The 72,089-nt window shown below is 46.5% G+C and overlaps 2 protein-coding genes across 2 annotated transcripts; both read left to right on the top strand.

Annotated features, from left to right (window-relative positions):
• The first annotated feature begins 12,357 nt into the window (after positions 1 to 12,357).
• LOC141084999 (uncharacterized) lies at positions 12,358 to 16,159 on the top strand. The gene is made up of 4 exons (XM_073569925.1): positions 12,358 to 12,426; positions 14,474 to 14,615; positions 14,694 to 14,838; positions 15,352 to 16,159. The coding sequence occupies exons 1-4, from the start codon at positions 12,358 to 12,360 to the stop codon at positions 16,157 to 16,159; spliced, it is 1,164 nt and encodes a 387-aa protein (XP_073426026.1).
• Positions 16,160 to 41,952: 25,793 nt separating this feature from the next.
• Positions 41,953 to 50,715, top strand: LOC141085338 (chemerin-like receptor 1). The gene is made up of 2 exons (XM_073570626.1): positions 41,953 to 42,056; positions 48,707 to 50,715. The coding sequence occupies exon 2, from the start codon at positions 48,735 to 48,737 to the stop codon at positions 49,797 to 49,799; it is 1,065 nt and encodes a 354-aa protein (XP_073426727.1). The 5' UTR covers positions 41,953 to 42,056; positions 48,707 to 48,734; the 3' UTR covers positions 49,800 to 50,715.
• Positions 50,716 to 72,089: the final 21,374 nt, after the last annotated feature.

The following is a 72,089-nucleotide window of genomic DNA, read 5'->3' as shown; positions in this document are numbered from 1 at the left end:
ATGATGTCACAATGGTTGCCATGGCGACACTGATGTCATCATAGGTTGCAAGCCCTGCCGCCGCTCATTATGATGTCATAATGGTTGACTATGGGATGGAGGATGTGTGATGGGTATATAGGCACTGGACTATAGGATGGAGGATATGTATGACGGGTATATGGGCACGGGACTATGGGATGGCGGATATGTATATGGGCACAAGACTATGGGATGGAGGATGTGTGATGGGTATATGGGCACTTGACTATGGGATGGAAGATATGTTTGACGGGTATATGGGCACGGAATTATGGGATGGCGGATATGTATATGGGCATGGGACTATGGGACGGAGGATGTGTGATGGATATATGGGCACTCAACTATGGGATGGAGGATGTGTGATGGGTATATGGGCACTGGACTATGGGATGGAGGATGTGTGATGGGTATATGGGCACTGGACTATGGGATGGAGGATATGTATGACGGGTATATGGGCACAGGACTATGAGATGGCGGATATGTATGATGGGTATATGGGCATGGAACTATGAGATGAAGGATGTGTGATGGGTATATGGGCACTTGATTATGGGAAGGCGAATATGTATGATGGGTATATGGGCATGGGACTATGGGATGGAGAATATGTATGATGGGTATATGGGCATGGAACTATGGGATGGAGAATATGTATGATGGGTATATGGGCATGGGACTATGGGATGGAGGATATGTATGATGGGTATATGGGCACGAGACTATGGGATGGAGGATGTGTGATGGGTATATGGGCACTCGACTATGGTATGGAGGATATGTATGATGGGTATATGGGCACGGGCCTATGGGATGGCGAATATGTATGATGGGTATATGGACATGGGACTATGGGATGGAGAATATGTATGATGGGTATATGGGCATGGGACTATGGGATGGAGGATATGTATGATGGGTATATGGGCACGAGACTATGGGATGGAGGATGTGTGATGGGTATATGGGCACTCGACTATGGTATGGAGGATATGTATGATGGGTATATGGGCACGGGCCTATGGGATGGCGAATATGTATGATGGGTATAGGACTATGGGATGGAGGATGTGTGATGGGTATATGGGCACTCGACTATGGGATGGAGGATATGTATGATGGGTATATGGGCACGGGCCTATGCGATTGTGGATATGTATGATGTGTATATGGGCACGGGACTATGGGATGGAGGATAATTATAATTTGTTATAACTAACCACAGTTAGTTACTATGCCCGGGCAGCGCCGGGCTCTTCAGCTAGTATAATATATACTGTAGGTATATATTGTCTATATGTATTCACTAACAATATGCTCATTTCTTCCACTCTCCTTCAAAGCAACTTTGTGATCAAGACCCTGGATTGGGTCAAAACGTTATGCCACATCTATAATTTGCACTTTACTCTGAGCTTATGTCTACCTGCATTTGAATTTTGAAATAAAGAGAAACTGCATTCATCACAAAAGTGTGCAGTGAATTTACCTTACTAGATGTCCCAGGTGCTCATAACCTCCCTCCACCTGCACCTTGCTTCCAGTAATGTGTGCACACCAATTTTCTTCCACTATGTCTCCTTCATATGCATTTAAATGATGACCTCTTCCTGATACATCCACATAAGAGACCACAGTGACAAAACATAAGAAGCAGTAAGCATAATAAGACTGTATAAAACAAACCACATCCCCTCAGATGCTTGTATCTGAGGCATGTTTCGCCATAGCTTCATCAAGAGGCATCTACCTATCTGTACTCTGATGAAGCTATGGAGAAACATGCATCATTTATTTATTGATGTTTGCAAAACTGTCTCCATGTACGTATTTTAAATGCTTTTATATGTTAATAAAATTATGTCTTTGAGTTATTTATGGTATGTGTGTTAAAGAAGTGGTTAATTTCTGTTCTCTAAAATTGAATAAAATACAAGAAAATAGTATGATGCGTTAATAGCCTATGATCCAGTTATCATCTGTCTACGTGGTAACATTTTTATAGCTTATGGCTAGTGGTTAGTGTTGAGCATTCCGATACTGCAAATATCGGGTATAGGCCGATATTCGCTGTATCGGAATTCCGATACCGAGTACCGACATTTTTTCAATATCGGATATCGGAAACGGAAGTTCCCATAATGCAAAGAGCCACTGCTGTGGCTCTGATTGGCTGCCGAAATGACATCATGATGCGCAGTCTGTGCGCATCATGATGCGCCGTCAGTTCGGGCCTTCCGGGGGGGGGGTCTATGCCGACTGCCCGGGGTTCTGTACCGGCCTGCCGGGGGTCTGTGCGGACTGCCGGGGTCCGTACCGGCCTCCCGTTGGTCCGTGCCGGCCTCCCGGTGGTCTGTGCCGACTGCCCGGGGGTCTTTACTGGCCTGCTGGTGGGCTGTGCCGGCCTCCCGGTGGTCTGTGCGGACTGCCCAGGAGTCTGTGCGGACTGCCGTGGATCTGTACCGGCCTGCCGGCGGGCTGTGCCGGCCTGCCGGCGGTCTGTACCGGCCTGTCGGTGGTCTGTACCGGCCTGCCGGGGGGCTGTGCCAACTACCCGGGGGTCTGTGCGGACTGCCGTGTGTCTTTACCGGCCTGCCGGCGGGCTGTGCCGACCTGCCGGTGGTCTGAACCGACTGCCGGTGGTCTGTACCGGCCTGCCGGTGGTCTGTACCGGCCTGCCGGGGGGCTGTGCCGACTGTCCGGGGGTCTGTGCAGGCTGCGGAGGTCTGTGCAGGATCGTCCGATGGGACTACAAGTCCCATCGGGCGATGCCTGCTACCATGACGGTGATTGACACATTAGCCAATGATGGGACAGTAGTAGTCCCATCATCCGGCTAATGTGTTGAATGTAAAAAAAAAAATACATACTACATGCTACATACATACTACATACATACTACATGCTACATACATACTACATACATGCAACATACATATATACCACATATATACTACATGCATGCAACATGAATACTACATACAGTCATATGTTAAAGTTTGGGCACCCCTATTAATGTTAACCTTTTTTCTTTATAACAATTTTGGTTTTTGCAACAGCTATTTCAGTTTCATATATCTAATAACTGATGGACTCAGTTATATTTCTGGATTCAAATGAGGTTTATTGTACTAACAGAAAATGTGCAATCTGCATTTAAACATAATTTGACCGGTGCAAAAGTATGGACACCCTCTTTATCATTTTCTTGATTTGAACACTCCTAACTACTTTTTACTGACTTCCTGAAACACTAAATTGGTTTTGTAACCTCATTGAGCTTTGAACTTCATAGCCAGGTGAACCACATCATGAGAAAAGGTATTTAAGGTGGCCACTGGCAAGTAGTTCTCCTATTTGATTCTCCTATGAAGAGTGGCATCATGGCCTCCTCAAAACAACTCTCAAATGATCTGAAAACAAAGATTATTCAACGTAGCTTTTCAGGGGAAGGATACAAAAAGTTGTCTCAGAGATTTAACCTGTCAGTTTCCACTGTGAGGAACATAGTAAGGAAATGGAAGAACACAGGTACAGTTCTTGTTAAGCCCAGAAGTGGCAGGCCAAGAAAAATATCAGAAAGGCAGAGAAGAAGAATGGTGAGAACAGTCAAGGACAATCCACAGACCACCTCCAAAGACCTGCATCATCATCTTGCTGCAGATGGTGTCACTGTGCATCGGTCAACAATACAGCGCACTTTGCACAAGGAGAAGCTGTATGGGAGAGTGATGCGAAAGAAGCCGTTTCTGCAAGCACGCCACAAACAGAGTCGCCTCAGGTATGCAAAAGCACATTTGGACAAGCCAGTTACATTTTGGAAGAAGGTCCTGTGGACTGATGAAACAAAGATTGAGTTGTTTGGTCATACAAAAAGGCGTTATGCATAGAGGCTAAAAAACACAGCATTCCAAGAAAAACACTTGCTACCCACAGTAAAATTTGTTGGAGGTTCCATCATGCTTTGGGGCTGTGTGGCCAATGCTGGCACCAGGAATCTTGTTAAAGTTGAGGGTCGCATGGATTCAACTCAGTATCAGCAGATTCTTGACAATAATGTGCAAGAATCAGTGACAAAGTTGAAGTTACTCAGGGGATGGATATTTCAGCAAGACAATGATCCAAAACACCGCTACAAATCTACCCAGGCATTCATTCAGAGGAACAATTACAATGTTCTGGAATGGCCATCCCAGTCCCCAGACCTGAATATCATTGAACATCTGTTGGATGATTTGAAGCGGGCTGTCCATGCTCGGCGACCATCAAACTTAACGGAACTGGAATTGCTTTGTAAACAGGAATGGTCACAAATACCTTCATCAAGGATCCAGGAACTCATTAATAGCTACAGGAAGCGACTAGAAGCTGTTATTTTTGCAAAAGGAAGATCTACGAAATATTAGTCACTCTTATGTTGGAGTGCCCATACTTTTGCACCGGTCAAATTTTGTTAAAATGCAGATTGCACATTTTCTGTTAGTACAATAAACCTCATTTGAATCCAGAAATATAACTGAGTCCATCAGTTATTAGATATATGAAACTGAAATAGCTGTTGCAAAAACCAAAATTGTTATAAAGAAAAAAGGTTAACATTAATAGGGGTGCCCAAACTTTAACATATGACTGTATATACCACATATACCGGGGGGGCTGTGCCGACTGCCTGGGGGTCTGTACCGGCCTGCTGGGGGGCTGTGCCGGCCTGCCAGTGGTCTGTACCGACTGTCCGGGGGTCTGTGCAATCAGCGGGGGTCTGTACAGGCCTGAAGGGGGGCTGTGCCGGCCTGCCGGTGGTCTGTACCGACTGTCCGGGGGTCTGAGCGGACTGCCGGGGGACTGTACCGGCCTGCCGGGGGGCTGTGCCGGCCTGCCGGTGGTCTGTACCGACTGTCCGGGGGTCTGAGCGGACTGCCGGGGGTCTGTACCGGCCTGCCGGGGGCTGTGCCGGCCTGCCGGTGGTCTGTACCGACTGTCCGGGGTCTGAGCGGCCTGCCGGGGGTCTGTACCGACTGTCCGGGGGTCTGAGCGGACTGCCGGGGGACTGTACCGGCCTGCCGGGGGGCTGTGCCGGCCTGCCGGTGGTCTGTACCGACTGTCCGGGGGTCTGAGCGGACTGCCGGGGGTCTGTACCGGCCTGCCGGGGGCTGTGCCGGCCTGCCGGTGGTCTGTACCGACTGTCCGGGGTCTGAGCGGCCTGCCGGGGGTCTGTACCGGCATGCCGGGGGTCTGTACTGGCCTGCCGGGGGGCTGTGCCGACTGCCCGGGGGTCTGTACCGGCCTTCAGGGGGGGCTGTGCCGGCCTGCCGGTGGTCTGTGCCAACTGCCCGGGGGTTTGTGCCGACTGCCCGGGGGTCTGTGCGGACTGCCGTGGGTCTGTACCGGCCTGCCGGGGGGCTGTGCCGGCCTGCCGGTGGTCTGTACCGACTGTCCAGGGGTCTGAGCAGCCTGCCGGGGGTCTGTACCGGCCTGCCGGTGGTCTGTACCGGCCTGCCGGGGGGCTGTGCCGACTGTCCGGGGGGCTGTGCAGGCATCATCCGAGTCCCATCGGGCGTTGCCTGCTACCATGACGGTGATTGACACATTAGCCAATGATGGGACAGTAGTAGTCCCATCATCCGGCCTATGTGTTGCATGTAAACAAAAAAAAAAAATACATACTACATACATACTACATGCTACATACATACTACATACATGCAACATACATACATACTGCATATATGCCACATGCATGCAACATGCATACTACATATATACCACATATATACTACATGCATGCAACATGCATACTACATATATACAACATATACCGGGGGTCTGTGCCGACAGTCCGGGGGTCTGTGCCGACAGCCCAGGGGTCTGTACCGGCCTGCCGGTGGTCTGTACCGACTGTCCGGGGGTCTGTGCAGGCTGTGGGTGTCTGTACCGGCCTGCCGGGGGGCTGTGCCGGCCTGCCGGTGGTCTGTACCAACTGTCCGGGGGTCTGAGCGGCCTGCCGGGGGTCTGTACCGGCCTGCCGGTGGTCTGTACCGGCCTGCCGGGGGGCTGTGCCGACTGTCCGGGGGTCTATGCAGGCTGCGGGGGTCTGTACCGGCCTGCCGGGGGGGCTGTGCCGGCCTGCCGGTGGTCTGTACCGACTGTCCGGGGGTCTGAGCGGACTGCCGGGGGTCTGTACCGGCCTGCCAGGGGGCTGTGCTGGCCTGCCGGGGGCTGTGCCGACTGCCCGAGAGTCTGTACCGGCCTTCCGGGGGGCTGTGTCGGCCTGCCGGTGGTCTGTACCGACTGTCTGGGGGTCTGTGCAGGCTTCGGGGGTCTGTACCGGCCTGCCAGTGGTCTGTACCGACTGCCCGGGGGTCTGTGCGGACTCCTGGGGGGCTGTGCCGGACGGCCGGTGGTCTGTACCGACTGTCCGGGGGTCTGAGCGGACTGCCGGGGGTCTGTACCGACTGCCCGGGGGTCTGTGCGGACTGCCGGTGGTCTGTACGGACTGCCCGGGGGTCTGTGCGGACTGCAAGGGGTCTGTACCGGCCTACCGGGGGGCTGCACCGGCCTGCCGGTGGTCTGTACCGACTGTCCGGGGGTCTGAGCGGACTGCCAGGGGTCTGTACCGGCCTGCCGGGGGGCTGTGTTGGCCTGCCGGTGGTCTGTACCGACTGTCCGGGGGGCTCTGCCGACTGCCCGGGGGGCTGTACCGGCCTTCCGGGGGGCTATGCTGGCCTGCCGGTGATTTGTGCCGACTGCCCGGTGGTCTGTGCCGACTGCCCCGGGGTCTGTGCGGACTGCCGTGGGTCTGTACCAGCCTGCTGGGGGGCTGTGCTTGCCTGCCGGGTGTCTGTGCGGACTGCCGTGGGTCTGTACCGGCCTGCCGGGGGGCTGTGACGGCCTGCTGGTGGTCTGTACCGACTGTCCGGGGGTCTGAGCAGCCTGTCGGGGGTCTGTACCGGCCTGCCGGTGGTCTGTACCGGCCTGCCGGGGGGCTGTGCCGACTGTCCGGGGGTCTGTGCAGGCATCATCCGATGGGACTACAAGTCCCATCGGGCGTTGCCTGCTACCATGACGGTGATTGACACATTAGCCAATGATGGGACAGTAGTAGTCCCATCATCCGGCCTATGTGTTGCATGTAAACAAAAAAAAAAAAAAACATACATACTACATGCTACATACATGCAACATACATACATACTGCATATATGCAACATGCATGCAACATGCATACTACATATATACCACATCTATACTACATGCATGCAACATGCATACTACATATATACAACATATACCGGGGGTCTGTGCCGACTGTCCGGGGGTCTGTGCCGACAGCCCGGGGGTCTGTACCGGCCTGCCGGTGGTCTGTACCGACTGTCCGGGGGTCTGTGCAGGCTGTGGGTGTCTGTACTGGCCTGCCGGGGGGCTGTGCCGGCCTGCCGGTGGTCTGTACCGACTGTCCGGGGGTCTGAGCGGCCTGCCAGGGGTCTGTACCGGCCTGCCGGGGGGTCTGTACCGGCCTGCCAGGGGGCTGTGCCGACTGTCTGGGGGTCTATGCAGGCTGCGGGGGTCTGTACCCGCCTGCCGGGGGGGCTGTGCCGGCCGGCCGTTTGTACCGACTGTCCGGGGGTCTGAGCGGACTGCCGGGGGTCTGTACCAGCCTGCCAGGGGGCTGTGCTGGCCTGCCGGGGGCTGTGCCGACTGCCCGGGGCTGTGCCGACTGCCCGGGGGTCTGTACCGGCCTTCCGGAGGGCTGTGCCGGCCTGCCGGTGGTCTGTGCCGACTGCCCGGGGGTCTGTGCGGACTGCCGTGGGTCTGTACCAGCCTGCCGAGGGGCTGTGCCGGCCTGCCGGTGGTCTGTACTGACTGTCCGGGGGTCTGAGCGGCCTGCCGGGGGTCTGAGCGGCCTGCCGGGGGTCTGTACCGGCCTGCCGGGGGGCTATGCTGACTGTCCGGGGGTCTGTGCAGGTTGCAGGGGTCTGTGCAGGCATCGTCCGATGGGACTACAAGTCCCATCGGGCGATGCCTGCTACCATGACGGTGATTGACACATTAGCCAATGATGGGACAGTAGTAGTCCCATCATCCGGCTTATGTGTTGAATGTAAAAAAAAAAAAAAAAATACATACTACATACATACTACATGCTACATACATGCAACATACATACATACTGCATATATGCCACATGCATGCAACATGCATACTACATATATACCACATATATACTACATGCATGCAACATGCATACTACATATATACAACATATACCGGGGGTCTGTGCCGACTGTCCGGGGGTCTGTGCCGACAGCCCGGGGGTCTGTACCGGCCTGCCGGGGGGCTGTACCGGCCTGCCGGTGGTCTGTACCGACTGTCCGGGGGTCTGAGCGGACTGCCGGGGGTCTGTACCGGCCTGCCGGGGGGCTGTGCCGGCCTGCCGGGGGGGGCTGCGCTGGCCTGTCGGGGGGCTGTGCCGACTTCCAGGGGTCTGTACCGGCCTTCCGGGGGGCTGTGCCGGCCTGCCGGTGGTATGTGCCGACTGCCTGGGGGTTTGTGCCGACTGCCCGGGGATCTGTGCGGACTGCCGTGGGTCTGTACCGGCCAGCCCGGGGGCTGTGCCGGCCTGCCGGTGGTCTGTACCGACTGTCCGGGGGTCTGAGCAGCCTGCCGGGGGTCTCTTTCGACCTGCCGGTGGTCTGTACCGGCCTGCCGGGGGGCTGTGCCGACTGTCCGGGGGACTATGCAGGTTGCGGGGGTCTATGCAGGCATCGTCCGATGGGACTACAAGTCCCATCGGGCGATGCCTGCTACCATGACGGTGATTGACACATTAGCCAATGATGGGACAGTAGTAGTCCCATCATCCGGCCTATGTGTTGAATGTAAAAAAAAAATAAAAAATACATACTACATACATACTACATGCTACATACATACTACATACATACTACATGCTACATGCATACTACATTCATACTACATACTACATACATGCAACATATATACTACATGCATGCTACATACATACATACTGCATATATACCACATGCATGCAACATGCATACTACATATATACCACATATATACTACATGCATGCATACTACATATATACCACATATACCGGGGGGCTGTGCAGACTGTCCGGGGGTCTGTGCCGACTGCCCGGGGGTCTGTACCGGCCTGCCGGGGGGCTGTGCGGGCCTGCCGGTGGTCTGTACCGACTGTCCGGGGGTCTGTGCAGGCTGCGGGGGTCTGTACCGGCCTGCCGGGGGGCTGTGCCGGCCTGCCGGTGGTCTGTGCCGACTGCCAGGGGGGTTTGTGCCGACTGCCCGGGGGTCTGTGCGGACTGCCGTGGGTCTGTGCCGGCCTGCTGGGGGGCTGTGCTGGCCGGCTCTGCCGACTGCCCGGGGGTCTGTACCGGCCTTCTGGGGGGCTGTGCCGGCCTGCCGGTGGTCTGTGCCGACTGCCCGGTGGTCTGTGCCGACTGCCCGGGGGTCTGTGCCGACTGCCGTGGGTCTGTAACGGCCTGCTGGGGGTCTGTACCGGCCTTCTGGGGGGCTGTGCCGGCCTGCCGGTGGTCTGTGCCGACTGCCCGGGGGTCTGTGCCGACTGCCCGGGGGTCTGTGCCGACTGCCGTGGGTCTGTACCGGCCTGCCGGGGGGCTGTGCTGGCCTGCCGGTGGTCTGTACCGACTCTCCGGGGGTCTGAGTGGCCTGCCGGGGGGTCTGTACCAGCCTGCCGGGGGGCTGTGCTGGCCTGCCGGTGGTCTATACCGACTGTCCGGGGGTCTGAGCAGGCTGCGGGGGTCTGTGCAGGATCGTCCGATGGGACTACAAGTCCCATCGGGCGATGCCTGCTACCATGACGGTGATTGACACATTAGCCAATGATGGGACAGTAGTAGTCCCATCATCCGGCCTATGTGTTGAATGTAAAAAAAAAAAATACATACTACATACATACTACATACATGCTACATGCATACAACATACATACCACATGCATGCAACATGCATACTACATATATACCACATGCATGCAACATGTATACTACATATATACCACATGCATGCAACATGCATACTACATATATACCACATGCATGCAACATGCATACTACATATATACCACATATATACTACATGCATGCAACATACATATATACTACATGCATGCAACATGTATACTACATATATACCACATATATACTACATTCATGCAACATACATATATACTACATGCATGCAACATGCATACTACATACATACTACATATATACCACATGCATGCAACATGCATACTATATATACCACATATATACTACATGCATGCAACATACATATATACTACATATATACCACATATATACTACATGCAACATACATACTACATACATACTACATATATACCACATGCATACTACATATATACTACATGTATGCAACATATATAATGCATATATACTACATGCAACATACATACTGCATACATACTACATATATACCACATGCATGCAACATGCATACTACATATATACTACATGCATGCAACATACATACATACAGATTCAAAAGATTCAAAGAAGCTTTATTGGCAGGACTAAATACACATTAGTTTTGCCAAAGCAGGTGTACAGAAGGGAATTGACATAGGGACTGTAGGGATGTTGGGAAGGGGCTGTAGGAAAGGTGGATGGGGCAGATCCAGGATGGGGCTATAAAAGTCCATGGCATAGGGAAGGTGGATGGGGGCATGGGGGCAGATCCAGGATGAGGCTATAGAAGTCCATGGCATAGGGAAGGTGGATGGGGGCATGGGGGCAGATCCAGGATGAGGCTATAGAAGTCCATGTCATAGGGAAGGTGGATGGGGGATTGGGGCATATCCAGGGTGGGTGCCATAGAAGTCCATGGCATATCATAGTTCTCTTTCTCGCAGTCTATGGCATTCGCTCACATATTGCACTGCTATCTCCACTGCTCTCTCTTCTTCCCCCAGCAGGATATATGTTTTCTCTTCCTCCTTCATGGTGGTGAAATCCGGGAAGAGATGTGAGAGTCTCCTGAAGTGAGTGTCCCTCACTGCTGAGTACTTGGAGCAGTGTAGCAGGAAGTGGGTCTCATCCTCCAGGGCCTCCTGGTCACAGTGTTGGCACAGTCTTTCCTCCCTGGGCTTGTAGCTCTGCCTGTGTCGGCCGGATTCGATGGCCAGACTGTGGGCACTGAGTCTATACCGGCTCAGGATCTTGCGGTCTTTGGGGTCCGGGAGTTTCTCCAGGTATGGGGCCAGTCTGTAGTCTCTCTGTAGACTCCGGTACATGGTCAGTTTCTGTGAGCTGATGATGTCGTTCTTCCAGTCACTTACGTACCTCTCCTGGCCTTCGTCTACCATCTTCCTGATTCCGGCTTTTGTCAGGTTGTTGTGATTGGTTTTCTGGTCAGGTTGGGTTTGGGTGAGCTGTTCCGAGGGTCCTGGTTTTTCTGTTTCCCCTACATGTGTCAGGGCTTTATGGTGATGGGAGCTTGGATTGCTCCTACGTAGGTGAGCCCGGAATGACAGTGCACTCTTTAGAACCGTTAGGTGTAGAGGGAATCTGCCCAGCTCGGCCCGGCAAGCACTGTTGGAGGTGCTCCGATGGACTTGGAGAAGGTGCTTGCAGAATTCCAGGTGGAATATTTCTGTTGGGCTTGAATCCCACCTTGACCAGTCTGGGTAGGTGTGAGGACCCCAGACTTCGCTGCCATACAGGAGGATTGGGGCGATGATAGAATCGAAGATTTTTAACCAGACCCTCACTGGTGGCTTTAGATGGTAGAGTTTCCTTCGGATGGCATAGAAGGTTTTGCATGCCTTGTCTTTCAGGGTCTCTATGGCTTGTTTGAAGCTCCCTGAACGGTGAATCTCTAGGCCCAGATAGGTATATTTGTCCGTTCCTGTAAGGCTGCGTTCACACGATCAGTTATTTTCGCGTTTCCGCGGCGGTATTTACCGCACGTTTCTGCCGCGAAATCGCAAAAAATAAGCATGCCATGCAATCCTATGGGATTCCGCTCTGTTGTGCTAATGCTGCGTTTTTTCCCGTGGCGGAATCGCATCGCGGAAAAAAACGCAGCATGCTCATTAATTTTGCGGATCCGCGGCGATCCCGGCCCCATAGGGTTGTATGGGATCGCATATAAACCGCATTTTTAAATAAAAATAGCATCTTTTTCGCGGTAAATACCGCATGCGGCCAGGAAATGACATCTAGCCCATCCCATCATGCCCCATCATGCCATGCAAGGACCATCCAATACAGGAAGAAGGAAATCCCATAATCCTTTCCTTCTTCCTGCATCATGGCTGGCGCTGCAGGCATGGAGTGGTACGACCGGATGGAGCTGAATGTCCCCTTCATGATTAGCGTGGTGAGTGTGTGTGCGTGGTGTCTGTGTATGTGTCAGTGTGTGGTGTATATGGCGTGGATGTAGTGTATGGGGCGTCTGTGACCGCTGCTGGGCCTGCTATCTGCCATAGGCCGATAGGACTACTAGTCCCATCGGCCTATGTGTGTTCCCATACAGTAGTGCCAGCAGGCTCAGCGCAATGGGAGCAGTATTTCCCATTGCGCCGTTCCTGCTGTGAATATTTTTTTTATTTTCCCTGTCCCCCGCCAATATTTAATTTTAGGGCCTCCATTAATGCGCCTTTTTAATTCCTGCCTCCCCCCCATATATATATTTATTTATCATTTTTTCCCCATCATCCTTTATTTTTTCTTTTAAAGTGTCAAATAATTTTTTTTCATTGGTGGCCAGTGGTTACCTGTGGAAAAAAATTATAATTACCTGTCCCCGACGTCGCCACCTAAAAAAAAAATAAAAATAAAAAACCCCTACTCACCTATTCTGCTAATTCCCCGAAGACCATACTCAACCTAAATAAAAATGTAAAAAAACAAACCACAAAAATACCTACCCTCCGCACCATCCCATAAAAACGAGTGTCCCACAAAGATCTAAAGTTTAGAGCAGCCACATAACATGTGGCCGCTCTAAACTCCCGACGCCGCTACAATGAGCGGGGCCGTAAAGCGCCCCGGCTCATTGTTTACCGACTTCACCCGAAGTCAGCTCGCGCTGCTCGGGTGAACTCGGGCGGTCCGGTCTGCGCATGCGCAGACTACCATGCTGTCCTGAGATGAACTCAGGACCGTGGGAAAATTTCTCACACTCCTGGGCTGATCTCAGGTCAGCAATGAATGTTTTTTTTTTTTTTTTTTTCTCTCTTTCTTCAATGGATGGATTGGGCGAGAAATAAAAAATGGTCAAAAACAAGTTGTCTTATTTTCAATAAAAAAATTTTAAAATATTGTTTGTGTTAATTTTTTTAACCCTTCATTAATATATGGTTAATAATGGATCGGCGTCTGATTGACGCCTATCTGTTATTAACCCGGCTTAATGTCACATTCCAATTGCAATGTGACATTAACCCCTTATTACCCCATATGCCCCTGGCTGTGGGAAAAGAGAGGGTTAAGTGCCATAAAAGGCGCATCTTACAGATGTGCCCTTTATGGGGTGTCCGTCGGCAGATTTTTGTAGCCGGGGGGGCCAAAAAAATGGTCCCTTCTTAGGCTATTTAAATCTGCCGTCACTCACCTGCTTTTCCCTCTCTGGTGTCTAAAATTGCGCGGGAGCCCACGCCAAATTTTTTCTAGATTATACACCGAAATTGAACCCCTAAATTAGAAAAAAACATTTAACACCATTAATAAACAACATAACATTGATGACTTCATGTCAACCATATTTTTAATTTTGTGTATATATTTTAAAATCAAGGGTCAGGCATTGGATTCGGTGTTAAATAAAAAAATATATTGTTTCTAGGGTTGCATTTCGTGCGCGTCCATGCGCATGCGTTCTGCATCCCTATGTTTAATTTTTTTCAGCATGGTGTTGCACACGTACCATTTTTTTTTTTTTTTTTTTAAATTTTGGTTTTTGAACAGTACGCCATGGCACAGCGTACGCAAATGGTATTATTTTTCCTCCGCCTCACCTGTGTTTTTTTTTAAAAAAAAAGGTCATTTGTGTGGCAAGGACACGCTGTAGCGTGGATTGCCATGCGCACGTCAGCTTTTTTAGTATCATGCCTGAACATGGTTATAGAATAGTATTAATTCATGCGTCTATAATAAAAACTCAAAGGCGCTACTGTGAAACTCGCCTTAGCCATGGAGAATTGGTGTGGTGTTAGGGAAAGCGTATAAGGCCATCCTTGCCGTATCTTTTGTTACACAGGTGTCATACAGAGAGTGTGGGGTTTGTCATTGTGTTAGGCCTAGGTGTGTTTTAGTGTGGCTATATATCTCTACATGTGTTGACCAAATTATAGAGATAAAACGGACTTTTGTATTTCACATTACTTTGAAATAACACGTATTAACACGGAATTTTCACTTTCCAGATAGAGAAACATCCTGAAGTGTGGGACCGCGCCAGCGAGGCATACAAAGGAACATACAATAAAAGGGATGCTTGGCCAGCAATAGTGACGGAAATATATCCGCAGTGGCCTGACCTTCCAAGAGCTGGGAAAAAACAGATTAGTAAGTTCGTATTATGAGTACTAAGTTGGCCTGTAATTTTTGAAATTAAAGTAATGTTTTTATTTGATTTCATTGCAGTGGATGATGTTAAAAATCGTTGGCGCTCCATAACAGACAGGCTGGTAAAGTCTATGAAAACACCAAGCGGAAGTTCACCTCCTAGAAAGAAGGTTCCATTTGCAGATCTGCTGCAGTTTGTTTTAACCAGCAGGAATTTGCGGAGGTACATTGCGCTTTGATAACTGGGGTTGTATATGGCTGTTGTCAAAACAATGGATATACGGTGGCTCTAGATGATGACTGGACATTTGTAGTTGTTGTCGTAGTGCGGTGTGTCTCTTTGACAAAACAATGGGGGAATATTGATTTTTGGTAAGCGGAAGTTGAGACTCTGTTGAAAATAGACAAATGAAAACGTAAAAAAAAATAAAAAGTAGCACAAAGGTACAAAATGGCCACATAAGATGGTAAAGATATAATGATCCTTGTTTTGGCTCCAAAATGCTCCATAGATTCTTCCCAAATATGCTAGGCCATAGACTATGTCCCCATATGCTGCTACCCATCTTTGATCACTTGTTTATATTCCGTGAGGTATACTTGATGCTCCAAAAAAGACCCTAAAATCGCATGTCATTCCCGAGTGTATCCATTATTTATTTATATTTCTGCTCAGTTATAAAATTTGACTCTTGTTTTTTGGTGTATAATAATTTAGTTGTTCTACCTTCTACAGAACGGATGGAAATATCAGTCCCGGGACGTCAATGGACACTGAACAGAACAGCCCGGAACAGGGTCTGGCCGAGGAGGTGCAGGACATGTCTTGCTCTCCAGGTCCTCCGAATGACAGGCCCTCTTCAGCCATTTCCTCCACAGCATCCGAACCTTCTGGTTGTGGTTCCTGTTTGGACACCAGTGTGTCCTCTGTCGTGGAGGAGGCGTCTGGCTCCACTGTTAACGCTACTGCATCTGCCGCTAGCAGTACCCCAGGTGGTGGTGTGTCAAGGCGCACTTGGATACGGGCAGGTTCTGGCCGTCCCGTGTCATCGACAAGGGCAGCACAAAAAAAAGGGACAACAACTGAGAATTCTGCTAGTGCAATTCAACAACTCACTAGCAGAACACTCAGTCTTATAGATAATGTCAGACATCAAGATGAACTAGACACTTTTGGGGTAAACATAGCCAGCCGCCTGAGGTCCATGACACGGGACCGTCAGAATTTAATAATGTCAGCTGTACATGTACTTATTATGTCTGTTGACACAGCATCAATTCCAACACCTTCCAATGACATAATCACTGGGATTATGAACCTTTGTAATCCCCGCAGTGTGCCACCACCACCACCAGCAGCAGATGCATCGCAGCGGTTTGGGCCCGCGCCATCCTTTCATCCGGAACATCCAGATTCATTGGTTTATGGCCGCCCAAATCCATCACAAACTATTGGACAACATGGAAACTCTCCAATGAGTCAGGTGTGGTCTCAAAATCTATACCCCTCGTATAGCTACGATCCAGACTACCAACAATTTTGATGCTTGGTTAATCAATAAGTAATTAGTCGGGTCCAAAAACCTCCGTAGCCACCAGACACCTTGCCTGTCCTGTTGACAGGGTTACATTATTCCGACAATGTTTGTCGTTATGTTGTAGTATGTTTCATACTGTTTTTTTACTTGTGGTTTATACAAGTTTGTTACTGTTTATATAAAAAATAATGGTTTCAAGACTCTGTGTGTGTGTGTGTAAATATATTTTCAGTGCAAAAGACTACTCACTGTAATGAAGCAATAAACACTTACATTTAGATGAGTCCTCTCCTCTACTAGATTGCCCAACGTGACATACTTTGTTTTTTAATTATACCACAAAAACAGTTGAATTTTTGGGTTAGTCATTCATACACCCACAACGGACAACGCAGACTTCAACAAAATCAGCTGTGGACATAAACTCTACTCACAACACGCTGCATCCTCACTACTATTGGAGCTAACAGCTCAACCAACCACCGTACTGCTGTGACACCCCAAACTACTGCCTCCTTTGTGTACTGTAGTGATATTTGGTATGTTACCCCTTGTAAAGTAACGCACCATGGGCTATATGTTTAAATTAAAAGCAATTATAGTATATATGTTCTGAAAATTGAGTGTAGTGGAAAATGGTGGTGTGTAAAGAATCGATTTTCACACAGGCAAGATTACTGTTTAACAACCGAAAATTTTATTAATTTTTAACATTTTGGCAAAAATTTTTGATCAACATAGAACTCGGTTGCTTGGGATCAATCATCATTTCTTCTCTCATGTACAGTCTGATCAACACCGGCACTGGAGTATTGCCAGTGCACGGCACCTTCAGGACTCATGAAGTAGTCTGTGAAGGTTTCTCGCACACGCACCCCCGAGTTAGAAAGCCTTCCATGACCCGAGGTTTCGACTGCAACTAATTCAGACACCTGTGACTCCTCATCTACCTCTGTTCTGTATTCTTGAAGGTAGTTGTGGAGTACACAGCATGCCTTAATTACAGTGTCAACAGTGTCAGTCTCTAACTGGATGGCTGTGTGAAAGATACGCCACTGACTACACATGATCCCAAAGGCGCATTCCGCATATCTTCGTGCACGGCTCAGCCGATAATTAAAAATCCTCCGCCGGTCATCCAGTGTCCTTCGTGGGTATGGTCGCATCAGGTTGGTCTTTAAGGGAAAGGCCTCATCCGATACCATCACAAAGGGCACTGGAATTGTGGAACCCGGCAAAGGTCTTGGGGCTGGAAGCGTTCCGCCATGTTGAAGAATTTGCAGTCCGATCTGAGATGATCGCAAAACCCGAGAGTCCCCAGTACTACCATAGGCACCAACATCGATGGCAACAAATTTGTAATGCGCATCAGCCACCGCCATCAGGACCACTGAAAAATACTTCTTATAATTAAAGAAGCGTGAGCCCGATCATGGTGGCCTCTGCACTCTCACATGTTTACCATCAACTGCACCAATGCAGTTTGGGAAATTGGCCACAGACTGAAAGCCAGCTGCGACCTGCAACCAAGTCTCCACGGTCGGCGATGGCATGACGATGGGCTGCAACTTCCGCCATATGACGGCACATGTGCACCTCACAATTTGAGAGATGGTGGATTTACCAACCCTAAATTGGAGGTGCAGTGATGTGTAGCTCTCTCCTGTGGCCAAAAACCTGGAAAAAAAACAAAGAAAAACATGTTTCATTGGGATCTTAGGGGTTAAATGTGTATCAAAAAAAAATATATATATTACCGCAAGGTGATGAGCAGCCTTTCCTCAGCAGAGATGGGTCTTCTCATGACTGTTTCTTGATAATTTAACTCGGGGGAAAGAAGGTCGAGTAGGCGATCAAATGCTGGTATTGTCAGCCGGCAGAAGTTGACAAATTTTTCTGGATACCTGAAACAGGAAACAAAATAAAAGGTAATTATTGAACATGATTTGAACAAAAAACCAAAAAAATTAACATTATATTTGTTGGTCAATGAGTCCAAAAAACATAAGTTGCCCTACTATATCTTACTTTCTTAAATCCTGGTAAAGAAGATTGAAGTGGCCCTTGTCCTCACGCTCTTGAACTATTGGGTGGACCCACATTCTTTTTGGAGCTGTCCTCCTGTTCCTCACCCTTGTACGATATCGCTCCTATGGGAGAATTTAATATGAGTCCCAAAAACATCTAAGTAATCTGATAAGAACTATACAGACATTAAGGCCGGGGTCACACTGGCGAGGAATACGGGAGAGTGAGAGGCGCAAAAAGCACGCATTAGACACGGACAAATGATTCTCTATGGGGTCACTTGCACCAGGCGTATATTTCTCCTCCGTATCCTCCGCTCCGTGCCACTCGCAGCATGCTGGGACTGTCAGCGTACTACGCCCGTAATACACCAATGCAAGTCTATGGGTGCGCAAAAAATACGGATTACACACGGACCACACGTGACTTGCGAGAAATACGCACCCGGTGTCTTTTAGCAAAGCCGGCAATTCAGTGCACTATACAGTAAACTCACACTGACAGGTTTAATAAAGAAACAAAAGAATAGATATATACACATAGAATACATACAGTGGGGAAAAAAAGTATTTAGTCAGTCAGCAATAGTGCAAGTTCCACCACTTAAAAAGATGAGAGGCATCTGTAATTTACATCATAGGTAGACCTCAACTATGGGAGACAAACTGAGAAAAAAAAATCCAGAAAATCACATTGTCTGTTTTTTTTTTCATTTTATTTGCATATTATGGTGGAAAATAAGTATTTGGTCAGAAACAAAATTTCATCTCAATACTTTGTGATATATCCTTTGTTGGCAATGACAGAGGTCAAATGTTTTCTGCAAGTCTTCACAAGGTTGCCACGCACTGTTGTTGGTATGTTGGCCCATTCCTCCATGCAGATCTCCTCTAGAGCAGTGATGTTTTTGGCTTTTCGCTTGGCAACACGGACTTTCAACTCCCTCCAAAGGTTTTCTATAGGGTTGAGATCTGGAGACTGGCTAGGCCACTCCAGGACCTTGAAATGCTTCTTACGAAGCCACTCCTTCGTTGCCCTGGCGGTGTGCTTTGGATCATTGTCATGTTGAAAGACCCAGCCACGTTTCATCTTCAATGCCCTTGCTGATGGAAGGAGGTTTGCACTCAAAATCTCACGATACATGGCCCCATTCATTCTTTCATGTACCCGGATCAGTCGTCCTGGCCCCTTTGCAGAGAAACAGCCCGAAAGCATGATGTTTCCACCACCATGCTTTACAGTAGGTATGGTGTTTGATGGATGCAACTCAGTATTCTTTTTCCTCCAAACACGACAAGTTGTGTTTCTACCAAACAGTTCCAGTTTGGTTTCATCAGACCATAGGACATTCTCCCAAAACTCCTCTGGATCATCCAAATGCACTCTAGCAAACTTCAGACGGGCCCGGACATGTACAGGCTTAAGCAGTGGGACACGTCTGGCACTGCAGGATCTGAGTCCATGGTGGCGTAGTGTGTTACTTATGGTAGGCCTTGTTACATTGGTCCCAGCTCTCTGCAGTTCATTCACTAGCTCCCCCCGCGTGGTTCTGGGATTTTTGCTCACCGTTCTTGTGATCATTCTGACCCCACGGGGTGGGATTTTGCGTGGAGCACCAGATCGAGGGAGATTATCAGTGGTCTTGTATGTCTTCCATTTTCTAATTATTGCTCCCACAGTTGATTTCTTCACTCCAAGCTGGTTGGCTATTGCAGATTCAGTCGTCCCAGCCTGGTGCAGGGCTACAATTTTGTTTCTGGTGTCCTTTGACAGCTCTTTGGTCTTCACCATAGTGGAGTTTGGAGTCAGACTGTTTGAGGGTGTGCACAGGTGTCTTTTTATACTGATAACAAGTTTAAACAGGTGCCATTACTACAGGTAATGAGTGGAGGAAAGAGGAGACTCTTAAAGAAGAAGTTACAGGTCTGTGAGAGCCAGAAATCTTGATTGCTTGTTTCTGACCAAATACTTATTTTCCACCATAATATGCAAATAAAATGAAAAAAAAAACAGACAATATGATTTTCTGGATTTTTTTTTCTCAGTTTGTCTCCCATAGTTGAGGTCTACCTATGATGTAAATTACAGACGCCTCTCATCTTTTTAAGTGGTGGAACTTGCACTATTGCTGACTGACTAAATACTTTTTTTCCCCACTGTACATATATATATATACATATATAAATTCTATGTGTCTATATCTATTCTTTGGTTTCTGTTAGAAACCCTGTCATAGGGCTCCATTATATGTCCATTTTGCAAGCCTGCGAGAAAATCTCACCATACGGATGCCATACGGATGCTTACATGTGCAAAATACGCGACCACACCTTGATTACGGATGACATACGGAGCACTGTTTAGTGGTGATTCATCCGTATTACGCATGTAAAATACGGAGCGTATTTTGCGCTGGTTAGTGTGACTCCAGCCTAATGCTAATTTGCAGCATTTTTTTTTTAGGCGCATTGTGTTACCAAAAAACCAATGTAATATATAACTAGTTGCACATGCTTGCATTTTGTAAGCGCACTAACAATCTAGTGGTAAAACACAGTTTATACAATTCTGTCGTCAAAAAATGCATGTGCACTATAACGCAAAACAACACATGTACATCGAGGAACAGCAAACAAGTGCGTTCAACAACGCAACCAAAAGATGGCAAGCAGCGTTCAAGGGTGCATCATTACCGCCTACTTGATAAAACATTGCGATTTGTACATGCCTTATGATGCATTTTCATTGCGGGCAATGGCGGACTAAGGCATCCTTAACATATTGCCACTATGTAACGTATCCAGCAGAAAATTGCCCCTAATGCAATGTGAACCCTGTGAGTGCACCCGAAAGAGAAATGCATATTTAAACACAGGAAAAGTCAAGACCATGTGCACGCCATGCGCATAGACACGCACAATGAGACGATAGATGCGGTACGTGAAAAAAAAAATAATGTGAATCCAGCATTACCTGCTCATTAATGTGATGGTGCAGCAAAATCAATGTTGTAAGATGCAAAATAAGCGCAATTTCTGGGGTAAAACACAGGCTCTGCAATGGAGGCATCTTGCAACTTGCCAAAAACAAGGAGAATAGGGTTTGACCAGGAAATGACTTCATAAAGCCTTTTTTTTTCTTCAGTCAACTTTGTTTAAAGTAGCAAACGCTGACAAATCGTTCAAAAAACGCATTGAAAAATGCACAAAAACCGCACCAAAAACGCATATAAACCGCATGAAAAACCGCAAAAAAAGCGACCGTTTTCTGGGTGCAGTACCATGCGATTTTTATCAGGAAAAATATGCACAAGAAATGCAACGTGTGCACTTAGCCTTAGGGCGCAGTTGTTGAGGATAAATGAAGGGTGCTGGTCTGATTTTCTCTTTCTCTTCTGGAACACCATGATGTTGGTTTTCTTTAGGTTGACCGGTAGAGCCCAGGTGGAGCTGAATTTCTCTAAGATTTTCAGGTTGTCTTGGAGGCCTTTCTCGGTTGGTGACAGAAGCAGCAAGTCATCTGCATACAGCAGGAATTTCACCTGCACGTCGTGGAGGGTGAGACCTGGTGCTGTGGAAGATTCCAGAGCGGTAGCCAGCTCATTGATGTAAATGTTGAAGAGCGTTGGGCTTAGGCTGCAGCCTTGTCTGACTCCCCGGCTCTGCTGGAAATAAGCCGTTCTTCTGCCGTTCACACTCACACTACATATATACCACATGCATGCAACATGCATACTACATATATACTACATATATACTACATGCATGCAACATACATATATACTACATACAATACATTCATACAATACATACATATAGACATACAGTACATATAACATAGAGTACATACTCACTCACCATCACTTGTCACTTTGATCCCCGAAGCCATTGTCATCTATGGAATAAATATTAAAATAACAAAGCACGAATATACTCACCCCTGATCCGCAGAAGTCCACGGGTGTCCCACAACGATCTTGCGTGGAGAACAGCAGCATCAGCTGATGCTACCGTTCTCTACGGGCTCCAGGAAACCAGTGTCGGGAGGTAGGTATCCTTCCGCCCTGTATTCCTCCGCCACTGTAAAGAAAAAAAAAAGTCCCTAGTCTCATTTTATGGCATTGCTGCGTGAAAAATTTCACATGCAGCTTTTGCCATAAAGTGAGACTAGGGACTTTTTTTTTTTTTTTACACTGGCGGAGGAATACAGGGCGGAAGGATACCTACCTCCCGACACTGGTTTCCTGGGCCTCGTAGAGAACGGTAGCATCAGCTGATGCTGCAGTTCTCCACGCAAGATCGTCGTGGGACTCTCGTGGATTTCTGCGGATCAGGGAGTATATTGTTTGTTTGTTATTTTAATATTTATTCCAAAAATGACAATGGCTTCGGGGATCAAAGTGACAAGTGATGGTGAGTATGTACTCTATGTTATACAGTGGGGAAAAAAAGTATTTAGTCAGTCAGCAATAGTGCAAGTTCCACCACTTAAAAAGATGAGAGGCGTCTGTAATTTACATCATAGGTAGACCTCAACTATGGGAGACAAACTGAGAAAAAAAAATCCAGAAAATCATATTGTCTGTTTTTTTTTTCATTTTATTTGCATATTATGGTGGAAAATAAGTATTTGGTCAGAAACAAGCAATCAAGATTTCTGGCTCTCACAGACCTGTAACTTCTTCTTTAAGAGTCTCCTCTTTCCTCCACTCATTACCTGTAGTAATGGCACCTGTTTAAACTTGTTATCAGTATAAAAAGACACCTGTGCACACCCTCAAACAGTCTGACTCCAAACTCCACTATGGTGAAGACCAAAGAGCTGTCAAAGGACACCAGAAACAAAATTGTAGCCCTGCACCAGGCTGGGACGACTGAATCTGCAATAGCCAACCAGCTTGGAGTGAAGAAATCAACTGTGGGAGCAATAATTAGAAAATGGAAGACATACAAGACCACTGATAATCTCCCTCGATCTGGTGCTCCACGCAAAATCCCACCCCGTGGGGTCAGAATGATCACAAGAACGGTGAGCAAAAATCCCAGAACCACGCGGGGGGAGCTAGTGAATGAACTGCAGAGAGCTGGGACCAATGTAACAAGGCCTACCATAAGTAACACACTACGCCACCATGGACTCAGATCCTGCAGTGCCAGACGTGTCCCACTGCTTAAGCCTGTACATGTCCGGGCCCGTCTGAAGTTTGCTAGAGTGCATTTGGATGATCCAGAGGAGTTTTGGGAGAATGTCCTATGGTCTGATGAAACCAAACTGGAACTGTTTGGTAGAAACACAACTTGTCGTGTTTGGAGGAAAAAGAATACTGAGTTGCATCCATCAAACACCATACCTACTGTAAAGCATGGTGGTGGAAACATCATGCTTTCGGGCTGTTTCTCTGCAAAGGGGCCAGGACGACTGATCCGGGTACATGAAAGAATGAATGGGGCCATGTATCGTGAGATTTTGAGTGCAAACCTCCTTCCATCAGCAAGGGCATTGAAGATGAAACGTGGCTGGGTCTTTCAACATGACAATGATCCAAAGCACACCGCCAGGGCAACGAAGGAGTGGCTTCGTAAGAAGCATTTCAAGGTCCTGGAGTGGCCTAGCCAGTCTCCAGATCTCAACCCTATAGAAAACCTTTGGAGGGAGTTGAAAGTCCGTGTTGCCAAGCGAAAAGCCAAAAACATCACTGCTCTAGAGGAGATCTGCATGGAGGAATGGGCCAACATACCAACAACAGTGTGTGGCAACCTTGTGAAGACTTACAGAAAACGTTTGACCTCTGTCATTGCCAACAAAGGATATATCACAAAGTATTGAGATGAAATTTTGTTTCTGACCAAATACTTATTTTCCACCATAATATGCAAATAAAATGAAAAAAAAAACAGACAATGTGATTTTCTGGATTTTTTTTTCTCAGTTTGTCTCCCATAGTTGAGGTCTACCTATGATGTAAATTACAGACGCCTCTCATCTTTTTAAGTGGTGGAACTTGCACTATTGCTGACTGACTAAATACTTTTTTTCCCCACTGTATGTACTGTATGTCTATATGTATGTATTGTATGTAGTATATATATGTATGTTGCATGCATAGTATATATGTAGTATGCATGTTGCATGCATGTGGTATATACAGTATGTAGTATGTATGTATGTTGCATGCATGTAGTATATATCTATGTTGCATGCATGTAGTATATATGTAGTATGCATGTTGCATGCATGTGGTATATATGTAGTATGTATGTAGTATGTATGTTGCATGTAGTATATATTTATTTTATATATGTTGCATGCATGTAGTATATATGTGGTATATATATAGTATGCATGTTGCATGCATGTGGTATATATGTAGTATGTATGTTGCATGCATGTAGTATATATGTAGTATGCATTTTGCATGTAGTATATATGTATGTTGCATGCCTGTAGTATATATGTGGTATATATGTAGTATGCATGTTGCATGCATGTAGTATATATGTTGTATGTATGTTGCATGCATGTAGTATATATGTGGTATATATGTAGTATGCATGTTGCATGCATGTAGTATATATGTAGTATATATGTATGTTGCATGCATGTAGAATATATGTGGTATATATGTAGTATGCATGTTGCATGTAGTATATATGTATGTTGCACGCATGTAGTATATATTTGGTATATATGTAGTATGCATGTTGCATGCATGTGGTATATATGTAGTATGTATGTATGTTGCATGCATGTAGTATGTATGTAGCATGTATGTAGTATGTAGTATGTATTTTTTTTTTTACATTCAACACATAGGCCGGATGATGGGACTACTACTGTCCCATCATTGGCTAATGTGTCAATCACAGTCATGGTAGCAGGCATCGCCCGATGGGACTTGTAGTCCCATCGGATGATCCTGCACAGACCCCCCGGACAGTTGGCACAGACCACCGGCAGGCCGGCACAGCCCCCCGACAGGCCGGTACAGACCCCCGCAGCCTGCACAGACCCCCGGACAGTCGGTACAGACCACCGGCAGGCCGGCACAGCCCCCCGGCAGGCTGGTACAGACCCCCGGCAGTCCGCTCAGACCCCCGGACAGTCGGCACAAACCACCGGCAGGCCGGCATAGCCCCCCGGAAGGCCGGTACAGCCCCCCGGGCAGTCGGCAAAGCACCCCGGACAGTCGGTACAGACCACCGGCAGGCCGGCACAGCCCCCCGGCAGGCCGGTACAGACCCCTGGCAGTCCGCTCAGACCCCCGGACAGTCGGTACAGACCACTGGCAGGCCGGCACAGCCCCCCGGCAGGCCGGTACAGACCCCTGGCAGTCCGCTCAGACCACCGGACAGTCGGTAGAGACCACCGGCAGTCCGCACAGACCCCCGGGCAGTCGGTACAGACCCCCGGCAGTCCGCTCAGACCCCCGGGCAGTCGGTACAGACCCCCGGCAGTCCGCTCAGACCCCCGGACAGTCGGTACAGACCACCGGCCGTCCGGCACACCCCCCCGGCAGTCCGCACAGACCCCCGGGCAGTCGGTACAGACCACTGGCAGGCTGGTACAGACCCCCGGCAGTCCGCTCAGACCTCGGACAGTCGGTACAGACCACCGGCAGGCCGGAACAGCCCCCCGGCAGGCCGGTACAGACCCCCGCAGCCTGCACAAACCCCAGGACAGTCGGTACAGACCACCGGCAGGCCGGCACAGCCCCCCGGCAGGCTGGTACAGACCCCCGGCAGTCCGTTCAGACCCCCGGACAGTCGGTACAGACCAGCGGCAGGCTGGCACAGCCCCCCGGCAGGCTGGTACAGACCCCCAGCAGTCCGCTCAGACCCCCGGACAGTCGGTACAGACCACGGGCAGGCCGGCACAGCCCCTCGGCATGCCGGTACAGGCCCCCAGCAGTCCGCTCAGACCCCCGGACAGTCGGTACAGACCACCGGCAGGCCGGCACAGCCCCCCGGCAGGCCGGTATAGACCCCCGCAGCCTGCACAGACCCCCGGACAGTCGGTACAGACCACCGGCAGGCCGGTACAGACCCCCGGGCAGTCGGCACAGACCCCCGGACAGTCGGCACAGCCCCCGGTATATGTGGTATATATGTAGTATGCATGTTGCATGCATGTAGTATATATGTGGTATATATGTAGTATGCATGTTGCATGCATGTAGTATATATTTGGTGTATATGCAGTATGCATGTTGCATGCATGTGGTATATATGCAGTATGTATGTATGTTGCATGCATGTAGTATATATGTTGCATGTATGTAGCATGTATGTAGTATGTATGTAGCATGTAGTATGTATTTTTTTTTTTTTGTGTACATTCAACACATTAGCCGGATGATGGGACTACTACTGTCCCATCATTGGCTAATGTGTCAATCTCACCGTCATGGTACCAGGCATCGCCCGATGGGACTTGTAGTCCCATCGGACGATCCTGCACAGACCCCCGCAGTCTGCTCAGACCCCCGGACAGTTGGCACAGACCACCGGCAGGCCGACACAGCCCCCCGGCAGTCCGCACAGACCCCCGGGCAGTCGGTATAGACCACCGGCAGGCCGGCACAGCCCCCCGGCAGTCCTCACAGACCCCCGGGCAGTCGGTACAGACCACCGGCAGGCCGGCACAGCCCCCTGCAGCCTGCACAGACACCCGGACAGTCGGTACAGACCACCGGCAGGCCGGCACAGACCACCGGCATTCCGCACAGACCCCCGGGTAATCGGCACAGACCCCCGGAAGGTCCGTACACCCCCCCCGAGAGGCTGTACAAGGAGAGAAAAGGGTTTTTCTTATTCCGATACCGGAAGTCCCATAGACTTGAATGGGACTTCCGGTATCGGAATCGGCGATACCCGATACTTTTTTTGTATCGGGCCGATACCATCCGATCCGATATTTTAGGGTATCGGATGGTATCGCTCAACACTACTAGTGGTTAGTTCTTACAATTTCCAGAAATTGTGAAGGACATGTTATTGTTTCCCATTTTAAGTGGAATGTTCCGTAAACACCCAAAAACATCTTTTTAGCCAAATCTTTTGAGAATATGAACTCATGACTATTAAACTAGATCACATTGACATTAGGGAAGCACCTCTCTATTCCCATCATCTATGTCATCTAATTTATCTTGTGTCCCAGGATGTATTTTTGACAACTCATTGTATAACCTATATCTATGCCAACAATTGTGTAAACTCCCTTTTTATTCTGCCAATTGTTATGTAATCTTCATTTTCTATTGATCTTGTTCTATAAAACATCACACTGTTAATAAACTTTAGAGACTATTTGGAAAGACAACGAGCAGTCTGTCTCTTTGACTATACTTCATTGCATGGGTACCCATAAGACAGAAATTACCTGAGGAAAATAGGTATACCTTCTCCGATATGTGTTGTTTTTCTTTATAAGTTTAATTATTGTAAATTTGTCTACAACCAATATACTTAGCTTACCCATGGCTCAGTGGCTTCAACAAAATTATGCAGGTTTTCTTTTAATCATACAGGATAGCAAAATTATCAGAATGTGAACATATTGCCAAAAAAACCCATAATGCTAATGTGCTTCAGGTAGAAAAACTCTTAATCGTATTTACAATCAGGTTTATGAAAATTTGTGACAAGCCACCAATTTTCAAAGTGCATGTGCACCCATCTCTCCATCATTTCTTGAGAGAGATGCTAGTCCCACCCAGTTTATTGCAATATCACAGTGGGCTATAACATGGGGATATAAATGGCTTTCATTTGGCAAAGACTATAATTGTTGGACAGAATGGTGCTCGTTCAGGTAATTTGACAAATACTATTTCTCTGCTCCACTATGAAATGTGCCAGCATCTCACTATGAGCGATGTTAGTCAGCATGCAGCAAGTGAGGAAAGCAGATTGGGAAACAATGATTGCTGGACTGTGGTCATGGACGTAGAACATTTCCCGTATATATCTTGTGAAGGTTCCTAATTTTGCTTGGGCAACAGTCTCAGAGCTTGTCAGATGAAGTTTGATCCTGGTCTGTGGACCGGACTGTGGAGTTGTCAATTATGGTTAACTAAATCAGTATAGAATTGAATCCGACTCTAGTCATGGAGACTGGTTGTATTTGGAGATTTATTGGTAAAGCATCAAAAAGGAAAAAAATTGACAATTTGCATGCACAAGTGCAAAGTATTGATGGGACGTGAGTTCTGTATCTGTTTCTGTTAGGCATATTCACAACTCTGTTTATGTGATTGCATAGTGCCCAAATTCTGTACCTGTGCCATCAACCACTGGAGGACAGTTGTGATTGACAGCCATCCTCCAGCACTAATGATTCTGATTGCTTGGCCCTTCTTGCATCAATGCAAATTGCGGTTTTATAATTGTAGCAAGCACAATTCATAATGCCATCACCAAGGGTCTATAAGAGGTTTACAGAACTATCCAGTAAAAACCCATGTCGGAGCACAAGGGGTTTTGCATCTTTGGAAACCTTTTTTTTAATCTTACATAAATGCAGGCAATTGAGGCTAAAAATCATTTTTGCAATTGGGTTTCATTAAAAATGTTGCACCATGTGGATTTCACAGGGTGTTTGTTTGCGCACATTCAACTTTCATGTGGTCTGTGGTCATAAATCAGATGAGAGGAGCTAAAAAAAAAAGAGTTAAAAAGTAGAGTTGAGCGATACCAGCCGATACTTGAAAATATCGGATCGGAATGGATCGGCCGATCTTAAAAAAAAATATCGGTATCGCCGATTCCGATACCGGGAACCAATGCAAGTCAATGGGGCCAAAATATCGGAATTAAAAAAAACCCTTTCTTTCCTTGTAGGTTAATTCTACATGAAGAAAAACAACTAAGAATAATGTAGAATGTATTGTGGGAGGTGGAGGAGACATTAAAGCCATAGAGTTTTAGCCCATTTGACTATGTTAGCCTCATTTATATTTTGCCAGACATGTATGTCTTCTTCTTCTTTCTTCTTCTTTCTTATTCTTCTTCCTTTTTTTACCTTCTTCCTCTTCTTCTTATTCCTTTTTTTACATTCTTCTTCTTCTTCTTCCTTTTTTTACATTCTTCTACTTCCTTTTTTTACATTCTTCTTATTCCTTTTTTTACATTCTTCTTCTTCCTTTTTTAAATTCTTCTACTTCCTTTTTTTACATTCTTCTTCTTCTTCTTCTTCTTCCTTTTCTTACATTCTTCATATTCTTCTTATTCAACAATTATTATTCTACATATTCAACTTCTTCATCTTCTTCCTATTCTTCTTCATCATATTCTTGTTTGTGTCAGGCATTCCTGTAGTTGTTATCTAGAAAAGTTAGAAGTTTACACGTTCCGTTCTGCCTGTCACAAAAGATTTACAACAGGATTTGTCCGCGTTCAGTTTGGCCTGCAGCAGCAGGCCTTTTCCAGGGGCACCACGAGGAGGAACGGACTCACCCCCATACACTGCTTAGTCTTCTTCTGCTTATAAATAAGATAATATCATTTGCTCAGAGTATTAGTCTTATGCTTAATGTTCTTCTGCTTTGTTTTTTTATGCTTCTTTGTCTTCTCTCTCTTGTTGTTCTGCATCTTGGTGGTTGTCTTCCTGTTCTTTGTCCTCTTGAACCAGCTGACGGTACTGGCACCCGGAGGGGCAGCAGAAGGAACAAGAGCCAATGGCACTACCGAGGACCAGCTGACGGTGCTGGAACCCGGTTACTAAGCAGGAGGTACCTGTGCTACAAAGCACTACCAAGGACCAGCAGACGTTGCCGGAACTCGGATACCGAGATGGAGGCACCTAGGCCAAAGGCTCTGACGAGAACCAGCTGACGGTGCTGGAACCCGGAGGGGTAGCATAAGCTGCAAGAGCAAATGGAAATAGCGAGGACCAGCTGACAGTGCTGGCACCCGGAGGGGCAGCAGAAGGAATAAGAGCCAATGGCACAACCGAGGACCAGCTGACGGTGCTGGAACCCGGTTACTAAGCAGGAGGTACCTGTGCTACAAAGCACTACCAAGGACCAGCAGACGTTGCCGGAACTCGGATACCGAGATGGAGGCACCTAGGCCAAAGGCTCTGACGAGAACCAGCTGACGGTGCTGGAACCCGGAGGGGTATCAGAAGTTACCCCTGAAAAGCAAAGTTGGCATGCCGCAAGCTGGCCGCAGTTACCGAATCACACAGTCCTACAGGGGGTGCTTGTCCTACTGGCACTACGGAACAAGCCTTTCTTACCAGAACCCGCAGTCCACATAGGAAGCACCTAAACTGCTGGCACCCTAGCCTCGGCTAACCCAACCGCAACACGACATGGCAACTTGGGGTGGCAAACTGACATTGACACTTCCCGGAAACAGCAGGCAGGGCTGGAACCAAGCTGGGCAGGAGGGAGTACCCGTGCCAAAGTCAGTTATGAGCAGCAACTGGCGATGTTGGAGCCCAGGACAAGCACTTAGCAGGCTGAGGCCTGATGTGCTGTCAATTGGAAGGCAGCAGGACAGATTGCCATCAAAACAGCAGGGGAACAGCTGACGTTACTGAACCCCACAAACACAGGAGCTAGTGTTTTACTCTGTGAAGATGGCACTTCCGAGCAACAACTGGCTGTGTTGAAGCCCAGGGACAAGCACGGAGCAGGCTGAGGCTGCATTGAAGAAATTTTAAGATCGGTTGTAGATTTCTACTAATTTTAACCAAGCTCCACTTAGGCCTGTGGCTTCACTGATTTTCGTATTTCCCCTGTCCTCCAACCCCGCCAGTTACAGCTCCGAAGTGGCGTCTGCACAATCCACACTTGTTCCTGTGTTACAGGTGTTCAGTCCGGTCAGTTAATCCCCTGATTGTGCAGACGCCACTTCGGAGCTGTAACTGGCAGGGTTGGAGGACAGGGGAAATACGAGAGACAGTGGAGCCACTGGCCTAATTGGAGCACGGTTAAAAATCAGTAGTGGTACGACTGTGTAGGCAGCAGGAGACTTTGCCATCCACACAGCAGGGGATCAGCTGACGTTACTGAACCCCACTGAGACACGGGAGCAAGTATCTCTTTCCGTGTGGACGGCACTTCCGAGCTACAACTGGCTGTGTTGAAGCCCAGGAAATAGGAGGGTGTAGGCAGAGGCCTACTGTATTTGGAATGTGGTGACAGCAGGAGAGACTGCCATCCACACAGCAGGGGATCAGCTGACGTTACTGAACCCCACTGAGACACGGGAGCAAGTGTCTCTTTCGGTGTGGACGGCACTTCCGAGCTACAACTGGCTGTGTTGAAGCCCAGGAAATAGGAGGGTGTAGGCAGAGGCCTACTGTATTTGGAATGAGGTGACAGCAGGAGAGACTGCCATCCACACAGCAGGGGATCAGCTGACGTTACTGAACCCCACTGAGACACGGGAGCAAGTGTCTCTTTCCGTGTGGACGGCACTTCCGAGCTACAACTGGCTGTGTTGAAGCCCAGGAAATAGGAGGGTGTAGGCAGAGGCCTACTGTATTTGGAATGAGGTGACAGCAGGAGAGACTGCCATCCACACAGCAGGGGATCAGCTGACGTTACTGAACCCCTCTGAGACACGGGAGCAAGTGTCTCTTTCCGTGTGGACGGCACTTCCGAGCTACAACTGGCTGTGTTGAAGCCCAGGAAATAGGAGGGTGTAGGCAGAGGCCTACTGTATTTGGAATGTGGTGACAGCAGGAGAGACTGCCATCCACACAGCAGGGGATCAGCTGACGTTACTGAACCCCTCTGAGACACGGGAGCAAGTGTCTCTTTCCGTGTGGACGGCACTTCCGAGCTACAACTGGCTGTGTTGAAGCCCAGGAAATAGGAGGGTGTAGGCAGAGGCCTACTGTATTTGGAATGAGGTGACAGCAGGAGAGACTGCCATCCACACAGCAGGGGATCAGCTGACGTTACTGAACCCCTCTGAGACACGGGAGCAAGTGTCTCATTCCGTGTGGACGGCACTTCCGAGCTACAACTGGCTGTGTTGAAGCCCAGGAAATAGGAGGGTGTAGGCAGAGGCCTACTGTATTTGGAATGTGGTGACAGCAGGAGAGACTGCCATCCACACAGCAGGGGATCAGCTGACGTTACTGAACCCCACTGAGACACGGGAGCAAGTGTCTCTTTCCGTGTGGACGGCACTTCCGAGCTACAACTGGCTGTGTTGAAGCCCAGGAAATAGGAGGGTGTAGGCAGAGGCCTACTGTATTTGGAATGAGGTGACAGCAGGAGAGACTGCCATCCACACAGCAGGGGATCAGCTGACGTTACTGAACCCCACTGAGACACGGGAGCAAGTGTCTCTTTCCGTGTGGACGGCACTTCCGAGCTACAACTGGCTGTGTTGAAGCCCAGGAAATAGGAGGGTGTAGGCAGAGGCCTACTGTATTTGGAATGAGGTGACAGCAGGAGAGACTGCCATCTCCACAGCAGGGGAACAGCTGGCAGTGCTGAACCCCACTAACACTTGAACGAATGTGTTTGGCTCTGTGGAGATGACACTTCTGAACACCAACTGACGCTGTTGGAGCCCAGGATTAGGCGTGGAGCAGGCTGGGGCCTACTGGATTTTGGCAGGTGTAGGCAGCAGGAGACTTGCCATCTCCACAGCAGGGGAACAGCTGGCAGTGCTGAAACCCACTAACACTCGAACGAATGTGTTTGGCTCTGTGGAGACGACACTTCTGAACACCAACTGACGCAGTTGGAGCCCAGGATTAGGCGAGGAGCAGGCTGGGGCCTGTTGCTTTTGGCAGGTGTAGGCAGCAGGAGACTTGCCATCTCCACAGCAGGGGAACTGCTGGCAGTGCTGAAACCCACTAACACTCGAACGAATGTGTTTGGCTCTGTGGAGATGACACTTCTGAACACCAACTGACGCTGTTGGAGCCCAGGATTAGGCGTGGAGCAGGTTTGGGCCTACTGGATTTTGGCAGGTGAAGGCAGCAGGAGACTTGCCATCTCCACAGCAGGGGAACAGCTGGCAGTGCTGAAACCCACTAACACTCGAACGAATGTGTTTGGCTCTGTGGAGACGACACTTCTGAACACCAACTGACGCTGTTGGAGCCCAGGATTAGGCGAGGAGCAGGCTGGGGCCTGTTGCTTTTGGCAGGTGAAGGCAGCAGGAGACTTGCCATCTCCACAGCAGGGGAACAGCTGGCAGTGCTGAACCCCACTAACACTTGAACGAATGTGTTTGGCTCTGTGGAGATGACACTTCTGAACACCAACTGACGCTGTTGGAGCCCAGGATTAGGCGTGGAGCAGGCTGGGGCCTACTGGATTTTGGCAGGTGTAGGCAGCAGGAGACTTGCCATCTCCACAGCAGGGGAACAGCTGGCAGTGCTGAAACCCACTAACACTTGAACGAATGTGTTTGGCTCTGTGGAGACGACACTTCTGAACACCAACTGACGCTGTTGGAGCCCAGGATTAGGCGTGGGGCAGGCTGGGGCCTACTGGATTTTGGCAGGTGTAGGCAGCAGGAGACTTGCCATCTCCACAGCAGGGGAACAGCTGGCAGTGCTGAAACCCACTAACACTCGAACGAATGTGTTTGGCTCTGTGGAGACGACACTTCTGAACACCAACTGACGCTGTTGGAGCCCAGGATTAGGCGAGGAGCAGGCTGGGGCCTGTTGCTTTTGGCAGGTGAAGGCAGGAGACTTGCCATCTCCACAGCAGGGGAACAGCTGGCAGTGCTGATCCCCACTAACACTTGAACGAATGTGTTTGGCTCTGTGGAGATGACACTTCTGAACACCAACTGACGCTGTTGGAGCCCAGGATTAGGCGTGGAGCAGGCTGGGGCCTACTGGATTTTGGCAGGTGAAGGCAGCAGGAGACTTGCCATCTCCACAGCAGGGGAACAGCTGGCAGTGCTGAACCCCACTAACACTTGAACGAATGTGTTTGGCTCTGTGGAGACGACACTTCTGAACACCAACTGACACTGTTGGAGCCCAGGATTACGCATGCCGCATGCAGAGGCCAATGGGCAGCGGTTTTTATGGAGGTTGTTGACTACTACTGATTCTAACCATGCTCCACTTAGGCCTCTGGCTCCACTGTCTCTACTATTTACCCTGGCCTCCAACCCCGCCAGCTACATCTCTGAAGTGGCGTCAGCACAATCTACACTTGTTCCTGTGTTACTGGTGCTCAGTCCCGTCAGTTGATCCCCTGATGTTTGTCCGGCAAGTTCGCCAGCTCTGTCCTCATTCCCACTACTGGTTATGGGACTAGTCATGCTGACTAGTTCATCATCTGCACTCGCCATCCGCGTGGATTCATCGAAGGCACGCAAAACGAGGCAGATGTCCTTCATAGAGGCCCACTCAATGGTGCTGAAGTGTGAACGGCGCACAGTGCGACTTGTTTGCGCCTGATGCAGCTGGTACTCCATGACTGCTGCCTGCTGCTCACACAACCGCTCCAACATATGTAACGTTGAATTCCACCGGGTGGGTAGGTCACATATGATGCGATGTTCCAGAAGGCCAAATCGTCGCTGCAGAGCAGCGAGGCGCGATCTTGCCGTGCTGGAACGTCGCAAGTGAGCGCACTCTATGCGGACCTTGTGCAACAGTGCATCAAGATCCGGATAGTCCCTCAGAAAGCTCTGCACGACCAAGTTAAGCACATGTGCCAGACATGGGATGTGTGTGAGGTTGCCTAGGCCAAGAGCTGCCACCAGATTTCGGCCATTGTCACACACTACCAAGCCCGGCTGGAGATTCGCTGGCCCAAACCACACATCGCTCTCCAGCTTGATAGCATTCCAGAGCTCCTGCGCTGTGTGGCTTCGATTCCCCAAAGAAATTAATTTGAGTACAGCCTGTTGACGTTTGGCCACGGCTGTGCTCATATCGGTCGTAACAGGCTCCTGCTCTGCTGTTTCTGAGGAACTTGAGTAGGAGGAGGAGTCTATGTGTACAGACTGGAGTCCTGCAATCCGTGGCGTTGGAAGAACACGTACAGCGCCACTCTCCAGATCTGTACCCGGCTCCACAACATTGACCCAGTGGGCAGTGAGGGAAAAGTATCGTCCCTGTCCATGGTTACTGGTCCACGCATCGGTGGTCAGGTGGACCTTGCTACTAACGGCGTTTAGTAGCGCATGTTTTATTTTGCCCTCAACATGTTTCTGCAGGGCAGGGACGGCTCGCCTGCTGAAATAAAAGCGGCTGGGCACGTTGTATTGGGGGACTGCCAATGCCATTAAGTCCCGGAAGGTGTCAGTGTCCACCAGCCTGAATGACAGCATTTCAACTGCCAGAAGTTTGACAATGCCAGCATTCAGAGACTGTGCTCGGGGATGGTTTGCCGAGTAAGGGCGCCTTTTATCCCATGCCTGTGGTACCGATGGCTGTGATGGATGGGAACGTGCTGCTATGGGTGGAATCTGACAGAGTCTCCGGACAACAGTGGCAGAGGTTCTTCCTTGGCGATCCTGTGAGGAAGCCGAACCAGCAGTGTGTGAGCTGGAGGAAGAGGCCCCAACACGAACTGAAGAGGTGGTAGGTGGTGCTGTACGTTGGCCTACGTCTTCAGGGTGTCTCTGCAACTCCAACTCGTGCTTGGTGCGCACATGTTTCCACTTATTTGTGGTATTGAGGTTGCTGACATTTCTCCCTCTTTTGACTATCTGATGACACAGCTTGCATTTGACAAAGCAAATGTCATCTGCAACTGTGTCAAAAAAGGACCACGCACTGCAACTCTTGGGAGCACCCGGTTTGCCTTTGGAATGAGGAATGCTCCTAACGGGTGCCGAAGTGGAGGGTACAGGCAACCAAGTCTTCCCCCTCCCTCTGCCTCCTGTTTTGGCCGGTAGGGGAATCTCTTCCTCCGAGCTGCTCCCACCACCTTCCTGTTCCTCACGCCATGATGGGTCAAGGACCTCATCATCTTCCCTCCCCTCTTCAAACAGCTGCTTCTCCGGGGTTGTCTCGCCAGCACCGTACGCACCAGAAAGTGGCAACTGAGTCTCGTCATCATCTGATGCGTACTGAGGTGTGCTGACCATAGGCACTGGCCCACTCGCCTCTTCAGATTCAGAGGGACAAAGAAGTTGGGCATCACTGCATACTCCCTCTTCTTCACATTCAGGAATGCTGCTTGGCTGGCCCCCTCTTTCCAAGCCAACAGATTCCGAGAACAGAAGTAGAGTCTGTTATGGCTCCTGTCCATGTCTCTCTGACTGCCTGGGCACTTTGGCAGGTGGTGAAGAGACAGATGGTTGCTCTTCGGTGCTCTGATCCTGAGAGGATGCGGAAGTAATTGAAGTCGATGCGTTAGCTGCCATCCATCCGACAACGGCTTCAATTTGTTCCTCCCGCAGCAGTGGGGTACGTTGAGGTCCTACAAAGCTGCGCATAAAGGACTGTTGCCTGCTAAAACTGGGGGATGCTGATCCACTGGTGCCCGCAGCAGGCCCAGAATTCCCACGTCCTCTACCTGCGGAATCCCCACGTCTTCTCCCTGCAGAATCCCCACGTCCTCTCCCTGCTGAAACTCCACGCCCACGCGCCTTACTCCCTGCCTTCTTCATCTTGCCAGACTGCTTAAGATAGGCAGAAAAGTACAAAGGGGAGCCTTAGTGTGCTTATTCCTGAACAGCTGGTTACAGGTACAAGAAACACTAATTTTATGAAGTGTGTGTGTGTGGACTACACTTTAATAGGAGCTGATGTGGCCTACACAAGTTCCAAATGTAGTGTTTGGTGAACTTTTTTTGTGGTTTCTTTGTTGGAAACAAACTCAAAGTATGTGAACAAAGAATTGAAACTGATAGTATCACCAACTTTTTGGAGCTATTACAATGCGGGCAGGTAACCTACAATGCAAAAGATGAGGCTCCAAAAAAATTGGGTAATACTAATCTGGCTGCGCCGGCAGGGCACAAGCCAGAAAAAAAGGCTCCTCTATCTACTCCTATATAGTGTTTGCAACCAACCAATGTTGATGGATAAGGATGGATGCACACTAATAGGAGAAGAAAAAATGAGCTGCACTCAAAGACAAATATGTGTGAGGCAGTGACGCACGTTGAGCGTCCTACAACCAGACGTAGCTGCAGGACACTCTACTCAGCGTGAGCTGCACTCACACACAGTCAGAGACCTCTCAGACAGCCGTCAACAGTGCAGCTAAGTGGGCACTGGCACTGACAGGCTGCAGAAAGGCTCCGCTGTGTACTCCTATATAGTGTTTGCAACCACCGTAAATGGAGACGGATGGATGCACACTAATAGAAGAAAAAATGAGCTGCACTCAAATAAAAATATGTGTGAGGCACTGACGCACGCTGAGCGTCCTACAGCCAGACGTAGCTGCAGGACACACTACTCAGCGTGAGCTGCACTCACACACAGTCAGAGACCTCTCAGACAGCCATGAACAGTGCAGCAAAGTGGACACTAGCACTGAAAGGCTGCAGAAAGGCTCCGCTGTCTACTACTAGTGTTTGCAACCAACGTATATGGATACGGATGGAAGCACACTAGATTGAAATTATGTAAAAAATGCAGCTCAAAAAATAAAAGATGTATGAGGCAGCAGTGATCACACTGGGTGGCCTACAGCCTGACATGGCTGCAGGACCCACTTCACAGCGTGAGCTGCACTCACACAGCCCTTGCAGACAGCTGAGAACACTGCTGCTAGGGCAAAGAAGGCTACAGTGGTGCTTTATGTAGCCTGGGTAAAGAACTAGATGTTTGGTGGAATCGCTATTTCTAACTGTCCCTCACAGTCTTCTACAGCAGCCTGTCCCTAACTGACTTCACAGCAGAGTGACCAGAAATGGCGGCTGCAGTGGCTTTTATAGTGCATCATGACATCATTTCGGCAGCCAATCACAGCCATGCCAATAGTTAACATGCCTACATGCCTAACAGGATGTGCCCACACTTCGGACGATTCCCATTGGCTTAATCAAAGCAAGCAGGCTCATAGCATGATGGGAACTTCCGATTCCGATTCCGGAATCCGATATGACAAAAGTATTGGAAGTCAGTATCGGAATTCCGATACCACTAATATCGGCCGATACCCGATACTTGCGGTATCGGAATGCTCAACACTATTAAAAAGTAATCAGCAATGTCAAGAGACCAAACAAAGGCAAACGGTGCAAAATGCTTTAATTAAACCCATACATGGTTCCTAATTTGACTAGAAAAAAAATATGTCACAGTTAAAAATAAAAATTATTTTCTGGTCATCAGATATGTTTCTACGGTTGTCCAGGTATGGTTATCCAGTCCTCTTCTAGTTGACACTGGTCCCCTTTTTTCATCAAAGTGGTTTTCCATGTCCCTCATGATGTTATGATGTGAATCAAATTACCTGATGGAGTTCAAGTGAATCTGCCAAAATTTTATAGGATTTTCTCATCCTTAGTTGTAACATGTACAATAAAGTCATGTTGTAAATTATGGCAAACAGTGGCATATCTAGACTCCGATGGGCTCCGATGCAAAATTTAGACCTGTCCTCCCTCATGATGTAATAATGTTCCCCATCCTGTATTATTGGCTACCATCCAGGACCTCTTCTTAGTATAATATCTGAGCTCCTGGCCCTTTCTGCTATCAATGTCCTCCATCATGGGTCCCATGTAATAATAATGTTTAACATCCTGTGCTCATTCCTGATTTAGTGGCCCCCATCCTGGCCCCCTTCCTGCTATAATGTCCCTCATCCTGAGTCCCTTCCTTGTATAATGTCCCCAATCCTGGGCACCTTCCAGCAACAATGTTCTCCATCCTGATGTTATGTCCACATCATGGTCCATTTCAGTAATATATGCCCCCCCATGCTTGGCCCTTTCTTGATATAATGACCCCATCCTGGGCCCCTTCCATTAATGATGTTCCCAGTCCTCATGTGATGTCCACATCATGGCCCATTTCAGTAATATATGTCTCCCCATCCTTGACCCTTTCCTGGTATAATGTCCCCCATCCTGGGCACCTTCCAGCAACAATGTTCCCCATCCTGAAGTTAGAATCATAGAATCATAGAATCGTAGAGTTGGAAGGGACCTCCTGGGCCATCTGGTCCAACCCCCTGCTCAAAGCAGGATTAGCTAAATCATCCCAGTCAGATGTCTGTCCAGCCTCTGTTTGAAGACTTCCATTGAAGGAGAACTCACCACTTCTCATGGCAGCTTGTTCCACTCATTGATCACTCTAACTGTCAAAAAGTTTTTTCTAATATCTAATCTGTGTCTCCTCCCATTCAGTTTCATCCCATTGCTTCTAGTCTTTCCTTGTGCAAATGAGAATAAAGTTGATCCTTCTACAATGTGACAGCCCTTTAGATATTTGTAGACAGCTATTAAGTCTCCTCTCAGTCTTCTCTTTTGCAAACTAAACATTCCCAAATCCTGCAACCTTTCCTCATAAGACAGGGTTTGCAGACCGGTCACCATTCTGGTCGCTCTTTTCTGAACTTGCTCCAGTTTGTTGATGTCTTTTTTAAAATGTGGTGCCCAAAACTGGACACAATATTCCAGATGAGGTCCGACCAAAGTTATGTCCACATCATGGTCCATTTCAGTAATATATGTCCCCCCATCCTTGGCCCTTTCCAGGTATAATGTCCCCCATCCTGGGCTCCTTCCAGTAACGATGTTCCCAATCTTCATGTGATATCCACATCTTGGCTTATTTCAGTAATATATGTACCTCATCCTTGCCCCCTTCCTGGTATAATGTCCCAGCTCTTCAGCCCATTCATGCTTCGTGTTTTGCTGGCCTTTTCACACACATTTAAAAAAAAAAAAATTCTACTCTCCTTCGTCTGCTCCCATGACATACATACTGATATAGCTTGTGTCATGAACACTGCACTGCACTAGCTCACTGAGCCAGTGCGTGTGTCCTGAGTAAAACAAACTGTGCAGTTGTGAAGATGTGTGCTTCCGACAAACAGGACCTGAAGCACGTGACTGCTGGGGACGTGGCCTAAGCTCCGAAGAGCTAGGAGCTGAAGGAAAACTCTTAGAAGGGTAACTACAGGGCATAGACAGGGACATAAACCAGATCAGGCCAGGGTCAAAGCACAAGATAGTATGACAGTACCAAAGGATTAGACAGAACTGATAGTCAGGACGTAGCAGAAGTCAGAAACCAGAATGGGCAATAGACGGTACAATAGGGACAAACTGTAACGGAGTAACAATAGCGAAGCCAGAAGGTCAGAACCGGAGAAGGTAATAGTACCAAAACGTGAGACAGAGAACAGAGTGAACGGACAGACCAGGTCATACACGGGAGACAATCAAGCAATGCAGTATACACGCACACCAGGGGTCAGACACACAGAACAACAGTATAGCTGAAGGAATCCTAGTCTGGAGCGAGTATAAATACCCCTCCCAGATCCAAAGGGAGGCCAGCAAAAGTTAACCCTGCAAGGGCAGGACATTAACCATGTCCTATACCATGACAGCTTGAATGGATTTTAAAACTTAACCTTTACTAGGTATATATTAAAATGACCAAATTGCAAAAAACAAACATATAGAAAAGGGAAAATTCAAGTGAAAAAGTGCCCTATAACCATTGGACAGTTGGGTAAATGGTACCTATGGCCTCCCAGTTGTTGAGTCCAAGATACAGTGATAGGACTACAACCTATTATTGACTGGGGAATTATATTCTTAAAGGCCCAAATTATATCACTTATTTTATTTGGGTGTCACTACAAATCCCCTTACAATATAAGAATCACTCTTTTTTCTTTTATCAATAGAAGGTGGTCATATTTGTGCTGACTAACACCAATCTATGTATCATATGCTTAAAGTGCTCTTAGTGCTGAGGCATTTATAATTAGGTACAGTGGAGAAAAAAAAGCATATGAGAGTCATGTGTGTGACCTCCTACTTTAAATTAAGCCCTCGTATCCACTGTACAGGTACCAAACCTTAAAAATAGACACTGGGGTTGTCACCCATCCAGTGTGACTTCATGCAGCATATACGGGATTTTGCAACCGGTTTGAAACCAACACACATTAAACACAGGGACGGGTTGTAGGTTATATTTCCACCTACCATATCATAAATATGCTTTGAAACCATCAATCCCTTATGGTGTTTATGCTGTCCCTTTACTTTGCTAACTATATAATCATTGATACCGGTATATCACATAAGGTATCCAGTGACAGTAAAAAGGTGCAATCTCACCCAATTTGTTGGAGGAGACATCTGGTACGCCGCTCAAACAATTAGAGATGATGTCAAAAGACTCAATCTCATTTAGCGTCTCCCGACGCGTTTTGTCCTTACGGGCTCATCAGGGGAGTTCACTAACATAGCTGATCGCTACATTTCACCTGGAAATGCGGGACGCACATCCAGCTGAAGCAGGCAGACCCCACTCGCGCTTGGGCACTCTTGCGGTCATGCCCTCTGCGAGTGATGAGAAACATAAAACTAGTTAAAAATGAAGAACAGTTAAAAAAAGTAGCATTTTTATATATTCCACCATTATGAAAAATGTATGCAGTGATAACGTTATCTTACATGTACCCCCAAATGAATTCCTAAAAATGTTTACAGTTCATCTCTTTTAAAAACAAACAAGTATGTAAGTGCTATGATTGCTAATATCAAGCAGAAACAAACAAAAGAAGCATTCCTGCAGACTAACATTGGCTCAGGGCTTAAAGGGTTAAGAGAAAAAGAGCATTTCCTCCTGACAGAAAGTTTTTCGCTGACTCTGGATCTGATGTAATAACTGATGTCACGGCAGAACTCCTATAAGTTTCACGCCTAACTGGAGAATACTTTTAGATAGCGAAGAAGCTCAAAAGGAAAAACAAGAAGCCGATCCTGGGGATAAGCAAGTAAGTAACCAATGTGTAAGCCATGTATCAGGCAGAGAATGAGTAATGTTGGTGGAATGGGTGAGAAGAAGACCCCGGGCTCACTATCCTGCTTTATCATGTGCTGTTATTACAGCCTCACCAGCAGCACAGAGGATTAGAGAAGAGCAAGTATGCTCGTTGCTCGGGTTTTTCCGAGCATGCTCAGGTGTTCTCCGAGTATTTTGGGGTGCCCAGAGATTTCGTCTTCGTCGCCTCAGCTGCAAGATTTGATCTTTTTCAGCAGTGCATAGAATAATAATTATATACTGAAAACATATTATTTATGTATTATCTATCTATCTATTATCTCTCTATCTATTATCTATCTATATATTATCTATCTATCTATCTATTCTATTATCTATCTATCTCATATCTATCTATTATCTATTTATTATCTATCTATCTATCTATCTATCTATCTATTATCTATCTATCTATCCTATATCTATCTATCTATCTATCAATCTATCGATCTATATATCTATCATCTATCTATTATTTATGCATTATCTATCTATCTATTATCTATATATTATCTATCTATCTATCTATTATCTATATATTATCTATCTATCTCATATCTATCTATTATCTATTGATTATCTATCTATCTATCTATCTATCTATTATCTATCTATCTATCCTATATCTATCTATCTATCTATCTATCTATCTATCTATCTATCTATCTATCTATCCTATATATATCTATTATCTATCTATATATTATCTATCTATCTATTATCTATCTATCTATCTATCTATCTATCTATCTATTATCTATCTATCCTATATCTATCTATCTATCTATCTATTATCTATCTATCTATCCTATATCTATCTATCTATCTATCTATCTATCCTATATATATATATCTATTATCTATCTATATATTATCTATCTATCTATTATCTATCTATCTATCTATCTATCTATCATCTATCTATCTATCTATCCTATATCTATCTATCTATCTATCTATCTATCTATCTATCTATCCTATATCTATCTATTATCTAGGAATAGTATTAGGTAAATATACACTGGTGCCTCACCTTTGAAAATATTGGACTGGGGGTAGTGAAGAACTTATAAGCTGCAGGTGAGTATACAGGTTCTGTGTCAAATCCTGTTATTGAAAAATGCCTGAAAAGATAGATTAAAGCACTGCACTAAATAGGTTTAAAAGCTAAAAGGGGGAAAGATGCCATGCATAGAAATATAAATTGGCTTCAAAGGAGTAAACAGTGTACTCACTTGCGTAGCTGCAGGTGACAGAATGTCAAATGTATCCAATGCACGTGAGATGAGAAAAGTTGAGAGGATTCTGACTTATAAGCTGATTCACCTTGTAGGGAGCATAGAGCTTGGTCCCTGGAAAATGGAATATGGGATCAGTGTAGTGTTTATGGCATGCAATGAGCGCATTTGTACACCTACTTAGTATGTCAATTCTGGTAGCGTGTTTAACTGTGGATCCTCTGAATAAAGAGTGGGGCCATAGGTTGTTCGACACTTAAAATGTCAGGCGTGTGTTAACCGTGGTTGATCCTTTAATAATCTGAAATGTAATCAGCCTGTTTGTTAAGTGTTCCCAACGGTCCTGTTCACAAATCTTTTCGGGATCACCAACATGCTTGTACTATCTACAGTGACTTAAGTAAGTTTAATAACTTAAGTAAACCTACGTTCATTGGGACACAGACATATTTAATATACAGAACCTAATATAAAAACAAAATGAGCAAATACCCTATTTAAGTAAAGTAAATAATTAGTAATTGTACTTAAAATAACATAAGGTTAACAATGTTTTGATGGGGAAAAAAAAGCCATCCCACCACAACAAGGTGACCCAATCCGGATGGTACCTAACTCTTATATTGCATTTCACTTATAACAACATCAGTGTCTACAAAACACAGAACTGGCGTCCATCTTTGAATTATAGTTTTTCTCTGTAAGTTCTGCTCCTGGCTGTTGTAAAATACTGACCAAATCCTGACATGTGAATAAGCCCTAAGGCTGTTTTTTATTTAGCGCTGGATCTTACCTGCCCTTTAATTCTCAAAGCTAATGGCCCGTTGTACACTGCAGTGGGAGATGTAGTATCACCTCTCATATGATGGTGGCGCCACTTCACGTGTATTGTTCTGCGGCAATAATGTCACGCCAGGCAGGCTAATCAGAACACAAGCTGCTCCCTTTCTCATTTCAGTGGGAGTGGATCACTGTTGTGGCCGATGGAACGGTGCAAGCAAATCCTTCCTCTACCTTTCCTAACCACTTAGATTCTACTGTGACTATTGACCGTGGCATCTATGGGGTAAACTGCTGGAATCTGAGTTTTCCCTGACTCTGACAGTTGCAGGACAGTAACAGCTGTATAAGGCTGGTTTCACATGTGTGGACGGAGGGCTGCGGACTTCCTACGTGAAGCCCCGCCCCGCCACGCCTCCTCCGGTCAGCTCCGCCTATTTCTGCATGCAACTGCATGCGGCCTGCGTACCCTATCTTTAGCATTGGGTACGCAGGCCATGCCGCAGTATGCGGATGCCGCCGCATGCATCATTTTGACGGTGCGGCGACCCGTGTAGAACGCATCATGTTGGCATTTTATGCGGGCGCCGCATCGTCAAAACAATGCATGCAGCGGCATCCGCATATTGCGGCATGGCCTGTGTACCCAATGCTGAAGATAGGGTACGCAGGCTGCATGCAGAAATAGGCGGAGCTGACCGGAGGAGGTGTGGCAGGGGGCGGGGCTTCACAGAGGAAGTCCGCAGCCCTCCGTCCGCAAATGTGAAGCTAGCCTAACACAGCCGATACTCTGTATATAAGGCAGGTTCAAGTCCACAGTCCACTTCACATGTCAGAAAGGAGCTACAATTAAATAGATGACTACTTCATTGCTACTTCATTACCTACTGAGCCTCGATCTGACTGTAAAAGCCCATTTGCTTGGATTTACAGCTACAATTTCATATACAAAGACCACTTTTATACAGGGACCCAGCTTCATGCAGCAGAGCAAAGCCAACATTGTGTAACAATATTACAACACATTGTAGGGCAGCGACTGAAGTAGGAAGAAAATATTGGTACAGAGCAAAAAAAAACAAATGATTTGCTGATTTGCTACAACAGGTTCTCAGAAAGGAAACTGACACAATTCCTCCAAAACCAGAAAAACAGGTTTTTTTTCCATCTTATTCCCATTTATGACTTTGACAAATATTGATCTCGGTCAGAAAAAGTGTATTAAACACTGCCACCTAGTGGCTGCTCCATTGTAGCGCAATAAATTGTGTAACGTGTTATAATAAGCCAGAAAAAGAGCATATAATGTATCTGTCCTAGTTCAACGTATTGAGAAAGACATCTAAGCCACTGTTAAAAAAAATATTTAAAAAGTATCAACAATTAAAAAATTACCTTCGCAACTTCCAAATAGTCTCACTGCTTTTACAGTAAAGAATCCTTGTCTATGAAGATGGTAAATACTTTTTTCTTTTAGATATACTGAATACCCACTTGATTGCAGTCCTAGGTATATGAAGAAGATCTGATACATTTCTTTACTCACTTTAGATGCACTTTTGTTTGGAACTACTTTTTTATATTATGTTATTTCAATACTTTTTTTCTCCATTCTTTTTGGGTGCTGTACATCTGTGTCAGGTCTGCTTTATTTTTTTATTTAGATTAGAGCCTAGAATTAAGCATAATGCTCCTTAAAGTGAATCTGTCACCTGAATTTGGCGGGCTATTTAAATGACTTCTGTCCTGTCCGATGGGCGGTGTTTCCTATCCATTCCTCCTCCCCATCCTTGGCCGCCGTCCGCAATATTTTCTGGAATTTGAATAGATGTACGCCATAGTCAGCGCATGCGCAATGCAATCTTGCCTCGCGCATGCGCAGTATGCTTTGCCCAACTGCGTGCAAAGCCTAAAAGCATTACTGCACATGCGCTGCTTAACTATGTCCCGGAACACAGCAAAACACTTTTGGGACATACTTAACTGGCGCATGCGCAGTAATGCTTTTAGGCTTTACCCACAGTTGGACAAAGCATACTGCGCATGCGTGAGGCAAGATTGCATTGCGCACGCGCGGACTATAGCATACACCTACTCAAATTCCAGAAAATATTGCGGACGGCGGCCAAGGATGGGGAGGAGGAATGAATAGGAAACACCGCCCATCCGACCGGACAGAAGTCATTTAAATAGCCCACCAAATTCAGGTCACAGATTCCCTTTAAACGGTCTGACTAGTGATTTTTAATATTTTGCTGCATAACTTGATCTTAGTTGACTTGGAAGCAGCTGCTTGGCATTCGATAGTACAGCTCAAAATGCTGGCCAGAAATTTCTCGCAAAATTTGTGGTGCCAGTATGTGTCATTTTACGTGCATAATCTGATGTTCATCTGTAGCTTTCATAGAGCTGAGATGTAACGAAAAAAAACATTTTGTTATCACATTTTATTATCTGATGTTTATCATAAAAGCATGTTGCCTTAACCTCTAATAAAACCGTTACCTCATCTTCCACCTTATCTGATAATGTCACCATGCTGTTGTTGGGTAAGAACATGATTAGCAACATATTTCAATAGAAGACACCTGTCAGATCTCCACCACACCCTGCTCCTGCAACTTCTCCTTCTGTCTCCAGAAGCCGCCATATTCACTCCATGGGCGGCGCTGGTGACGGAAGAGATACCAGGACAAGAAGCGATCGATGGCACAGGCTCTGTCCAACCACTAAAGCCCCCTTCTCACATAGCGAGATTGCTAGTGAGATCGATGAAGTGTCACCGATTTTGTAACGCAACAACGACCTCGCCAGCGATCTCGCTACGTGTGACACGCAGCAGCGACCGGCCCCCCGCTGCGATGTCGCTGATCATGCTTGAATGTCCTGGGCCATTTTTTCGTCGTCGGCGTCCCACTGGCCAGCGCGCATCGCTGTGTTTGATGCCTCTGAGACCTCGTCGGCGATGCAGAACTCAGGGACGCAGGCGGGAATCGTCTGAAAACCTGCTGTGTGACAAGGTACCAACGACCGGCTAGGTCGTTACACGGATGGCAGGATCGTTGCTGCATCGCTGTTTGGCAGCTTACTAGTGACCATTTAGCGATGCACCAGCGATCCTTACCAGGTCGTATCGTTATCGGGATCGCTGGTGCGTCGCTAAGTGAAACGGGTCCCTAAGGTTAGACCTCCAGTTCTCTCCTATCTGATAGCATTGGTGTGTGCTCTCCAGCTGATGTTATCAGCTCCTTGCTTCATCTAATTGGAAGGCACCACACCCTACTAAACCTTCCAGTTACCATTGGAAGCTGCCAGATATAGCTTTGTGCTTCCCTGGTTTAGAACTGTGTTTTCTGCTCCTGTTTAGAACTTGTGTTTTCCTGTTGTGACCTCGGCTTTTTATTAACATTTCTCCTAAGAAACACCCATGATAGAAATGCAAGGCAATATACAATAAAACAAAATAATTTTGTTAAGTGTATAATAGCAGACAGAAAGTAACACACGATAGAATGACACTTCACAGATAAGTTAAGAAGAAGCAGGGGGAACTGGTAACGATTTAATAAATAATCAAAGTGGAAGCCTTACTCAATAATTCATAAATAATTAATATGTAACACTGATAAAAAGGAGGTATATAAATATATGCCAATCCAGCAAAAACAACAATTACTCGATTATCATATATAGAAAAGTATGTGACTCAATTAGGAATGAAGGCATAAACAAATAGAAAATGTGTTTAAGTAAGCCACCTAGAAGGACACCCAGACACCCATCTGTGCAAATGAGCGATGGAACATAAAAAAATATAAGCAACAGAATAATAAATACCCATTGTAGCAAATGTCAAAGCTGAATTAAGGCAAGTGACTAGGTCCAACACCACCTGACATGCATTTTGCGGGGCACACGTTTTCACCCCTGGACAAAGCACTTCCTGGGAAACATGCATTGGGTGCGGTGGAATATGGTCACTTGATTTACTCCAGTTTTGACATTTGTTGAGCATCTGACTTGCCACTCCAGAATAAAAATGTACATTCCAATGATTGGTGCAAGCACTAGTGATGAGCGAGTATACTCGTTGCTCGGGTGTCCTCCGAGTATTTTGGCATGCTTGGAGATTTAGTTTTTGTCTACACAGCTGCATGATTTGAAGCTCCTAGACAGCCTGAATGCATGTAGGGATTGCCTGTTTGGTAGGAAATCCCCACATGTATTCAGGCTGTCTAGCAGCCACAAATCATGCAGCTGCATTGACAAAAACTAAATCTCCGAGCACAACCAAAATACTCGGAGGTCACCCGAGCATGCTCGGAAAAACCCAAGAAATGAATATACTCGTTCATTACTACTAACACCAATGGTCAGAGCCTCACTGATTAGTAAAATATCACCTATTTTGCAGATAGGTGATAACTTGTTTTCACTGGCAACGCCTTTATTGTTTGTGATTCCTCCTCTATAAACACTGGAAAGATAAAATGGAAAACAGCACAAATCACTTGTCCACATTAAAATGAATGAACAAATTGCAATTTTTACCATTTACAATATTTTTTCATTTTTACATTTGCAGCTTCTTTGAACTGTTCCACTGTTCACCAATGAAAGTTATGGAGAACATCACAACACCATTTCCATTCTTCGATATTACACTACTAGGTGAAACTTCTGTCAATACCACCGATTCCTACTATGAAGAGACTGGATTGCTTATTGTGGATTATTTCTCTTTGGTGGTTTACTCTTTGGCTTTCCTCCTGGGGACCACTGGAAATGGGCTGGTTATCTGGTTCACATTTTTCAAGATGAAGAAAACGGTCAACGTTATTTGGTTCCTTAATTTAGCAATTGCTGACTTTGTGTTCACATTATTTCTCCCCTTGAGCATAATCTACCTGGCAAACAATTTCAACTGGCTCTTCGGAAACTTTATGTGCAAATTGAATAGTATGGTGGCTTTTCTCAATCTGTATGCAAGCGTCTTCCTGCTTACCACCATCAGTGTAGACCGTTGTGCCTCTGTCATCTTCCCAGTTTGGTGCCAAAACCACAGAACTCCAAGGCTGGCACTATTTGTTGTCATGGCTGTTTGGTTACTGGCTTTATTATTAAGCTTGCCATACTTTATAATTCGAGACACCTTCGAGCACAATGACTTCATATTTTGCTATAACAACTTTGAACTTGGAGCTTCTAAAGACATTGGTATAGCCCGGCACAAAGCGACAGTCATATTACGATTTTTTGTCGGATTTATTATTCCTTTCGCCATCATTGTTACATGTTACTCTATGATTGCCCTCCGGATCCAAAGAAACCACATGACCACCTCTTCCAAGCCCTTCAAAGTAATCATCGCAGTGATAATTACCTTCTTTCTTTGCTGGCTTCCTTACCATATATTCTCGTTCCTGGAATTGCATTCCACTTATCGGAAAGATGAATATCTGAAGAATGAAATTCGTGTTGGAACTCCTCTAACCACCAGCCTTGCGTACATGAACAGCTGTGTCAATCCTTTCCTCTATGTTTTTATTGGTCGAGACTTTAAAAATAAATTTGGAAAATCCATCCATTCTATATTTGAAAAAGCTTTCAATGAAGACTCAGTGCATAAAGACCTGAAAAGCAAGAGCAAGTCTACGTCTGAATCCCAAATCCTCTGATCCATAGAGAAACTTTCACATTTGAACTTTTGGTTTGGCTAAAGGTTTCTGTGCATGTAATTGACTGAACGAGCGTTAACGTGGAGCATTAGAGAACTTCTGTTTAAAGTTTTAAAACTTTGTTGTTTGGTCTTACCACTTTGAGGACAAAAGAGTTGGCGAGACTTTTCAAAGGAAAAATTGAACTCAACCTCAATGACATCTTGTTCCGTACTCCCCTTTAAAAACCATAGCCAATGGATCAAGGCAAGCTATCCCAATAGTTGGTTAGTTTAAAAGAGTGGATCATCAATTCTTCTGGTGACAAACTCATAAAAGGGTATCCCACTGCTAAAAATCCGAGTAATCAACTGTAATTTTTTTGAAGGAACCTAACATCATGTGCTCATTTCACCTACAGTGCCTCAGCAGGACAATTGAAGCATTATGCAGTGTCCTGAATAAAATCAATGCATGTATGGATGTGCTGGGTCCTCCTTGTTAGGCCTTTTACTCTGGCTAATTGATAAAAGTCCCAAATAAGAACATAATAATGAATTAATGCCAGTTACACTTCCCTGCTTGTAGAAGTATTTTGAAACTCTGACAAGATATAATGATCGAGAATACAAAGGGAGCTCTATTTTGTTTTTCCCCTCTCATTTATTCCTGTAAACTTTTTTGGACTTTCTCAAAAGTGCCAACGGGTGAGGAAAGTTGCAAATTTTAACATAGATATTGGTAAAGTTAAATATTATGACATTCACTTTGTGAATTCCCTGCATTAATAATATGCTTAAATTATAATAAGTCATCTAAAAGGACTGTTTGTTTTGTAAATGATTACATAGAATGTTTTCTTCTTTAGACCACAATGATATAATCATGGCGCCTTTTTGAAAGAAATGTTTAATCAAATATTCCACATGAAAATTTATTTATTGTGTCCTAGATTTTTACACTTTTCAACATCAATTCACTTTTAACAGTGATTAATTTCATGATATTAGTAGTCATTGAGGCTCTATATTTCTAAAACATATCTGTAAATCCGTCTAATAGATATAGACTCAAATAATAAAATTTTGTCTGCCTGCAGCCACCACTAGGGGGAGCCTAAGAGCTTAGTTTACAGTTGTGCTCAAAAGTTTACATACCCTGGCAGAATTTTTGCTTTCTTGGTCTTTTTTCAGATAATATGAATAATAACACCAAAACTTTCTCTCCACTCATGGTTAGTGGTTGGGTGAAGCCATTTCTTGTCAAACTACTGTGTTTTCTCTTTTTAAATCATAATGACAATCCAAAACATCCAAATGACCCTGATCAAAAGATTACATACCCAATTTTTTAATACCGTGTATTGCCCCCTCTAACATCAATGACAGCTTGAAGTCTTTTGTGGTAGTTGTGGTTGAGGTTCTTTATTTTCTCAGATGGTAAAGCTGCCCACTCTTCTTGGCAAAACACCTCCATTTCCTGTAAATTTCTGGGATGTCTATCATCATCAGCGCGCTTGAGATCTCCCCAGAGTGGCTCAATGATATTGAAGTCAGGAGACTGTTTTGAGATGTCACTATGATTTAAATAGAGAAAACACAGTAGTTTGACAATAAATGGCCTCACCACTAACCATGAGTGGAAAAAAAGTTTTGGTGTTATGATTCATATTCTCTGAAAAAAGGCCAAGAAAGCAAAAATTCTGCCAGGGTATGTAAACTTTTGAGCACAACTGTATACTTTGTTATTATTGTTTACAATTTGTAAACATTGTGCAGGAAGCTCCTGAGCTCCCTCTAGTGGTGACTAAAGGTAGTTAGAAAGGTGTAAGGTAGTGCCTATTGTTCATGTTGGGGACACTCACATGGCAGCAGATTAACCAGGTCAGGCACGGGGTTTTTCACAAAAATCAGTCCATGTGGTTTATTATGCAGCATAAACCACAAACAGCAACAGTCCTATATCAGACAGAGGAGTGTTCATGCAAGGGCTTCGCTCTCTCAGCCCCGTGGTCACACAGGCTGTGCTATGTCCAGCAAACTGTCATGATCCATGCTGGATCAGGACTGACAAAAGCACAGGTAACCTTTTTTTTTCTAAGCTGTGCTTAAGTTTGGTTTTTGCCCCTGGTGGCCATTAAGATTATTGCACTGTGGTGTCGCTTGTTCAAGTTTGCCCCCCGGTAGTGGTGAGCATCATTGCACTCTAGTTTCTTTAGTTAAGTGCACATGATTATAATGCAGGTGTGATTGCTGGCTCTGCTATAAAAGAGTAACAGGTGTGGCAATCACTGTTGGTGATAGTGTTCATTTCAACCATCCTTGGTGGAGGAAGGCGCTGGAGAGCGTTCCTTGCAGCACTGTCTTAGCCCTGGTGTGGAAGGAGTCTTAGGGGATTTCCTTGTAGCTCTGACAGAGCTTGGTGGCAGCGATTCAGGAGGAGAGCTGCATTCTGGTGGTGGACTCTGTTGCCAGGAGCAAGTGCAACAGAGTAAAGCTAAGTGGTGTTTCCCCGTTTGTGTTTTTCCTTAGTGTGTATTAGTACAGCGGTGGGGCCAGTGCCTGCGCCACCCAGCTCCCTAGCAAGGAATAGGTGTAGGGTATGCTAGGGCAACAGGTTCCTGATTGGCGACTGGTGCGGAACCGGCATAGGGAACGTTAGGAGCGTTAGGGACACTGACTCAGGGGAGTGCAGGAGGTCTCCATGTCCCCTTTCCCTATCGCAGAGCCCACCGTTGTAACTGTTTTCCCTTCCCCTTGTCTTGTTGTTTTACTTACCGGCCTGTGGGCCGTGTCACACAGGACAGTATCACGTGCCGCATCTTGATGTTTTAGTTACCGGCCTGCGGGTCGCATCACACAGGACGGGTCCACGTGACATTATCACCAACCCACAACTTTTTTTCTGCTGCGCCATGTACCCAGTTCAGCCCTTTGCCCAAATGCTGCAGACCCTTACTAATAAAATTAGGGGGCTGCGCAGAGGGTTGGTGCGGCAGCTGCGGCTGTTGGTGGGCTCTGGGGGGGCTTGGTTCAGGAACAGGCTCAGCCAGATCCCAAGATATCCCTCCCTGACAGATTTTCTGGAGGGAGAGATCAATTCTTGGTGTTTCAACAAGCCTGTAAATTGTATTTCAGGCTGCGCCCTCGTTCATCAGGGAGTGAAGAGCAACTGGTGGGAATCATTATGTCCCTTCTTAACCCTCCGTCAGGAACAATGGATCTGACAGGCGCAGCTCTTCTACTTTCATTTCTCCCTTCTCACCAGATTTTCAGGAAACCCCCTCCCTCTAGATAGTCTCCTGGCTCTAGCTGCTGTGTGAAACCTGATACCACAGTTGGTCTGCAGAGCTTCAGGAAGGAAAATATAGCTGTGCTGGCTTCTCAGGCTCATTGGTCCCGAACACATCACACTTTATAAGGTTGGTATGTAATGTTTTTAGTCATTACTATTGTTTATTTAGCTTGTTTTATGAATGGATAGAGAAAGGTTTGTGGATATTTCATATAAATAAGGCAGATTTTCTTACAAATGAAAGTGTACTTCTCAGGAGTTTTGAAATTTGTGTATATCAAAGTTATTACTTTTATGTTGAGTAAATGGGTTTGTTTTGCACCTGATAATGTGTAGTCTCTTTTATTACACCCCTATGAAGGTCTCTGATCACTTTTAGATCACTGAAATTGAGAAAATTAGATATTCTAGGCATTTTTCTAGCCTGCGCTTGACAGGCACATTGTTCCATTATGAGTTAGTGCGAATATTGTTCCTGACGGAGGGTTAAAGGGGATCCCCAATCCTGGGCCTTCTCCCTACCGGACGATTCTCCGTCTTTAGAGTCCGTGGACGAGTTCTTTGTGGCTTTGGTGCTTGTGTATGGGGATCCTGATGGCGTCCCCCTGGCGGAATCCCGAATCCGTAGGTGTAAACAGGAAGCCCGGGTCGCTGAGGAGTACTGCTCAGAGTTTAGGAGATGGGCCACTAATACTCAGTGGAATGACCCTGCACTTAGGAGTCAATTTGTGCAGGGTTTGTCTCCAAAGTTGCAGGATACTCTGGTGCAGTACGCCGCCCCCAGTTCGCTGGAGGCCGCCATGTCCCTTGCCATCCGGGTGGATAGACGCCTTAGGGAAAGACATATACAAAAAATGCCCCCTGATGTCCTCGCTAGGGAGGAGGACCCACCAGTGCGGACAGAGGAACCCAGACAGCCCGGTGTTGTTGATACAAAAAAGGGGGTGTCTGCGGCTCGTCGTGGTGGGGGGGTTATGCTTTTCCTGTGGGAAGCATGGCCATTTTATGAGAGCCTGCCCAGTTCATGCCAAGTCTCCTGATGAACCCATGCAAGTAGGAGGATCTAGTTTGTATTCGGAGCTGCCTACGGTTCGGGGAGTGGTGTCGGCATGATTGTAATGTGGGCAGACTGGTCATGTCCTGAAGGCTTGCCCATTGCACGCCAAATTATCTGTGCTATCTGAGAAGCCGCATTCCCCTGGTCGCTTGGAGGGAGGCGACCAAGGAGTATACATTTCCTCCATTTTGCCCTCCCAAGGTACCATGTCAGCAGAGGTCTTGGCTGGCGGGGTACCGGAGGTGATACCGGTGTTTGTGGACAGCGGAGCAGGAGTCAGTCTGGTGGATGCTCGCTTTGTCCAGACTCATGGTCTGAGGTGTAGGACGATAGCCCAGCCTATAAGCGTCCAGGCCATAAACTCTGTTCCACTGAGCCAGGTGAGCTTGACCAAGGTCGTAGAGAATATCCATCTGCATATTGGACATCATGAGGAGTCCTTGTCATGCTACGTCTTGGAGGGAATGCCAGTACCTATTGTTTTAGGCATCCATTGGTTGAAGAGACACAACCCGGTAATAGATTGGCGGGCGAGGGAAGTGGTCAGCTGGGGGTACCCGTGTGAGGGCTGCTGCCTAGGAACTACTGTCTCTGCCGTCTCTCTTCAACGGACCCCTTCCTCTCCGGTGAGGGCAGCAGATGTGCTGCAGGAGAGTAGGGGTAAGTCTCAACCCTCGCCATTGGCCAACCGTGGGAGGCGCAAACCTCGTGGTGGAAGGGGTTGGAGGGTGGTGTACCCCTTGGTGAGGTGCGGGGGTGTGAGTGTGGGGACACAGGGGGACGTCTCTGTTGTCAATCCCAGAAAGAGTTCTCCAAGTGGTGACAAATGGACGACTGGCAATAAACGTTCAGGTCCGGACCTGTGTGTGAATGAGCGTGTATGGGTGGCCACCAAAAAACATCCAGTGGAAGTGTGTTGTGGAGTGTTACCTGCTCATACCAAACATACACATATACAACCCGTTCCCCAGGTCAGCGCTTCGGAGATGTGTGTTGCCTCCAGAACATACGTTGCCAATACCAGCGGGCTCGTTTCTCATTAACCTGACATGCAGGTAGTTGCTGGGGTGAACTCTGGGTCTGGGCGTCCCCGCTGTAGGTGGTTCCCTGATGGGGAGCGGTCTTGACGGTCCAGAGGCCCCTCATTAAGGGGAGGGTACTGTCATGATCCATGCTGGATCAGGACTGATAAAAGCACAGGTAACCTTTTTTTTTCTAAGCTGTGCTTAAGTTTGGTTTTTGCCCCCAGTGGCCATTAGGATTATTGCACTGTGGTGTAGTTTGTTCAAGTTTGCCCCCGGTGGTGGTGAGCATCATTGCACTCTAGTTTCTTTAGCTAAGTGCACATGATTATAATGCAATGCAGGTGTGATTGTTGGCTCTGCTATAAGAGTCACAGGTGAGGCAATCACTGTTGGTGATAGTGTTCATTTCAACCATCCTTGGTGGAGGAAGGCGCTGGAGAGCGTTCCTTGCAGCACTGTCTTAGCCTGGTGTGGAAGGAGTCTTCGGGGATTTCCTTGTAGCTCTGACAGAGCTTGGTGGCAGCAATTCAGGATGAGAGCTGCATTCTGGTGGTGGACTCTGTTGCCAGGAGCAAGTGCAGCAGAGTAAAGCTAAGTGGTGTTTTCCCGTTTGTGCTTTCCTTAGTGTGTATTAGTACAGCGGTGGGGCCAGTGCCTGCGCCACCCAGCTCCCTAGCAAGGGATAGGTGTAGGGTGTGCTAGGGCGACAGGTTCCTGATCGGCGCCTGGTGCGGAACCGGCATAGGGAACGTTAGGAGCGTTAGGGACACTGACTCAGGGGAGTGCAGGAGGTCTCCACGTCCCCTTTCCCTATCGCAGGGCCCTCCGTTGTAACTGTTTTCCCTTCCCCTTGTCTTGTTGTTTTAGTTACCCTCCTGCGGGCCATGTCACACAGGACAGTATCACGTGCCGCGTCTTGTTGTTTTAGTTACCGGCCTGCGGGTCACGTCACACAGGACGGGTCCATGTGACACAAACAGGCTCTATAGCTTCCCATTCAGGATGTCCGTTCCCTCCTGGGGACTGTCCCACACACACAGGCCAATATATACAGGCCTCACCTGGTCAGCAGAGTCCACATGTGCGCTTCAGGAAGGCAGCACACCTTCTAGCACGTCGGCCTTCCGGGACCTTCCACATGGACCAATCAGATCCATGCACTCACTCATGTGAAATACCCTGGTCACCTTATCTGGTCCATAGCCATGCCCACCGGATCACATGGCTATGACCTCATTGCAGGTCCTATTTCAGACACCCAGCCATACACACATATATACAGGCTTACTATGGGCATTTAGACACACACCCCTGGGTGGGTTTGTAGGTGACTGGTCCCACCTGTCTCAACAAGCCACCTGGAAGCCTTCCCTGACACACTGTAACAAAAACCTCAGCAGTACCTCTGCTGATTAACACATGTTCAAACTTCTATCCCAGGGCCACCCACCCTGGGGTACATAACGGTCATTTACCATCCTGGTGTTCATCCTACCTCCATTACCACAATGGATATGCCTGTGTGCATGACCCATACAGCGCCCCCTAGCTGTCACAGCGGTCACTACACCACAAAGGATAGACAGACAGCAAAAGGAACAGGGTAAGAAAAATACAACACTCAGCTTTCTGCTTTCTGCTGTAAAGCACTGCACAGCAGGATCACAACACCAGATACACCATAAACAGCTAAGGCACCACTGCTCCCAGCAAGCTCCTTCTCCCAGCTAGGTTGCTGCAGAATGAACTAACACCGACGGTCAGCTGATGCATCAGGTGAGCTTTTGAAGGAAGGTGGGAATGGTCACCACCTGCATCAGCAAACTCAGCAGCAATGTAATTACCCCAGCAGCCACTGGGGGAAAAACTGACATTAACCCCAATGGCCTGAAAGCAAAAAAGTTTTAATATGAAACACCAGATCTGCCACAGATCCAAAAATGGATTGTGACACTACCTTTCCCCATAAAGATGTTATAAAGTATTGTAGGGGTTTCTGCTCTTTGGTAGCTGCTTGAATACACACAGGCACAGGGTTTTTATATTCAAACAGAATAAAGTTTATTGTCCATCATAAATTTTACTGCTCCATACTGAAAACAAACGTTTTTCAACACAAAATGAATAACAAATGGTCCCTGCTTCAACACAAAGTTATAACAAAACAGTCCTTTCTTTGGGTAAGTCAAAGTAAATCAAAACGGTGTCACCAACTTGACATTCTAGGTCTCTAGCATAGATTGTCCACAAATAATGGCCTTTCTCCAGCTCCAGTACAATACAATCTACTGAGTGAACCCAGATGACTGTTGTTAGGTCTGTAACACCAGGGCTGGGGTATGGGAGAGACCTTTCCCACCCAAGCTCGTTTGGTTGCTGCTAAATCCTGGTCCCAAAATCCATTTGAAGAAAAACCATCCAGTAACCTAATGAGAGCACAAACAAAGAAAACTTTGATGGGTCCACGGATTTCCAGCCGGTCTCCCATTCTGGTATTTGCCCAGCCTTAGCTGCAACCTGACATGAGCAGGCATATCCAGCTTAGAATGGCCAGTAACAGACATATAGCATCTCTGTGGGTCTTTTCAAGAGAAATAAACTCGTAAGGGAAAGCTTTGAAAAAAAACAAAGTGTCAACGGGACTAGGGATTCCCAGCCAGTCTCCCATTCCTGTACTTGCCTGGCCACTATCTGCTTAGCGGCTGCAACCTGAAAAAATCAAGCATATTCAGCCTGGATAGGCCGGTGACAGAAAGTTAGCACCTCTGAGGGTCTTTTCAAGAGGAATAAACTCAGAAGGGAAAGCTTTGAAAAAAACAAGAAAAACATCAACGGGACAAGGGATTGCCAGCCAGTCTCCCATCCCATTACTTGCTCGGCATCAAGCTGCTTAGCGGCTGTGACCTGACAGGAGCAGGGACATTCAGCCTAGAATGACCTATGACAGACAGTTAGCACCTCTGTGGGTCTTTTCAAGAGGAATGAACTCGGAAGGGAAAGGTTTGAAAAAACTAAACAAAATGTCAATGGGACTAGGTACCCCAGCCAGTCTCCCTTTCTATAAATATAGGCTTTACCAAGTTATTAGCCAGAGGTAAGTATTCTGTTCTCTCTAAGTGAAGCAGACTTCACGTAGCTATACAGGCAGCTAAACCACTATACCAGGGTCCAATATAGAGACTGTAGGTTGAATCTGTGCTTTATTGAACGTGATGGTGTATTGGCGCGGTGAAACTACAAACAAAAACATATGCATACAATCAGTACTGGGTTCATCAGGGATTCATTTGACGGAGATACCATACTGTTCAATATGTGGCCCGTATTTCGATATTTTTTACCCCAAAATATTGTATAGACCTAGGGTAACAGACAGCAAATACAGTGGAATGGAGACCTGAAATGCAACAATTTGTAGCCCACAGATAGATCAGACATCTGATGGAGATACCCCACTGTTCAATATGTGGCCTGTATTTTTTTATTTTTTACCCCAAAATAGTAAATAGACCTAGGGTAACAGACAGCAAATACAGTGGAATGAAGGCCTGAAATGCCACAATTTGTAGTCCACAGATAGATCAGACGTCTGACAAAGATACCAGACTGTTCAATATGTGGCCTGTCTTTTTTTAATTTTTTTGACCAGCTAAATTGTGTCAACAAGTAGGCTAAGACAAATCAAAAAAAATTCTATGGAGACCGGAAATGGCACAATTTTGAGCGCAATGATATGCAATCCGTGTGGCGGACAAAACCTGGTGTAAAATATCTGCCCTGTAGCTAAATATTTTTTTGAGAGCTAAGTATTTTTTGGGCAGCAAAATCGTGTTAAGAAATTCTAAAAGACACTCCCAAAAAATTTAACAGTACCACAAAAATGTCAGAAATTTCTGCGTACTCAGATGTGATGGCTGGGATGGGCAACCCCGTTTAAAATAGCTGCATTTTCATGCTGTACTAGGAAAAGGATTTGGCTGTATTCTGCAGTCCCAACAAGCAAATGGAGAAAAAACCCAATGCAAGTCAATGGGGAAGCAAAGTCGGCAGGGTGTGGAGGACAGTAAACACACCTACAGTGCCCATTTCAATGCCAATGACATGAATTCTTATTACTTAAGCTTGTCAACCTTAATTTACTTTATAATAATAGTTACGCACTGAAAACTGGGGGTTATTTCGCTAAAGTTGTGGGGGGGTAGGGCTGGCGCCAGGTTTTCGTGTGCCCTGGGCCAAAGGGTGTCATTGTGCCCTTTTAACACATACCACAATTCATGATGCTCCGATACGGCACAGAAATATAGGTATTGTACAATGACAAATACTTCACTGCTTACATGACATGACTGATATCTATTTTAAATTCTATAATAGCTCAAAAAAAGGACAGTATATTTCTCCATACAGTATTATGGCCACCACCAAGTGCGCCATACAGAATAATGAGCCCCATATATTTCTCCATACAGAATAATTGGTCCCATATAATGTACCATACAGTATATGATGAGCTCCACATAATGCTACAGTATATGATTGTCCCCATGGACGATGCTCCAGTGTGTTATGGGCCCAAATAATGCTCCATATACTGTATAATGGGCCCCATTTCTAATGCTCCAGTGTATAATGGGCCCTGTAAATGCTGCTCCAGTGTCTGATGTCCCACATTTGGAATGCTCCAGTATATGATGGGCCTTAAGGATGATGCTCCAGTGTCTTATGAGCCCAAGTAATGTTCCATATATAATGGGCCCCATTTCTAATGCTCCAGTGTATAATGGGCCCCGTAAATGCTGCTCCAGTGCCTGATGTCCCCCATTTGGAATGCTCCAGTATATGTTTGGCCAAATGGATGAAGCTCCAGTTTATGATGGGCCCATATATCATTCTCCAGTGTATATTGCTCCCCAAAAAATGCTCCCAACGTTTAAAAAAATTAAATACCTCTCCTCGCTGGGCACTGCTCTACTCTGGACTCCTCAGCATTGCCATCTTCCAGCTCTCTGCACTTGTACTGTTTCAGTAGAGGGCATACAGACGTGATGTCATTGCGCTCTCTGACCTGAATGTCACTTTCAGGAACTGCGGAAGATGTCACGGCGGTGGAGCAGGGAGAGGTAAGTACTGAAAGTGCTGTGGCCCTGAGCAAGCATGGGGGGCCCACTCATGGGCAACGGCACTGGCACAGGGCCCTTCATAATACGACGGTATGTCTGACGGTGAGTGGGCCCTCCCTCCGCCAGAGACACTTTTGCGTTCTATGAGTGGCCCTGTGCCAGTGCCGTCTCCCACGAGTATGACCCCCCACCTGCTCAGGGAACCGGCACTTTCATCTGCACCTTCCTCTGTGTCACCGTGTAAGGTGGTATAGTATGCGGGAAGGAGCACCTGAGTTTCATTAGTGTCAGATTTTGGCTCTGTAGAGTGCGAGGGGAATGTAGTGCTGTGGGTGAATATACCAGCAGAATCATCTAGCAGTGGCTGTGCATCAGTGCACTCCATCTCCGATTCATGTTGGACTGGAGAATTCAGGATTTCACTTGATAACACAGGCATGGCATGTGAAAAGAGCTCCCTGGAGTAATCTGAAGTGTGGGCTGCCACATCCTTCACTTTTGGTGGGGGTGAAGGAAAGGGGTGGTTTCTGACCAGAAGCCTGCACTGACGACTCAGTGCTTGCATTTTTTTAAACTTCAGAAGAGGAGGCGATAGAGCTGGAGGCTGTTTCAGCAATGTAAGCCAAAAACAATTCCTGATTCTCCGGCTTTAAAAGCAGTTTACCTACTCCCAGAAAAGGGAACCTTAAAGGCCTTCTTGTGCCAGACCATGATGCAGGCTCAACACGTCCCGCCTTAGCTGCTATTGTGCTTTTGCCAGAACCAGCTGATGCCCCACCACAACCATCAGTACCAGCTGCACCCCCCCGCCCTTGTCCGCAGCCTCTTCCACCATACTTCCTCATGTTTGGGAAAATGTGCCAAAAATAGCAGCAGAGAAATGGTACTGTATGAGTAGCATACAGCTGTGTAAGGTGTATGTAAAAATTTAAATCTCCGTATATATTTTGTGAGTCACAGATGCTCACCCAGTAAGTATTTCATCGTAATCCAAAAAGCAGATATACGGTACTGTGTTGTGAGTTCATTCTCCCCTCCGTCACTGAGGCCTGGTGAACTCCCTATTCTAGTGAAGGAAGGTAGTGAGCCTGATTATCAGGCACCTGGGACTAATGAAGACGATTGGCTGAGTGGAGTCACTGACTGGATTTAAGGCAGCCTGCGCCCTTTCTGCCCTGCGGGTGATTTCTCCGTGGACTCTTGGACACCAGTCTGATTCCTGCTCTCCTAAAGCTAAGTTTTCTGTTTTGCCTTTTTGCATTTAAGATTTGTTTTTGTTTTTCTTGCTTTTTGGATTCTGCCACTCCCTGCTGGAGTGTGCAGTGTTCCGTTAGCTCTGTCTTCTGAAAGTACCTGAGTGCTGATTTAGTTTTTGAAGCTTAGCTGCTTCAGGGCCATATTTATATCAGCTTGTTGGCTTTTGTCTCTGATAGGGTTTTGGCAGATTGCAGACAGCAGCCTTCCTATCCGTTCCTATCTAGGTAGTTTTTGGCCCCGTCTTTGCTCAGCCTGTCTTTCTGTCTGTGTAAGTGTTTTCATCTTGCTTCACCGTCATTATATGTGGGGGGCTGCCTATTGCTTTGGGGTCTGCTCTGGGGCAGTTAGATTCCCCCTTTCCTTCTTTAGGCCTATGTATCTCTCCGGCTGTGATCGAGGGGTCTAGGTCATCGTAGGAACCCCCCACGGCTACTGCTAGTTGTGTTGATAGGTTCAGGGGTCTGCAATCTGATAGTTGCCAACTTCTCTGGTTTTCTGGACTTAGCTAGCATTTCTGTTTTTGCCTCCTACGGTGACTCAATCATAACAGAATCACCCGCCCAAACCGCAGATCCTGGGGTACTCAATAGCAGGAAAGAATTGTGTTTAAAAAAAAAAAAAAAAAAAAGAAGGAGTTTGTATATTCTTTCCTCTACACTCACTGGCCACTTTATTAGGTACACCATGCTAGTAAGGGGTTGGACCCCCTTTTGCCTTCAGAACTGCCTCAATTCTTCGTGGCAGAGATTCAACAAGGTGCTGGAAGCATTCCTCAGAGATTTTGGACCATATTGACATGATGGCATCACACAGTTGGCGCAGATTTGTCGGCTGCACATCCCTGATGCGAATCTCCCGTTCCACCACATCCCAAAGATGCTCTATTGGATTGAGATCTGGTGACTGAGGAGGCCATTTGAGTACAGTAAATTCATTGTCATGTTCAAGAAACCAATCTGAGATGATTTGAGCTTTATGACATGGCGCATTATCCTGCTGAAAGTAGCCATCAGATGTTGGGTACATTGTGGTCATAAAGGGATGGACATGGTCAGCAACAATACTCAGGTAGGCTGTGGCGTTGCAACGATGCTCAATTGGTACCAAGGGGCCCAAAGAGTGCCAAGAAAAAATTCCCCACACCATGACACCACCACCACCAGCCTGAACCGTTGATACAAGGCAGGATGGATACATGCTTTCATGTTGTTTACGCCAAATTCTGACCCTACCATCCGAATGTCGCAGCAGAAATCGAGACTCATCAGACCAGGCAACGTTTTTCCAATCTTCTACTGTCCAATTTCGATGAGCTTGTGCAAATTGTAGCCTCAGTTTCCTGTTCTTAGCTGAGAGGAGTGGTACCCAGTGTGGTCTTCTGCTGCTGTAGCCCATCTGCCTCAAAGTTCGACGCACTGTGCGTTCAGAGATGCTCTTCTGCCTACCTTGGTTGTAACGGGTGGCAATTTGAGTCACTGTTGCCTTTCTATCAGCTCGAACCAGTATGCCCATTCTCCTCTGACCTCTGGCATCAACAAGGCATTTCCGGCCACAGAACTGCCGCTCACTGGTTTTTTTTTCTTTTTCGGACCATTCTCTGTAAACCCTAGAGATGGTTGTGCGTGAAAATCCCAGTAGATCAGCAGTTTCTGAAATACTCAGACCAGCCCTTCTGGCACCAACAATCATGCCACGTTCAAAGGCACTCAAATCACCTTTCTTCCCCATACTGATGCTCAGTTTGAACTGCAGGAGATTGTCTTGACCATGTCTACATGCCTAAATGCACTGAGTTGCCGCCATGTGATTGGCTGATTAGAAATTAAGTCTTAACACACAGTTGGACAGGTGTACCTAATAAAGTGGCCAGTGAGTGTATATCTCTGAGGCCGTAGGGGGAATTTTTTTTTCTCTCAATGGAGATAAAGCAAGTGTCTGATCGTGTGGAGCAGCTCGCTGCTGAAGTGCGAGGAATTTCCGCCTATCTTGCTCGTTCACATGCTGTTGAACCAAAGATCCCCACACCTGATGTATTTTTTGGGGATCGATCTAAATTTTTGAGTTTCAAAAATAATTGTAAATTATTTTTTGCTTTGAAGCCTAACTCGTCAGGGAGCCCCGCGCAGCAGGTTAAAATTGTCATCTCTTTGCAGCGCGGCGATCCCCAGGATTGGGCGTTTTCTTTGAGACCAGATGACCCTATTCTGACTAATGTGAACGCATTTTTTCAAGCCTTGGGGTTGCTGTACGACGAACCTAATGCTATTGATCAGGCTGAAAAGACCCTGTTAGCATTGAACCAGGGTCGAGAATCTGCAGAGTTGTACTGTCAAAAGTTCCGAAACTGGGCGGTCCTTACTACCTGGAATGATAGTGCCTTGGCTGCTCTCTTTCGGAAGGGTTTGTCAGAAGCCGTAAAAGATACTATGGTGGGATTTCCTGTTCCCTCTGGTCTGGACGATTCTATGTCTTTAGCCATTCAGGTTGATCGGCGTTTACGTGAACGCAGGATTACACGAGAGGTGTTGCCACCGGTTGAACAGACGTCTGAACCTATGCAATGTGATAGAGTTTTGTCTAAGGCTCAACGTCAGGAATTCAGAAGGCGCAATAAGCTGTGTTTTTCTGTGGAGATGCCTCACATATTATTTCTGTTTGTCCTAAACGTGAGAAACGCTTTGCACACACGTTTTCTGTTGGTGGGGTTCAGCCTAAGTTTCTTTTGGCGATTACTCTGATCTGTTCCCTGTCCACATTTTCCGCCAAGGCTTTTGTGGATTCGGGAGCAGCGCTAAACCTAATGGACTTGGATTTTGCTAAACGTTGTGGATTTCCGTTGACACCTCTGCTGACGCCTATCCCTTTGAGGGGGATTGATGCTACACCTCTGGCTAAAAATAAACCTCAGTTTTGGACCCAGTTGGTCATGTGGGTCGCCCCAGACCATCAAGAAAATTGCAGATTTTTGGTGTTGCATGGTCTGCATGATGCCGTTGTTCTGGGGTTTCCCTGGTTGCAGATTCATAATCCAGTTTTGGATTGGAAGTCTGTGTCTGTGGTGAGTTGGGGTTGCCGGTGTACCTTTAGTGAGGCTCCGGTTTTTTCCACCTCTCCTCAGTCGCATGAGGTTCCTGACTATTTGGCGGACTTCTATGATGTATTTAGTGAGAATGAGTCTGCGCCCTTGCCTCCTCATAGGAGTTATGACTGTGCTATTGAACTAAGCCCGGGGTGTAAATTTCCTAAGGGTCGGCTCTTCAATTTATCTGTACCCGAGCACGAGGCTATGCGGTCCTATATTAAGGAGGCGTTGGAGAAGGGTCATATTAGACCATCCTCTTCACCCTTAGGTGCCGGTTTTTTTTTCGTGGCCAAGAAGGATGGTTCTTTAAGGCCTTGTATTGATTATCGTGCCCTCAATAAAATTACTATTAAATATCAGTATCCGTTACCCCTGATTTCGGATCTATTCTCTAGAGTCAGAGGTGCTTGCTGGTTTACCAAGCTTGACCTCAGGGGGGCGTATAATCTTATCCGCATTAAGCAGGGGGATGAATGGAAGACGGCGTTTAATACTCCGGAGGGACATTTTGAGTACCTGGTGATGCTTCATGAACGATATTTTCCGAGACTTTGTCGATAAATTTTTGATTATCTATCTGGACGATATTTTGATCTTCTCCAGGGATTGGGATGCTCATGTGGAACATATTTGGACTGTGTTCCGGATCTTGAGAGAGAATTCTCTGTATGTCAAAGGATCGAAATGCCTTTTTGGAGTACAGAGGATTTCTTTTTTGGGATTTATTTTGTCTCCGTCAACTATTGAAATGGACCCGGCCAAGGTACAGGCCATTTATGATTGGGTTCAGCCCACTTCTTTGAAGGCCCTCCAGAAGTTTTTGGGTTTTGCTAATTTTTATCGGAAATTTATAGCAAAATTTTCTAGTATTGCCAAACCATTGACTGACCTGACCAGGAAGGGTGCGGATGTGTTGAATTGGTCTCCGGAGGCGGTTGCTTCCTTTCAGGAGCTGAAGCGTAGATTTACCTCTGCTCCGGTTCTGCGGCAACCTGATGTCTCACTCCCGTTTCAGGTAGAGGTGGATGCTTCTGAGATTGGTGCAGGAGCAGTGTTGTCCCAAAAGGATCCGGTAACATCTAAAATGAATCCCTGTGCTTTCTTTTCCCGAAAGTTCTCTTCATCTGAACGTAACTATGATGTGGGGAATCGGGAACTGTTGGCCATGAAATGGGCATTTGAGGAGTGGAGACATTGGCTGGAGGGAGCCAAACATCAAGTTTTGGTCCTCACTGACCACAAAAATTTGATTTACCTAGAGTCGGCTAAACGCTTGAACCCTAGACAGGCTAGGTGGGCCTTGTTTTTCACACGTTTTGATTTTGTGGTCTCTTTCCTTCCTGGAACTAAGAATGTCAAGGCAGACACCCTCTCTAGGAATCATAGAATCATAGAATCATAGAATCGTAGAGTTGGAAGGGACCTCCTGGGCCATCTGGTCCAACCCCCTGCTCAAAGCAGGATTCGCTAAATCATCCCAGTCAGATGTCTGTCCAGCCTCTGTTTGAAGACTTCCATTGAAGGAGAACTCACCACTTCTCGTGGCAGCCTGTTCCACTCATTGATCACTCTAACTGTCAAAAAGTTTTTTCTAATATCTAATCTGTGTCTCCTCCCATTCAGTTTCATCCCATTGCTTCTAGTCTTTCCTTGTGCAAATGAGAATAAAGTTGATCCTTCTACAATGTGACAGCCCTTTAGATATTTGTAGACAGCTATTAAGTCTCCTCTCAGTCTTCTCTTTTGCAAACTAAACATTCCCAAATCCTGCAACCTTTCCTCATAAGACAGGGTTTGCAGACCGGTCACCATTCTGGTCGCTCTTTTCTGAACTTGCTCCAGTTTGTTGATGTCTTTTTTAAAATGTGGTGCCCAAAACTGGACACAATATTCCAGATGAGGTCTGACCAAAGAGGAGTAGAGGGAAATAATGACTTCACGTGATCTAGACTGTATGCTTCTGTTAATACATCCTAGAATTGCATTTGCCTTTTTTGCTGCTGCATCACACTGTTGACTCATATTCAGTCTGTGATCTATTAGTATACCCAAGTCTTTTTCACATGTGCTGTCACTTAGCCCTATTCCTCCCATTCTATATATGTTTTTTCCATTTTTATTGCCCCGATGTATTACTTTGCATTTCTCCCTGTTAAAAACCATTCTGTTAGTTGCTGCCCACTTCTCCAGTTTATTTAAATCTTTTTGAATCCTCTCTCTCTCTTCTCTAGTATTAGCTATCCCTCCTAGCTTTGTGTCATCAGCAAATTTAATCAGTTTACCCTCAATTCCTTCATCTAAATCGTTGATAAAGATGTTGAACAATACAGGGCCCAGGACAGAGCCCTGTGGTACCCCACTTGAGACATTCTTCCAACTGGATGTGCAGCCATTTACGACCACTCTTTGGGTCCGATCACTAAGCCAGTTATGAATCCACCTAACAGTTGCCTTGTCCATTCCATACTTAATCATTTTTTCAATAAGGATTGTATGAGAGACTTTGTCAAATGCTTTGCTGAAGTCAAGATATACTATATCTACAGCATTTCCTTGATCCACCCAATCAGTGATACCGTCATAGAAGGAAATTAAGTTAGTCTGACATGACTTATTAGTTACAAACCCATGCTGACTCTGTTTAATCACTTCATTCTTATCCAGGTATTGACATACATGTTGTTAAATAATTTGTTCAAAGATCTTTCCTGGTATAGAAGTCAGACTCACCGGCCTATAGTTACCTGGGTCCACCTTCTTCCCCTTTTTGAAGATAGGAACAACATTTGCTCTTCTCCAGTCTTCTGGCACTTCTCCTGTTCTCCAAGAATTTTCAAAGATTATAGAGAGGGGTTCAAAAATTTCTTCTGCTATCTCCTTCAGTACTCTGGGGTGTAATTCATCTGGACCTGGAGACTTGAATTCATTTAGGCTAGCTAAGTGTTTCCTCACTATCTTTCTGTTTATAGATATCCTGGATTCTTCTATTCCCTTAATAGGACAGTGAATAACAGTTGATGTTACATTTCCTTTCTGAGAGAAAACAGATGCAAAATAGGAATTTAAAAGTTCAGCCTTCTCAACATCCTGTCTTACCATTTCATCATTTTCATCCTGTAAAAATCCTATAGCATCTTTGACTTTTCTTTTACTTTTGACATATCCCCAAAATCCTTTATTATTGCTTTTGACATCTCTTGCAAGCCTCAATTCATTTTCAGCTTTAGTAATCTGATTTGTGCCCTGCAGGTTCTGCAGACAGCATTATATTCTTCTTTAGATATGCCTCCCTCTTTCCATTTTATAAACATTTTTTTCTTCCTTTTTAGCATGTGCTTAAGTTCTGTGTTCATCCATCCTGGTTTCCTTAACTGCTTCCTATTCTTCCCTCTTTTCGGAATTGTTAACAACTGTGCTTTGAGAATTTCATTTTTCAAGATTTCCCATCCTTCCTGGACATTTTTGTCTTTAAGGATATCCAGCCATTGGATCCCTCCAATTCTCTTTCTGAATCCCTTAAAATCTGCCTTTCTGAAATCTAACCTTGATGTCTGAGTCTTCACAGGTCTTCCGCCTCTAGTTATCCAAAATTCTAAAATAGCATGGTCGCTACCTCCTAGGGTCCCAGCCACTTTTACCTCCTCAACCATTTCCTCCCTGTTTATAAGGATTAGATCCACTGGGAATATGCAAATGATCTCCTCAAGACTCTTCCCCTGGTTTTCCGATTTCCTCTTTTCAGCTGCAACGGCCAAAACCCAGTGATCGTTGAGCTCGCGGAGACTCTTCACTTATCCCAGAAGGCACTGGGAATATGCAAATGATCTCCTCAAGACTCTTCCCCTGGTTTTCCGATTTCCTCTTTTCAGCTGCAACGGCCAAAACCCAGTGATCGTTGAGCTCGCGGAGACTCTTCACTTATCCCAGAAGGCACTAGGAGTTTCTTTGCTGATTCTCCTGTGGTGACCAAGCCTGCTACCATCTTAGGTGAAGGGGTGGTTCTTTCTGCCATCTCGCCCGATTTGAGACTTGCTCTGCAAGAGTTCCAGGAGGACAAACCTGAGCGTTGCCCCAGTGGAAATTTGTATGTTCCTGACCAGTGGAAGAAGAGAGTGATGTCTGAAGTTTATTGCTCTGCATTGGCTGGTCATCCGGGTATTTTTGGTACTAGAGATCTGGTGAGTCGCTCTTTTTGGTGGCCCACCTTGTCTCATGATGTCAGGAATTTTGTGCAGTCCTGTGGGACTTGCTCCCGGTCTAAATCTTGTTCTCGCTCTAGTGGGTTGTTGATGCCTTTGCCGGTCCCCAGGAGGCCATGGACCCATATTTCAATGGATTTCATCTCTGATATGCCGGTCTCTCAAAGAATGACTGTTATTTGGGTGATTTGTGATAGGTTCTCTAAGATGGTTCATCTTGTACCACTCCCTAAGTTGCCATCTTCCTCTGAGTTGGTGCCCCTGTTTTTGCAACAGGTGGTTCGCTTGCACGGGATTCCTGAGAACATTGTATCTGACAGAGGAGTTCAATTTGTGTCTAAATTTTGGAGGACGTTCTGTTCCAAGTTGGGAATTCAGTTGTCCTTCTCCTCTGCTTTTCACCCTCAGACCAATGGGCAGACAGAGAGAACAAACCAGACCTTGGAGTCGTATTTGAGATGTTTTATTTCCGCTGATCAGGATGATTGGGTTTCATTTTTGCCCTTGGCCGAATTTGCTTTAAATAATAGAGCTAGTTCTGCCACTTTGATGTCACCTTTTTTTTGTAACTTTGGGTTTCATCCTTGATTTTCTTCAGGGCAGGTGGAGCCCTCTGCCTGCCCAGGTGTTGTCACTGTGGTGGAGAGAATGCACCAGATCTGGGACCAAGTGGTGGATAAGTTATCTCTCTCCCAGGAAAAGGCCCAGCGGTTTTCCAATCGACATAGGACCATTGGTCCCCAGTTTAAGATTGGTGATATGGTGTGGTTATCATGAAAAAATATTGCTATGAAGGTGGCTTCTCCTAAGTTTAAGCCTAGATTTATTGGACCTTACAAGATTTTGGAGATTATTAATCCGGTCTCTTTTCGTTTGGCTCTTCCTGTCACATTTAAGATCCATAATGTGTTCCATAAGTCTTTGTTGAAGAGGTTTGTTGAGCCAGTTGTGCCTGAGGTGGCACCTCCGGACCCTGTATTGGTTGAAGGTAACTTGGAATATGAGGTAGAGAAAATTCTGGATTCCCGTCTGGCTAGATGGAGACTGCAGTATTTGGTTAAGTGGAAGGGTTATGGTCAGGAGGATAATTCCTGGGTCTCTGCCTCTGATATTCATGCCAAAAGATTGGTGCGTGCCTTTCATCGGGCTCACCCTGATCGCCCTGGTAGCGTTGTTGAGGGTTCGGTGACCCCTCCTCAAGGGGGGGTACTGTTGTGAGTTAATTCTCCCCTCCGTCACTGAGGCCTGGTGAACTCCCTATTCTAGTGAAGGAAGGTAGTGAGCCTGATTATCAGGCACCTGGGACTAATGAAGACAATTGGCTGAGTGGAGTCACTGACTGGATTTAAGGCAGCCTGCGCCCTTTCTGCCCTGCGGGTGATTTCTCCGTGGACTCTTGGACACCAGTCTGATTCCTGCTCTCCTAAAGCTAAGTTTTCTGTTTTGCCTTTTTGCATTTAAGATTTGTTTTTGTTTTTCTTGCTTTTTGGATTCTGCCACTCCCTGCTGGAGTGTGCAGTGTTCCGTTAGCTCTGTCTTCTGAAAGTACCTGAGTGCTAATTTAGTTTTTGAAGCTTAGTTGCTTCAGGGCCATTTTTATATCAGCTTGTTGGCTTTTGTCTCTGATAGGGTTTTGGCAGATTGCAGACAGCAGCCTTCCTATCCGTTCCTATCTAGGTAGTTTTTGGCCCCGTCTTTGCTCAGCCTGTCTTTCTGTCTGTGTAAGTGTTTTCATCTTGCTTCACCGTCATTATATGTGGGGGGCTGCCTATTGCTTTGGGGTCTGCTCTGGGGCAGTTAGATTCCCCCTTTCCTTCTTTAGGCCTATGTATCTCTCTGGCTGTGATCGAGGGGTCTAGGTCATCGTAGGAACCCCCCACGGCTACTGCTAGTTGTGTTGATATGTTCAGGGGTCTGCAATCTGATAGTTGCCAACTTCTCTGGTTTTCTGGACTTAGCTAGCATTTCTGTTTTTGCCTCCTACGGTGACTCAATCATAACAGTACTGTATCAGAAGTGTACAGCTGTATACGTTGTTGGTTAAACTGGCAATCTCCGTATATGTATTTGCGGAGTGTCATACACACACGCTGACTCTGTATAGATGTGACCGTAATAAGAACAGCAGATATACAATACTGTTTGAGAATCGGACAGCTCAATACGGTGTATGGAGAAATGGAAATGTCCGTATAAGTATTTACGGAATGTGACACACACACGCAGACTCTGTGTAGATGTGACCATAATAAGAACAGCAGATATACAATACTGTTTGAGAATCGGACAGCTCAATGCGGTGTATGGAGAAATGGAAATGTCCGTATATGTATTTATGAAGTGTCACACACACGCTGACTCTGTATAGATGTGACCGTAATAAGAACAGCAGATATACAATACTGTTTGAGAATCGGACAGCTCAATACGGTGTATGGAGAAATGGAAATGTCTGTATATGTGTTCACGGAGTGTCACACACACGCTGACTCTGTGTAGATGTGACCGTAATAAAAACACCAGATATCCGATACTGTTTGAGAATCGGACAGTTCAATATGGTGTATGGAGAAATGGAAATGTCCGTATATATGTATTTACGGAATGTCACACACACACACGCTGACTCTGTGTAGATGTGACGGTAATATGAACACTAGATATCCGATACTGTTTGAGAATCGGACAGCTCAATATGGTGTATGGAGAAATGGCAATGTCTGTATATGTATTTACGGAGTATCACACACACACGCTGACTCTGTATAGATGTGACCGTAATAAGAACAGCAGATATACAATATTGTTTGAGAATCGGACACTTCTATATGGTGTATGTATTTTTTTACAGAGACACACACATATAGCATGTATTTATCCGTGATACCAGCTGGTACACGGTAGTGTGTGAGGAGCGTACACGGTGTGTGAAAAAATTTACGCTCAGTAACTACTGTGCAGAAAAAAAGGAATAAAAGCATTTTTGCTTTGAAAAAAGCAGTCTGCACAGCAGTGTGCACACAGCAGTGCAGCTATCAGGTAGCCTTATAAGGCAGCCTAATAAACACCAGCGCTGCTGCACACAAAAGTGTTAAAAAATGAACGCTTGGTAACTGTGCAGAGAAAAGGAATATAAGTATTTTTGCTTTTAAAAAAGCACTCTGTGCAGCAGTGAGCAAACAGCAATGCAGCTATCAGGGAGCCTTATAAGGCAGCCTAATAACCAACAGAGCTGCTGCACACAAATATATCCTCCCCTGTCACTGCACTCTAACTG

The sequence above is a fragment of the Dendrobates tinctorius genome, unplaced genomic scaffold (assembly GCF_039654945.1).
Source record: "Dendrobates tinctorius isolate UK_male_01 unplaced genomic scaffold, ASM3965494v1 ptg000028l, whole genome shotgun sequence".
NCBI classification, from domain to species: domain Eukaryota; kingdom Metazoa; phylum Chordata; class Amphibia; order Anura; family Dendrobatidae; genus Dendrobates; species Dendrobates tinctorius.
Note: the sequence above shows the minus strand (reverse complement) of the source record. Positions and strands in the feature narration are given on the sequence as shown.

What these genes read in the sequence shown, in the direction of transcription:
- LOC141084999 (XM_073569925.1), top strand. Translation starts at nt 12,358, where the DNA reads ATGGCTGGCGCTGCAGGCATGGAGTGGTACGACCGGATGGAGCTGAAT. An exon ending in TCCCCTTCATGATTAGCGTG is followed by an intron (nt 12,427 to 14,473) that starts GTGAGTGTGTGT and finishes TTCACTTTCCAG; the next exon opens with ATAGAGAAACATCCTGAAGT. An exon ending in AGCTGGGAAAAAACAGATTA is followed by an intron (nt 14,616 to 14,693) that starts GTAAGTTCGTAT and finishes ATTTCATTGCAG; the next exon opens with TGGATGATGTTAAAAATCGT.
- LOC141085338 (XM_073570626.1), top strand. Translation starts at nt 48,735, where the DNA reads ATGAAAGTTATGGAGAACATCACAACACCATTTCCATTCTTCGATATT.